The 66999-nt window shown below is 36.1% G+C and overlaps 2 protein-coding genes, 2 long non-coding RNA genes and 1 pseudogene across 4 annotated transcripts; 4 read left to right on the forward strand and 1 right to left on the reverse strand.

Annotated features, from left to right (window-relative positions):
* The first annotated feature begins 11779 nt into the window (after window positions 1-11779).
* On the forward strand, window positions 11780-14302 carry LOC112712905 (uncharacterized). Its single transcript, XR_003157963.3, has 4 exons — window positions 11780-11941; window positions 12041-12094; window positions 12183-12320; window positions 14011-14302. It is a non-coding gene; the product is annotated as an uncharacterized lncRNA (long non-coding RNA).
* A 3470-nt stretch (window positions 14303-17772) lies between these two features.
* On the forward strand, window positions 17773-18848 carry LOC140175054 (uncharacterized). Its single transcript, XM_072201958.1, has 2 exons — window positions 17773-18235; window positions 18823-18848. Exons 1-2 carry the CDS (start codon window positions 17773-17775, stop codon window positions 18846-18848), a joined length of 489 nt encoding a protein of 162 aa, XP_072058059.1.
* A 14-nt stretch (window positions 18849-18862) lies between these two features.
* Window positions 18863-21305, forward strand: LOC112712906 (uncharacterized). The gene is made up of 3 exons (XR_003157964.3): window positions 18863-18916; window positions 19005-19142; window positions 20567-21305. It is a non-coding gene; the product is annotated as an uncharacterized lncRNA (long non-coding RNA).
* Window positions 21306-21392: 87 nt separating this feature from the next.
* On the forward strand, window positions 21393-22909 carry LOC140174941 (uncharacterized). Its single transcript, XM_072201866.1, has 2 exons — window positions 21393-21514; window positions 21607-22909. The coding sequence occupies exons 1-2, from the start codon at window positions 21476-21478 to the stop codon at window positions 22573-22575; spliced, it is 1008 nt and encodes a 335-aa protein (XP_072057967.1). The 5' UTR covers window positions 21393-21475; the 3' UTR covers window positions 22576-22909.
* A 27770-nt stretch (window positions 22910-50679) lies between these two features.
* On the reverse strand, window positions 50680-51513 carry LOC112708879 (tubulin alpha-5 chain-like; annotated as a pseudogene).
* Window positions 51514-66999: the final 15486 nt, after the last annotated feature.

The following is a 66999-nucleotide window of genomic DNA, read 5'->3' on the forward strand; positions in this document are numbered from 1 at the left end:
TCCACAGGAATCTTCTCTGTAGCGAAATCAATTTCTCAGCAACAGCTTTCGGCATCTTGAACAAGCTCAAATAGTATACTGGCAGGCTGTTCAACACAGATTTGATAAGTACCAACTTCCCGGCTTTGTTCAGCACCTTGGCCTTCCACAAGCTGAGTTTCTCCTCCACCTTGTCTATGATAGGCTTCCATGTCTTCACCAACCTCGGATTAGCTCCTAGAGAAATTCCCAGGTATTTAACTGGAAGAGCATCCCCTTTACAACCCAGTAGGTTACACATACGCTCGACCCATTGCTCGTCACAATTAATTGGAATCAGGCTGGATTTATCAAAATTGATACTCAGGCCTGACATCAACTCGAAGAATCGCAGAAGCCTCTTGTAATTCTTTACAGTCTCTTCCTCTGGTGGGCAGAAAATGATAGTGTCATCAGCAAACTGAAGATGTGACAATGGTACACTATCTCTACCAACCTGCAGCGGTGATATACGACCATTCCTCACTGCCTCCCCAATCATTCTATGCAGCACATCTACCACCAGCACAAACAAAAACGGAGACAGTGGGTCACCTTGCCTCAAACCTCTTTCCATGTTGAAAGGCTTAGATGGCGAGCCGTTTATCAGCACCGACATAGACGCAGTGGCTACACACTCCATCACCCATGCTCTCCATTTATGCCCAAATCCCATTTTCTGCAGCACAATGTTCACAAAGCTCCACTTAACCCTGTCATATGTCTTTTGGAAGTCAAGCTTGATTAGTGCAGCCTCTTTTTTCCTCAGTTTAAGCCAACTAACTGTTTCACACGCAATAAGCGCTCCGTCATGAATTTTCCTTCCCTGTACAAACGCACTCTGGGTCTCTCCTACTAATGCTGGCATCACTGATCTCATCCTCCTAACTAGCACCTTCGAAATAACCTTATACACACACCCCACCATACTGATCGGTCGCAAGTCTTTAATCTCCTTCGCCCCTATGAATTTAGGTGCTAACGCCACCCAAGTGATATTAGCATCCGCCGGTAGCCTGGTCGTCTGGAAAAACCCCATCACTGCAGCCGTGAATTCAGAACCAATCTCATCCCAGCATCTCTTAATGAAGTTCATGTTGTATCCGTCACACCCTGGGGCCTTGGAGGATTCACAGTCCCACACAGCCTCTCTGATCTCTTCGCCCGACGGCATCACTTCTAAGGCCATAGCATCTTCCTCACCTATTTGTGCCACCAGACCATCTCTGAAACCCACAGTAGGAGAGTCTTCCTGATTGTATAAATCCTTATAAAACTCTCTGATAGCAACCTTTATTCTAGCCTGATTCCGAACCAGCCTGCCATTAATAACCAGAGTATCAATCCTATTGTTCCGCCTTCTTGCTGAAGCTATATTGTGGAAATATCTTGTATTCCTGTCCATATCATTCACATGCCTAGATCGCGACATCTGCTTCTAGTGTACTTCTTTCCTCACATACCATCGCTCACAACACTTAACCAACGCCTTTCTTCTAGCCTCCAATGTTCCATCATATACTCCATTGCTGACCATATCATCAATCCTCTTGATCTCTTCCTCAAACTTTGTAATCTTCTTGTCCATGTCACCAAAATTTGCCTTATGCCATCTTCTCAGTGGTTCTGTCAGCCCCTTCAATTTATCTGTGAACTGCAGCTCTCCCAGTGCTCTCCACTCCTCCTTTACCATCCTGAGAAATCCCTCATGCGTAAACCATGAATCAAGACTCCGGAACGGCCTGGGACCTCCTCTCAGCTTCCTACCCTCCACTATTAGTGGGCAGTGATCTGACAAACCCCTTGGTCCCCCTCGCAAATGTGCCTCTGGGAACTCTTCTAGCCACTCTAAGCTGACCAGAACTCTATCTATGCGACTGCAAGAATGCCCGCGAAACCATGTAAACTTCCGATCGGTGAGCGGTAAATCCACTAAGATATTTTGGTCTTTCTGTCGAAGTTTTCGTTAATAGAAGGAGTATAATCTCAACCCGCCCCTAATCATCACCAATATCTACTACCATTCTCTACATTCTCTCTTTCTGCTTTTTATCATTTTTGGCCACCATCATCACCAACATTTTGTTTTCGCTGCACTATTCCACTGCCATTATTCTTCTTCTTTTTGACCGAACTAAAACCATGAAGCCATATTTCTCCTCCTATATCTCTGTTCACCATTAGCAATTTCATGCCACTACGGCTACTCTCTCTCCCTTTTTCTTCTTTTTATCCTCACAATCCCTCTCTCACTAGCTTGTCCTTGTCTCTATTTGGTTTTGGGTTAACACTCAAATTCATCCCTGAAAGATCACGCGATCTTCATTTTCGTTCCCGAATGATTTTTTTAATCAAATTAGTCCCTGAAAGATAAACTGTAAGTAAAATTAGTCCTTCCGTCAGTTGGATGATGACGTGTCAGTTAAGTGCCACGTGACATGATGACGTGACACGTGGCATCACGTGTCACTTGACATGTAAAAAAGTTTTTTATTAGTCAAAATAGTCCTTGAAAGTCTAAACGTAAGTCTTTTTCATCCCTCAAATTTTAAAAATTAGTCAAACTAGTCCTTATATAATTTTTTTATTTTTTCTTCAGAATATTAAATTTGAAATATTTTTTTATACTACTAATTTTAATAGAAATGTAATTGACAAACAAAACATTAGTAATTGTATCTTTTCTTCTTAAAAATTTTTTCAATAAAATTATCTCTCTCCTTTAATTCTTCTCAAAATCTCTCTTATTCTTTTCAATTCTAAAATATTTTTCTTACATTATTGCATTTTGCTGGAATATATAGATATACTCAAAATTGAAATGTATGTATTTATTAACCTAAACAAAATTATATGCTCAAAATCAAAATTTATGTATGTTAACCTAAACAAAGTTATACCACTATTTTTTTCTACTTCATCTTTTTTTTTTCCATTACGGTAACATATAGGATGTAATGGTAGTGATACTTAGAGTCAAAATTCAAGAAGATCCACAAATTTTACTTCAATTCCTATATAAACCGGTAGTGATAAACCAGTTTTTCAATTATTCAGTTTTACTATATACATTAAATAATAATAAAAATCATAATTTTAAAAAATTTAAAAAATTTAAAATTTAAAATAATTACTATATTATTTAGTAAAATTTAAAATATTAAATTTTTAAATATATAATCAACAATAATTTGATAAAATCATTTAAATAAAAAAATTCACATAAAAACTTACAATTTAAAAATGTAAAATTTTAAAATACAAATGACAAAATAACTTTATAAAATTTAATTATTTTTATTATTTTATGTAAAGAGAATTTTGTTTATTAAGGTTTAAAAAATAATATTAAAATTAGTAGTATAAAAAAAATTATAAATTCAATATTATAAAAAAATTATATAAGGACTAGATTAACTAATTTTTAAAATTTGAGGGATGAAAATGACTTACGTCTAGACTTTCAAGGACTATTTTGACTAATAAAAAACTTTTTTACATGTCAATTGACACGTGTCACTGACCTGCCACGTGGCGTGTCACGTCATCATGCCACGTGGCACTTAACGTGACACATCATCATCCAACTGACGGAAGGACTAATTTGACTTACAGTTTATCTTTCAGGGACTAATTTGATTAAAAAATTCATTCGGGGACGAAAATGAAGATCGCGTGATCTTTTAGAGACAAATTTGAGCATTAACCCATTTGGTTTCACACTGAATTCCAAATCTGCATTCCAAGTAGAAAACTTTACATCGAACAAATTACAACACCAACGCACCCATAATCACCAAATCACTCTTTCACATAAAAATCGATTCTTTAAATAAATATCTATACTCAATCATCAAAATCTAAAAAAGGACAGCTCGTAAGATCATATCCCAAACCAAATTCAAGTATTTAAATAGATAAAACTAATCAATTGAAAAGAGGTGACAATGGATTGATACAGTGATAACAGAAAATGGTAGTAGATGTTAGTGATGATGGTGGCAAAAAATAATATTGAGGAGAGTTGGCCTAGTGGTATTCTGGTTCGCATAGAAGAGGAGAGGATAGGGATGGCAAAACTCCCCAAGACGCGGGATTCTTGCGGAGACTGCTCCGAATGAGGATCCGACTGTGAGAAATTTTCTCCGCGGGGATAGGAATGGGGAATAAAATTCTCCTGAGACAGGTGCGGGACCCGAGTGGGGATCCCTGCCCCATCCCCACTAATTCCCGAAATTCATAAATTTACTGAATTGTTCTTAATAGTTTATTTCTCATATATGTTATTTAGTCTTTTCACATACATATGTATATATATAAAAACTCAAAACTCCTAATTCACATTTGCATAACCCTTCTTCAATTCAGAGATCCCTAATGCTGTCCATACTCCATCCAACCTCTCTACAGCCACCCTTTCACCACTCTCCCTTTTCACCGCATCGTCACACCTCACCGTGCCATCACCCTTACCGCGTCGTGCTCTCTATTTGCGGTGTTCCTTTCCGTAACTCTGCCGTCGTGTCCATTCTCCTCTCTGTTGCCGCGTCTCCCACCTCGTCCACTGCTCTATCTTCTGGCTTGCTGTTGCGTCCCTCCACTGCGTCATTTCAAAAGAAGCCACCATCTTGTCCTTTAGACTTTTTGTATTAAAATCTTTCTATTTTTGTATAAGATGGATACTTGCAACTCTATTCATATGTAAATTAATAATTAGTTAGAACTATCAGATAGATGGGGAATGGAGTCTCCACGGAGAATGGGACCCTATGGAGAATGGGAATGGGAACAATATTTTCTCACGGCGGAGAACGGAGACGGAAACAGGGAGCAAATCTGGGAACGGGGATAGGAAGTAGGGAGGCATCTCCCACCTCCGCCCTGTCCCGTTGACATCCCTAGAAGAGGAAAAAAAAAGAAGAAGTAATTTATCCATTAAATTATTGACTTAACAGTCCACGTAGGTAAGATCCATTAACTCTGGATAAAGACATTAATAGAAAAAGCAAAATATCTCACGGAATTAATTATTAGTGGTCGCGATAAGACTATACTTTTATTTTGTTAAGAGACGGAAAGAAATTTCATAAATTTATTAGGGGTCGGGTTTGAGGTTTCACTCAAAATTATAAATATATAAAAAGGGAAATTAAAACAATATGGTTACTTGGTTTTATGAGCAGAAGAATGATATGAACAGAAATTTAGACTCTGATATTGTATAAAATCTAAAATTATTTATAGCGCGTAGAGAAGCAATCTCCTTTTTTTTTTTTGTTAGTTAGTTTTCCAAATTCTAATAAAAAGTATTGACCCAGATCAAAATCAAAATTGACCCTTAAATTTCTGCTTTATATATAATAATTTGCATAGCAAAATTTCTGAACTACAAATAAAGTTTAGTACTTTATGTACACTTACTCCCTGCATACTAAATCACTAATTCCCCTACACCTTTCAACTTCACTACAATTAAACTCAACTGTCTTGAAACATTTCCAACAAAAATATTCAAAAAAATCTTGCAAATCATTAAAAGGATACGAAATCACATGAATTAACCAATAATTTTTCACATTTTTTTTATTTGTCACTCCCAACATTTGGTATATTCATAATACAATGTATCTGAAAATTAATTCTTTGTATCCAGATACATGAATCATGATATACCAAAATGTTACCGTGACAGATAAAAACAAATGGAAGAAGCTAAGACGATGGAGATCTTGAAAAGAAATGTCAAATCCTATTTGTTCTGTGTAGGATTTGGGACACTTGATGGTGCTTTCCTCAAACCTTGATCCACAGCTTTCTTGGTCTGTTTATTCTTGCTTCCACCACTAATAATTAGTTTACCTTTGACTTTGTTGGAAACAGAATCAAGTGATGAAGATAGCAATAACTTCCTTGACAGAGTTGGAGAGGTTTGTGATTGTTCATGTCCGGAACAATAAGAAATAGAGGAGAACAAAAGAAGGTGAACAATAATAATGAAGATCAAAATAGAAGCTAGAACTCTCCACTTGATGATGATCTTCATGAGAAATTTGAGAATGTTTTTCAATAACAAATTGGTAAAGATGCTAGGTACTAATAATTTTGAAGATGGATCAGGTTTATATATATAGATATATGAAAAGGCATGAGTGTACCTTCTCCACGTGGTTCACCATGCTTTTTTCTATATAATACATGAATGCAATGTCCTATGGGGAATAAAAAGACAAATTAGCTGCTTATGCAACAAGGTTTTTGAGTTCTGATATTAATAACCACTCTGGATGCAGGGATTACTTAATTGGAAGATGTTAGTTTCTAGTTTTCAGTTAATAATACTATTGGAAAATACTACCAGGATTTTAGGCTGCGTTTGTTTACAGAGATAGGACACTAAGATACGGACATAAGATATAAAATCGTGTTTGGCAGAAGAGACATGGATAGAAACAATGTGTCTAGAGACACTGAATTAGTGTATTTTGTGTTCATCCTAATAGGAAGGAAGGACACGGAGACACTAACAAGAGACACAACTTATTTTTTATTTTTTCTTTCATTATTCTTGTTAATTTTTTATAATTATATTTTTATTGTTATATTTCTCATCTCAAATTTTTTGAATGAAAAAAAAATAAGAATAAATTGAATTTTCATAATTTATTCTAGTTTATCATCAAACAGAATATAAAAACACAAAATTTTGTGTCTCTGTCTATTAATGTCTTATCCTATTCTTAGTATTTTGTCATGTCTTATTCTTTAAAACAAACGCAGGATGTGATAATTGCCATTATTTTTTTTATAGACAATGGAGCATAAAGCTCACGAAAAAGGAAACTAAACAGAAATTATGTTAGAAAATGCGATTCCAATAAAATCTACATAAAAACTTAAAAAAAATTACACGAGGAAATAGAAAAAAAATAACATTTCGGCTGAAATTCATGTTCTTGTTATTATTAGGTTTTGAATAAAAATACAACTATCGTGATTTTTGACAACGATTCTAATTATGTTTATTATATTGAGAGTGTAATTTTTTGCATATATGCAACTGACAATCAATTCTTTTAATTTTTTTCTTAGTTAATGTCGTAAAATATAATCTCTTAAAAATATTAATAATGACTACAAATTACAAATCTTGCTGGTTTCTAATACTTTTCTTCTTTAAATGAAATCGAAAAAAAATCATATGAAAGAAGATATTACGTAAATTGAATAAACTATACTTAATAAGTTTGATAGTAAGTCAATATCCCTTAATTTGTTATATGTTATCAACAGTTGATGCGTGATATATTATTAAGTATAATTTTATTTGAATTATTAAGAAAAATTTGATTTAATTCTATAAATTAAGAAGTATTTGATATTGTCAATTTCAAAAAAATTTAATTTATTGATAATGTTAGGAAGGTAAAATAAATAGTTTAAATTTATTTTATTTAATATTTATAAATTATAATAATAATTAATAAATATTAAATAAGATAAATTTAAGTTATTTTAACTATTTTTTATTTTCTTTCAAAAATTATTGTTAATTTATTTGAAGGGAAGGATTTAGGGACGGTACTTATTCCTTGAATTCAAAGCTCTTTTACCAAGTTGGATCAGGGATCATGTGGAGCATAATTGACTAATGCTGATTACATGATGACTATAATGAAATCTTCAAGTCATTAAACTATGGAGGATTCATGTGATAACACATGTGTATTTGAACTAATCGCCTTCTAAATCCACATGTTCACATCTTTGCCAATATACCCATCAAGAGGTGTAAACACCTTTTCCTTGGGGGATACAAGTTTAACCAACTTAATTAGTTTAGTCAATTCACCCTTTTATTTATAGACCTGTTTTTTTATAGACAAAAGAACAAATTTTTCAAATAAAAGAATCAATTTTTTATATATTTTAAAAAACAAAAGTGTTTCATGTAAAATTAAAATTAAAATTAATCACCAAATTAATTATTATGTAAGTGTTTCATCTATTTAAATAAGTATTGGAGATTCGAATCTTATTTTGTGCATGCAACAATTTATTGGCCAACAACAAATTCTTAATGAAGTTCAGATCTATTATTGTAGAATAATGAAACTTACAAAAGATGAATAATCAAACTTATTTATAATAATATAATAAATTTTTTATAAGACATAAAATATGTATTTCTATATATAGTAACTAATTAATAGTTGATTTTTTTTGTGTACATATAACATAATAGTTATAAATAATGTTATACATCTAACTATTTAAGTCTTTTTATAAACTAAATCTAACCAAATTAAATAATAAGACTTAGAATAATGCTATTTATAACTGATTTTTGTTGATGTTAAATCAACTTAGTTAAACTTAGTTAACAAAAATACTTTTTTTTTACCGAAAATAAAGAGACTCGAATCCGCAATCTCTTAGATAAATATAAGAAAATTATGCAATTTGAGTTATAACTTATTAGCAGTTAACAAAAATATTTAAATTTATAGTATTATTCAATTGTTATACAAATTCTATATAAAGTTACTAGAATTCCAAATAAAAAGTGGGAAAGAGTTAGTTTTCAACTTATTTTAGCCCGGGAAAAAAAAATCTAGTGTACAACTACCTTTAAAAAATAAGAAACAAACACAGTTAGTTGGTATTTATCAATTATATTTTGTATATATTAAAATTTGTCACTAATATAAAATATATATTAAAAATAAGTTAAATAATATATGTATTTATATATAAATATATAATTATTAATTTTAATAACTAATTTTAATTTAGAGATACCATTTTTGGTACTTATATTTAGCTTTCTTGATCATGGCTAATCATTTCCGTTTTGTCATCTTTCACCACTTTCAAACTGCTTCTATATTTTGAGTATATAATCATGTGGAAACCTCTTGCAAATTAACTTTATAAGATGTTGCTCAATAAACTAAACTAGAGCTATATATTGTTGCAATTTTTAAACCCAACTATGCTTAGCTGGCTTGTCAGACCCATATGAAAATACTGTTGCTCCATGGACAATTTATAGCTGCAATTTTTAAACCCTCAATTTTTGTTTCTCTTCTGTAATCAAGATTCTTCTTGTTTTGCCAAGATTGGAAGAGTAGTATATAAACTAGAAATACATCTCCATGGAAGATTTTTATTCTAGCTCGCTCACATGACAAACCCCACCAGTTCTAAACCATATTGAGGATCAATAATAATTTATACGGACTGTAGCATAAATAAACACCAAACTTAGAAGCTAGTTTTGACTTCCTAGTTCCTTGTTCCTACTACACAAAAGTTGAATGTATATCACATTCATGTCTTATTGGTTAAAGAGATAAATACCAAATCAGTATTCGAAAGATTTTGACGCTAATAAAATGGTACTTAATTTTTGTTATTGACAAAATAATATCTAAAACATTTTAAAACTTGACAAAATCACACATCTATAAAAAGATGACGTCACAGTGAACGAAAAACGCTGATGTAGCTGTCGTAGGAAAACTTCGATGATGTCAGAGAACTTCGACAACGTTTTCGACTCTTCTTCTTCTTTGCTATGGCGGAAGGAAATGTAGCGGCAAGGTGCTGCAGCGGCGAGGTGCTGCCATGGCGGAGGGCACGGAAAAGACGCAACAATATGTTGAAGAAGAAGAAGCGGCAAACACAAGAACGTGACGAGGTACTTTCATAATGGAAGAGAATGCGAAAGGGACGCAACTGCATGTTGAAAAAGAAGCGGCAAACACGAAAAACGTGGCAAGGTGTAGCGGTATGCCATGGCAGTCTTTTTCTTCAGTTGCCATGGCGAAAGGACACACAGCGGTGTATTAAAGAAGTAGAAGCAACGAACACGAAGAAGAACGGAAATGTCGCCAGAGTTCTCTATCATTATTAGAGCTCTCTTCTAACGGCCCCATCAGCATTTTTTGTTCACTGTAACATCATTCTTTGATGGTTAGTTGGATAATTTTGTCAAATTTAAAAATTTTTTTAGGAATTATTTTGTTAATAATAAAAATCAGATACTATTTTATCAGCGCTAAAATCGTTTGAGTACCAATTTAATATTTACCTCTTTGAATAAATTACAATGAACACTCTTGAAATTTGGTAATATTATGTTTGGTATTTCTTGATTTTTATAAATATACTAGTTTCTTCTAACTTTAAGTGATAACAATTAATATATTTGTATTCAACACACTGATCTGCTATATATTTTGTTACGGATTTAATTTGAATATATTAATAATTTATTATATATCGCTGATTTTACAACTAAAATGTGTCATATGTCATTTTTTCATTGCAATTAAAATCAAATTTTTTTCCCAAAATTAAAGAATTTTCCTCTCTTCCTTTCTAATTTTACAACCAAAATGTATTGCATGTCACTCTCTCATTGTAATTGAAATTAAGTCTTTTCCTCCAAAATTAAAGAATTCTTCCATTCTCCTTACTAATTTTACAACCAAAATATGCCACATGTCACTTCCTCATTACAATTGAAATCAAATCTTTCCCTCTAAAATTAAAGAGTTCTCCCATCCTCCCTCTTTCTTAGCTTTCTCTATTTCTTTCATTCATTCAACCACTCTATCTATTTTATATATCATTATCAATATCAATGATGTGCCACATGTCACTTCCTCATTATAATTGAAATCAAATCTTTCCCTCTAAAATTAAAGAGTTCTCCCCTCCTCTCTCTTCCTTAGCTTTCTCTATTTCTTTCATTCCTTCAACCACTCTATCTATTTTATATATCATTATCAATATCAATGACTAATTACTAATTTGACAATCAAAATGTGCAATATGACATTCTTTAATTGTATTAAAATTAAAATTAAAATATTAAAATTGAAATTGAAATATACTTATATTATAGGGCAAAAAACCCTAATAAGCCAAGGCAAGTTTCGAATTACGTAAATAAGCCAAAAGCAAAATCGTTTCAGCAATGAGCCAAGGCCTATTTTAATGTAATTCGAACCAGCTTGGTTCGAACTACATTCCTTAATAAATCGAACCAGTGTAGTCCGAATTAGGATGAGAAAATGTTGAACGTAATTCGAACCAATGTGGTTCGAACTCAAATTGCACATAATTCGAACAAGGGTAGTTCGAATTACACCTACGATAGCTAACCATGTAATTCGAACCAACCTGGTTCGAATTACCCTTCTCGTGGCTTCATTAGTAATTCGAACCTACCTGGTTCGAATTACTCAAGATTCGGCTATATAAGGAGTTCGAATCAGCCTTATTCAAACCATTCCTCCTTTTCCCTACCCCACCAAATCCCAGAGAAAATGACCCAGATTCTCTCCGACGAAGACCTGAACGGAATACTCTGCTGATGACGGACGATCCGGCACGGTTATATGGCTCGGACGGAGTTGCTCATATAGCCGGGGTCATCAACGACGAGGTTAGTACAGAAATAACTTCGTGCTAGCGGTATATGTGACTTAGTGGTTTTGCATTTTGTAAACCCCGCTAAAATCGGTAAATTATTAGTTAATAAATTGAATTTTAATTAGGAAAGCTAAAAATACAAAACTAATATTAAAATAGGATAGAGCTCGTCGAAACGAAAATTTTGATACCAATTTCGAAAATTTGGTCCAAAAACGGACCGGAAGGGCCAAACCGGTTGAACCGGGGCCCAAACCGGACCCGTGGGTCCAACCGGACCCAAACACTTAAATGAGGCCGCAGCTCTTTTCTTCCTCACAAGCTGCTGCGACGCCATTACAGCAAGGGAGGGAGAGGAAATTCACAAACCCTCACCATTCCTTCCAACTACCATAACTTCCTCATCCAGGCTCCGATCGTCGCACCGTTTGCGGCCACGTGTCGGGCTCGTCGAGCTCTTCAATTATATCCAAACAAAATAGTAAGTGAATCACGTTTTCCTAACTCCATTTCTGCTGGTATATGAATTTTGGGTTTAAGGTTTGAGAAACTCAATTCCTTTATGATTTTTATGTTTTAGGGGTCCACTAGACTTGATTTCTTGTGGGTATTGCCCAAGGATCAGTGGGTAAAGGTAAGAGATCTCAAACCCTAATAAAATTTCTGAATTTAGGCATTTGGGTATTGAGTTGTTATGTTTGGATGTGTTAATTGTGGTTTAGGTAGTGTGTATGTGAATGTTGATGCTTGTTGGAGGCTTGTTGGTGATCAAGCTTAGTTTGGGGCTATTTGATTGAGTTTGGAGGGGCTGTAATTTTGAGTTGTGAGGCTGCCTTGGGTGAACTAAGTGATCGGCCAAGGTATGGTTTAAGTTTCGCACGTTTAATATTTACGGTGTTGTGAAAACTTAGGTTAGAAGAACCATAGGATAAGCTGAATTGTTAATGGCATTTAATGAGTAGCTTGGTATTGTTGTTAGTATAATTTTTGGTGAACATATATTGGGAATAGGAGGCCTTGAGGTTATTAATTTTATGCCCTTGGACTTGCTTATGATGGATTGTGTTGGTGTTGGTATAGATTGATGATTATGGTTGATGTTTGTTCTTGAAAAGTTGTTATGTGAATTGATGGTTTAATGCATGTATGAGAGTTGATGATGGCATTAATGGATTGGTAATATGTTGATGGAATATTGTGTGTGAAAGGTTGATATTGCATAAGTGGAATGGTAATTGTGAAGTGTTGTTCATATATATTCACATATGATTTATGCTAAACGCAATCTAAGATTATGGCTTATTGGATTGGTTAAAAATAGCTTGAAATGGCTGTTGATGAGGTAGAAATGGAGGTGTTAGCAAATGTATGTGTTATAGGTAAGGAATTGTGAATGTGGTGAAAATGAGGTTTTGAAAGTGCTTTTGTAAAAATGATTTTGGGTGAACTTTGAAGGTCCATAATTTATTCCACAAATTCTTGTTTGAGTTGTGATTTGTTGCAAATAATAGATGGGTTTAAAACCTTTTGATTGATATCAACTTTGTGGAAAATGGAAATTTGTGGAGAAAGTTATGGACGTTGCAAGTTTAGTGTTTAAATCTGAGTTCAAGGTGACCAAACCGGTTTTGACTATTTTTAAACCAATTTTCCATTTCTAAACCTCTATTTTCTTCCCTTTAAGGCTTAAAGTATGATTCTAGGTCCAGTAGATAAAAGAAGCTAGGAAAACAAAATAACTTGAAGGTGAAGAAAGTTGTAAATAGTGGCTTTTATGAAGAAAATAAGGATGTTAATGAAGTTTAATGTTAAAGTTTGATACTTGATGATGTATTGATGATAATTGCCATGGCTTATGAATAATGATATCTGAGATACGAGTTTTCCTGAGTAAGAACCGTGGCTCGCCACCACGTGTTCCAGGTTGAATCTCGATACTCTGTTGACCCTACGTCGTAAGGGTGACCGGGCACGTATAAATTTCCGGGTATAGATAGCCCCCATTGAGTGATTATATGATGATTGAATGTGAACTCTATGCATAGACTCTTGGGGATGCGCGATGGGGGACAGTCTAAGGTTTTCGGACTTGTCGGGTTGGCTGAATAACCGACAGATGGGCCCCATCAGCCGTAGGACAGGCATGCATCATATGCATTTGTTTGTATTGATTGCTATGCATTTCCTGGGTATGCCTAATTGATATATATTACCTTCTATTTGTTATACTTGCTATTTGTACTATTTGATCATTACTTGTGCGTGAGGTTGTTTGGTTGCTTGTTTCTGTTGCATTCTGAATGATGAAAGGATGGAGGAAACGGAGGAAATGGTTTGTTGTTAGGTTAAGTTTGAACTTGAGTAAGTTAGGCAGATTTAGAATACCTACCCCTGTTTATGGCTTCTGTTTAGTACTTAAGTTGGATAATCGAATAACAGAGTTCCAGGATTGCCTATGGCATTCTCAGGACCGTATTTCTTATACGTGTGGCACTTTTACCATGCTGAGAACCTCCGGTTCTCATTCCATATTGTATTGTTGTTTTTCAGATGCAGGTCGAGAGGCTCCTCGCTAGGCGTCTGGATTCTGGAAAGCGAAGTAGTCCTTGGGTGTATTTTGGTTTCTATTTGTATATATGTATATATGTGTAGCTTACTCTCCAAGTAACTTATGTATGCTACTCTTCTTAGAGGTTGAGGGAGAGATAGGAGTTTACTTTGGTATTTTGGTATATTTTGGGGACACTTATGTATGTTTATATGTATATATGTATCCTCCGGCCAGCCTTAGCTTCGCAGGCTGAGTCAGAGGCTAGTTATGCTGTTCCTTGGCTTTTCTTTATCCCTTCGTTTATTGTTTTATCATGTTCCTATTAGGTTTCTTAGCACGCAAGTAATCCTATTCCTTGAGCGTTGCGCTTTTTATTTTGCAATTTTTGTTTACCCGCTTTGTTTCAAAGCTCCTAGTATATTATTTCTTTCAGTATTATATGTATATCCTTACTATTAGAGGTCTGTAATACCACACGACCTCTGTTCTATGACTTAAGCGTAAAACACTGTGTAGTAGGGTGTTACATTATGGTATCAGAGCAGTTCGTTCCTATAGAGCCTGAGGACGGACTGATTGTGCTTTTGTGCATTCTCTGTGTATGTGTTTATGTGCTATTAGGATATCTAATTGATATATGTGGCATAAACGTTCATGAGCATGCATTTGGGACTTAAAGCACTGAACTTGAGATATTGAGACTGATCAACTTGATATCACTTGTTTGGTGTGTATAGGGACCAGATGTCTACTCGCGGACGCGGACGCGGGCGAGGTAGAGGCCGAATAGGCAATGCCATGCCTGAGGCATCAGGAAACACTCCTAATCTTATAGACTTCATGGCTGCATTAGGCAATATGGCAGGGTGCAGCAACCAGGAAGGGTATACACTACTTCTTCTATAGGCGCTGAGGGGTCAGAGGCATTGATCCGAGGTAAATGTGAGATGGCGGGTAAAACTTTGAATGCTTTGTTTGATTCTGGAGCTTCACATACTTTTAGTGCATTTGAGAAGGCTGATGAGTTAGGACTGAAAATAGTAGTACTGGGGTATGATTTAAAGGTATACAATGCTACCCATGAGGCTATGGTGACTAGGTTAGGGTGCCCCAAGTTCTTTTTCGAGTACAAGGGCGTGATTTCGTGCATAAGTTAATTTGTTTGCCGATGACTGGTCTTGATCTCATTCTGGGATTGGACTGGTTATCCAAGAACCGCGTTCTATTAAATTGCTCGGCAAAAACAGTGTATTTTATGCCTGAAGACACTGAAGGGCCGGTTATAGTGAATAACTACTACTTGAATTCCATGATAGTGAACTATTCTGGGGCTGAATGTCAGGGGATATTGTTGCTAGCTGCGGGTGTTTCGGGTGATGATCAAGACTTAGAACAAATCCCAGTTGTGTGTGAGTTTCCGGAGGCGTTTCCTGATGATATTGATGAATTTCCACCGAAACGGGAAGTTGAGTTTGCTATTGATTTAGTACCTGGGGCCGGACCAATCTCGAGTGCTCCTTACAGGATGTCGCCTTTGGAAATGGCCGAATTGAAGTCTCAACTGAAGGATCTGTTGGGTAAAAATTTTATCCGACCAAGTGTATCGCCGTGGGGTGCGCCAGTATTACTGGTGAAAAAGAAAGATGGAAGCATGCGCTTATGTGTTGACTATAGGCAGCTAAATAAAGTTACAGTGAAGAATAAATATCCGTTGCCAAGGATTGACGACTTGATGGACCAATTATAGGGAGCCGGTGTGTTCTCTAAAATTGATCTACGATCCGGATACCACTAGATAAGGGTCAGAGATGAGGACATTCCCAAAACTGCCTTCAGAACGCGCTATGGTCACTATGAATATACCGTTATGTCCTTTGGACTAACTAACACTCCGGTGATATTCATGGATTACATGAACAGAATTTTCCATCCATATCTGGATAAGTTTGTTGTTGTGTTTATTGACGACATTCTTATCTATTCTAAGACCGAGGATGAGCATGCAGAACACTTGCGAACAGTGCTACAAATTCTGAAGGATAGGAAGTTGTATGCCAAGCTATCCAAGTGTGAGTTCTGGAAGTCTGAGGTGAAATTTCTTGGTCATGTGGTGAGTAAGCAAGGAATAGCAGTGGATCCTGCTAAGGTTGAGGCGGTGATGAATTGGGAGCGGCCAACTTCAGTGACGGAAATCAGGAGTTTCTTAGGCTTGGCGGGTTATTATCGGAGGTTCATTAAAGGGTTTTCACAGCTCGCTTTACCCTTGACTAAGCTAACCAGGAAGGATGTTCCTTTTGTGTGGACTCCCGAGTGCGAGGAGAGTTTCCTTGCCTTAAAGTAGAGATTGACTACCGCCCCTGTATTAGTGTTGCCTGAGCCAAGAGAACCATTCGAGGTGTACTGTGATGCGTCCTTTGAAAGGTTTAGGATGCGTGTTGATGCAACATCATAAGGTTGTAGCTTATGCCTCACGTCAATTAAGACCTCATGAAAGAAACTATCCAACTCATGATCTGGAACTTGCGGCCATTGTCTTTGCCTTGAAGATTTGGAGGCGTTATCTCTATGGAGTGAAATTTCAAGTCTTCTCTGACCATAAGAGTCTAAAGTACCTATTTGAGCAAAAAGAATTGAATATGCGTCAGAGGAGGTGGATGGAACTTCTGAAGGATTATGACTTCGAGCTAAACTATCATCGGGAAAAGGCGAATGTAGTGGTAGATGCCTTGAGTAGGAAATCCCTATGTGCTGCTTGGATGATGCTAAGAGAGGAAGAGTTGTTGAGAGCCTTCCAAGGATTGAAACTGGGAATCAGAGAGGAGTTTGGGACTTTATGCCTAAGCCAGTTACAGATCTCAAGTGACTTCAAGGCTGAACTGAGAAAGGCTCATCAAAATGACCAAGAATTGTATAAGATTTTGCCGGCGATTGAGAAAGGCAAGCAATGGAGAGTGTCAGAAGATAGAGATGGGTTGTGGAGGTTCAAGGGCCGGATAATTGTGCCAGATGTCGGGGATTTGCGACAGAACATATTGGAGGAAGCACATAAGAGCGGATTCTCTATCCATCCTGGAAGCACTAAGATGTACCAAGACTTAAAGACGATGTTCTGGTGGTCAGGAATGAAAAATGATGTGGCATTATATGTTTCTAAATGCCTAACTTGTCAGAAAGTTAAGATTGAACACCAAAAGCTAGCAGAAACCCTTCAACCTTTGGAGATTCCACAGTGGAAATGGGAGAGCATTGCTATGGATTTTGTATTGGGCTTACCAAGAACTCAGATCGGTTGTGATGCTATTTGGGTGGTTATAGACCGACTGACCAAGTCAACTCATTTTCTGCCTATTCGGATAAGTTGTTCTATGGAGGAGTTAGTGCGCTTATATATAAAGGAGATTGTGAGGTTACATGGCGTACCTTCCACCATTGTATCGGATAGAGATCCTCGCTTTACATCACGGTTCTGGGGTGCATTTCAGTGAGCTTTTGGCACTCAATTGAGCCTAAGCACTGCCTATCATCCCCAAACGGATGGCCAATCAGAAAGAACAATCCAAACCTTGGAAGACATGTTAAGAGCTTGTGTTTTGGATCAACCGATGAGCTGGGATCGATATATGCCTCTGGTAGAATTTGCTTATAACAATAGCTATCATGCGAGTATTGGAATGGCTCCATATGAGGCTTTGTATGGAAGAAAATTCTAGTCTCCATTATGTTGGTACGAAGTAGGAGAAAAGAGCTTGATAGGACCGGAAATGGTAAGTGAAACCACTGAGCAAATAAAGAGAATTCGGAGTCGAATGCTTGAAGCTCAAAACCGTCAGAAGAGCTATGCTGACCGAAGACGAAAGCCCTTAGAATTCGAGGAAGGAGAACACATCTTCTTGAAGGTTACTCCGACCACTGGAATAGGGAGGTCCATCAAAACCAAGAAGATAAATCCCCGCTACATTGGGCCATTTGAAATCCTAAAGAGAATTGGACCAGTGGCATATAAGATCGCGTTACCACCACATCTTTCGAACCGGCATGACGTGTTCCACGTATCGCAGCTTCGTAAATACACTTTTGATCCTAGTCATGTCCTAGAGCCGGAATCAATCCAAGTGAGAGAAGACATGACGCTTCCAGTAACTCCGGTTAGGATTGATGATACCAGCACCAAACGTCTCCGCGGAAAGGAAGTTTCTTTGGTGAAAGTAGCTTGGAGTCGGGCTGGTATTGAAGAACATACCTGGGAGCTTGAATCAGAGATGCGAAAGGACTACCCACACCTCTTTTCAGGTAACTCCCTCTGAATTTTGAGGACAAAATTCCTAATTAGGTGGGTAGGATGTAAACCCCGCTAAAATCGGTAAATTATTAGTTAATAAATTGAATTTTAATTAGGAAAGCTAAAAATACAAAACTAATATCAAAATAGGATAGAGCTCGTCGAAACGAAAATTTTTGATACCAATTTCAAAAATTTGGTCCAAAAACGGACCGGAAGGACCAAACCGGTTGAATCGGGGCTCAAACCGGACCCGTGGGTCCAACCGGACCCAAACACTTAAATGAGGCAGCAGCTCTTTTTTTCCTCACAAGCTGCTGCGACGCCATTACAGCAAGGGAGGGAGAGGAAATTCACAAACCCTCACCATTCCTTCCAACTACCATAACTTCCTCATCCGGGCTCCGATCGCCGCACCGTTTGCGGCCACGCGTCGGGCTCGTCAAGCTCTTTAATTATATCCAAACAAAACAGTAAGTGAATCGCTTTTTCCTAACTCCATTTCTGCTGGTATATGAATTTCGGGTTTAAGGTTTGAGAAACTCAATTCCTTTATGATTTTAATGTTTTAGGGGTCCACTAGACTTGATTTCTTGTGGGTATTGCCCAAGGATCAGTGGGTAAAGGTAAGAGATCTCAAACCCTAATAAAATTTCTGAATTTAGGCATTTGGGTATTGAGTTGTTATGTTTGGATGTGTTAATTGTGGTTTAGGTAGTGTGTATGTGAATGTTGATGCTTGTTGGAGGCTTGTTGGTGATCAAGCTTAGTTTGGGGCTATTTGATTGAGTTTGGAGGGGCTGTAATTTTGAGTTGTGAGGCTGCCTTGGGTGAACTAAGTGATCGGCCAAGGTATGGTTTAAGTTTCGCACGTTTAATATTTACGGTGTTGTGAAAACTTAGGTTAGAAGAACCATAGGATAAGTTGACTTGTTAATGGCATTTAATGAGTAGCTTGGTATTGTTGTTAGTATAATTTTTGGTGAACATATATTGGGAATAGGAGGCCTTGAGGTTATTAATTTTATGCCCTTGGACTTGCTTATGATGGATTGTGTTGGTGTTGGTATAGATTGATGATTATGGTTGATGTTTGTTCTTGAAAAGTTGTTATGTGAATTAATGGTTTAATGCATGTATGAGAGTTGATGATGGCATTAATGGATTGGTAATATGTTGATGGAATATTGTGTGTGAACTGTTGATATTGCATAAGTGGAATGGTAATTGTGAAGGGTTGTTCATATATATTCACATATGATTTATGCTAAACGCAATCTAAGATTATGGCTTATTGGATTGGTTAAAAATAGCTTGAAATGGCTGTTGATGAGGTAGAAATGGAGGTGTTAGAAAATGTATGTGTTATAGGTAAGGAATTGTGAATGTGGTGAAAATGAGGTTTTGAAAGTGCTTTTGTAAAAATGATTTTGGGTGAACTTTGAAGGTCCATAATTTATTCCACAAATTCTTGTTTGAGTTGTGATTTGTTGCAAATAATAGATGGTTTTAAAACCTTTTGATTGATATCAACTTTGTGGGAAATGGAATTTTGTGGAGAAAGTTATGGACGTTGCAAGTTTAGTGTTTAAATCTGAGTTCAAGGTGACCAAACCGGTTTTGACTATTTTTAAACCAATTTTCCACTTCTAAACCAATTTTCCAATTTTACGTTAGTTGTTTAATGCTACTTGTTTTACATTAGTGGTAGGTGTTGGTTGTTTTGTGTTGGTTGTTTTATGTTGGTGGTTTAGTTGGTGGTTTATGTTAGTTGTTTTATGTTGGTGGTTTATGTTAGTGGTTTATGTTAGTGGTTTATGTTGGTTTTTTATGTTGGTGGTTTACGTTAGTTATTTTATGTTAGTGGTTTGTGTTAGTTGTTTTATGTTAGTGGTATGGTTTAGTTGTTTTATGTTAGCTGTTTTATGTTAGTGGTTTATGTTGGTTTTTTTATGTTGGTTGTTTATGTTAGTTGTTTTATGTTAATGGTTTGTGTTAGTTGTTTTATGTTAGTGGTTTGTGTTAGTTGTTTTATGTTAGCTGTTTTATGTTCATGGTTTTAGTTAAGCTGTTTTATGTTAGTGGTTCTAGTTAAGCTGTTTTATGTTAGTGGTTTAGCTGTGTGGTCTATGGTAGTTGTTTTGCATGTGGTTCTCGTTCATGGATTTTTATGCGGTTTTATTTAGTATGACATTTTGTTGATGATTTATTGTTTTGGTTATGTTTTTCATTGGTTATGAAGCTGGTTCTAACAATGCGGTGCATGTCTTGTGCAGCCCCAGCGATGCATCAGGAGCATGCGGCGGCAGCAGGGCATGCGACTCGATGACAGATACATTCCGTACTTGCAGATGGCCGGACTATACCATCTTGCAAGGCTGAACAATAGATGGTTCCGGTTAGACGAGGCTCTTGTCAGTGCATTCGTCGAGCGATGGCGTCCGGAGACGCACACGTTTCATATGTCGTTCAGAGAGTGCACGGTCACACTTCAGGACGTGGCATACCAGTTGGGTTTGCCAGTGGATGGGCGTTACGTGAGCGGCTACCTATCAGAATTCCAGATATACATACAGGGTGGCCGTCCAGCCTGGGTGTGGTTCCAGGAGTTGCTTGGAGTGGTTCCTCCTCCCAGCCAGGTTTAGAAGTACGCAGTGAACTGCAGCTGGTTTCAGGAGACTTTTGGTGAGTGCCCCGAGGGAGCCGATGACGAGACTGTGCGGCGATATGCCCGTGCGTACATCATGATGTTGTTGGGTATGCAGCTGTTTACGGACAAGTCCGGCAACCGCATTCACATCAGATGGCTTCCTTACGTAGCTAGGCTGGAGGAGATGGGTACCTACAGCTGGAGTTCTGCAGCACTGGCATGGTTGTACCGGTGCATGTGCCGAGTGGCGAACAGACATGTGGTCAAGTTAGCGGGCCCACTTCAGCTACTTCAGTCTTGGATCTTCTGGCGATTTCCTCGGTTTAGGCCTGCAGGGTATGAGACGTTCAACTGGCCATTGGCGTCGAGGTACTCTACTCAGCCTTCTCTATTTCAATTTAATATAAATAACTCCATTTTCATTAATAATGTATTACAAACCCTAAACACACATTTAAGTAGCCATAAGACACATGTATGATGCAGGTGGTCAGGATACAACCCTTCCGGTAGCGAAAAGGGTCCTAGAGTGCAGATGTGGAGGCTGAGGATAGACCGGTTACAGGACAAGGAGGTGAGTACGCTACTTAATAAGTTTCTTTATTTAACCACACTTTATGAGTTGGGTCCATGAGTTGCCCTGACAATGGAGAGTTCTCCATGCAGTTTATCTGGATGCCGTACAAAAGTCCCGACGTACTTCAGGTTGTGCATCCAGAGGTTTTGGAGCCTCGGCATATGGCATTGTGGCAGTCTGTGACATCGCTGATCTACTTTGCCGTCATAGAGTGGCATCAGATAGATAGGGTTCTTCCACAGTTAGGAGGGGTGCAGCCCTGTTTGAATTCCGCCCTGAACATCGACTTTCTGATGTCCAAGGACGGCAGAGGCGACGATCGATGGTTCTCGTACCATTTGCAGAAGTGGCGTCTCTATTGGGACTCCCGTGCGGAGACCGTGCTGAGGTTCGATGTTGTTGCCGACCCTGGACCGTCGCATGAGTTTGTCGAGTGGTGGAGTCAGCATGGAAAGAGGTTGTTGTCTCCGGAGATGCACTTGGGGGATCCGAGAGCCGTTTCTATTCCAGTTGAGGCCTCACAGCGGGGTGCTGGGCGAGTTCCTGACATGGATCGTCCCAAGGACGTGCCGGACAGGCGGCGTGTTGAGAGGAGAGCTCGTGTGGGAACACGACGGAGCCAACGTGAGTGGAGGTGGCTTGATGCGGCTATGGACGATGATGACGATACCGGTCCCGCTAGAGGCGGACGACGAGGCCAGGGAGGGAGACGGAGAGGGCGTGGTGGGGTGGACCACCGTGGTCGTGACCCTGACAACGATGACGACGATCAGCATGGTCCCGTGGGCAGGGATGGTGCAGGGGCTGTTGCAGTTGATGGTGTTAGTACCCACGATGGCGGACATAGAGGTGAGTGGTATGGGTCAGGTATGGGTGACGGGGCTGACCCTGGTGACGCTGGACTTGGGTCGGGCCTCTTGGAGATTACTTCGTTGGTGTACCCGCCCATGACCAGCCTCAGTAGGAGGGTACCCCATGGGTTATTCCGGGATCATAGTGGTCAGACTTCCTTGCCTCAGATATGCTTGATGCGGACTTCGGAGGTGCACAGTTTCTAGAGGACATTACCGCCATCATGCAGGAGGACGTGCCGGCCCGGAGGCGTGGTCAGATCTCCGACACGCAGGCACCTTTAGATGTTGATCTGAACGAGCCTCCTATGGCATCTGTTGGTGACCATTTTGGTTTGGGAGGTACCCTACCATCCGCCTACGCTGCTGCATCAGAGTCTGTTGCTGGGCCGTCTGCGGCACCCGTCCATTTTACGCCACCTGCACAGCCTGGCCCGGATGAGGATGCGGATGAGATCGAGGATGAGGAGCCGTTTATCCACAGAGGTCAGAGGGCACGGGTACCCCGTCATTGCTTTACGGGCTTGCATCTGTTTAGATTATTCACGTTTTATGTATTTTGTTCCTTAGGGTTCATTCATGTATGACAGCCATGTGTACTTTTGTTATTATTTTAGAGCTGTTTTCCTTTGTTGTTTGTTCATCGAATTGTACTTTGAAAACGGGTGTTGGAGTTCCTGTCCTATGCAATTGTGATGAGCAACGTTCCCCCGTACTTGCCATACAGATGGGTACCGTCAATGCTGACTAGCGGCTTGCGATGACGGAATGCCTCGATGCACGGTGGAAACGTCCAGAAAAGTCTGTGAAAATAAGCTTGAGACTCGTCTACCTGTCCTCCAACTCGAACGGGGCTAGTCCTTAGGATTGCAACAGTACCAGGCATCGTCAAGTGGACTCCCAACACCCACCTGGGCAGCTCGTTGTATGACTCATCCCAGTCACGGTAGCTGAGGGCAACAGCCTTCTGCTTCGCCATCCAGACCCTCCTGTAAGTCGGCCTAAACCCAAAGTGTGCTGCCGTGGCATTCAGGAGCACCTTGATGCTGACGGATGCATCAGCCCTAACCATTGGCATAATGAACGCCGATATCACATGATAATCCAAACTCCTATGGTCACTCGAGATGGAGGTGGCAAGACAAGTGTGAGGTCCATTGTATCGTTTGACCTCCCAAATGCCCTTGCGCTGCCGGAGACTCAGTCGAATCAACCATGTGCACCTATTACCAAACTCAGAACACTTGCCCACATACCGGCGATAATCAGACTCCACTACCTTGTACTGTACCCCTCGCCGGATGCTTTAAGTCTTCACACTTAACAGGGCCTCATCTTTATCCTAAAATTGCTGACCAACCTAGAACTCTGTCAGACCAGCAGTCCCTTCCGCATCTCTAGCTTCGAATCCAACAGAGTGCCCAGAAACCCCCTCCTGCCTCATGGCATCCAAGTCCAAAGAGGAAAAATGCGGTGGATACTGCTGTGTGCCAGAGCTAGAACCACCTACCGCCAATGCAAGCTCACTCACTCCAATATCATCGCCGCTATCATCGTCAATCATATCCGGCTCGACGTCATCCTTCACTGCATCACCCAACAATCCGTCTCCAACGCCAAGCGGTGCAATGCCTAGTAAAGCATTCGGTAGATTTTCCCTTGAACCTACCTCGTCGCCTACACTGCCATTGAGATCAACAGCAAAAGACGGGGAGGCGACAGGTTAGACCACTGGCTGGTACACAGGGACGGAGGAAGAACCAACGGCAGGCCGGGAACTAGAACCGGTTGGCATGGCTAAAGTCGTATTCCGGTTCGAACCCCCTGAGCTGGATACCACATCAACCAGCTTTGCCAACAACTCTGGTGTCCTCGCCTTCGGAAACTGCCGCCGACAAAGAAACATTACTTGCAAGTCCTCATCACTACTAATCGTGAAACAATCATACTTCACGGTATCCTGGAGCACCGTGATTGGAATGCAATAGAAAAACTTCATAACCCGCTTTGCACCTTCCAGACCGAGCTTCATCAATACAGATCTAACAAGGTCATCAAAGCTCGTCGTAGGAGTAACGACAATACAGAGAGGATCCTTATTTGTGAACTTCACTCCGGAACGAGTTTTCCTCTTAATGGATCCTCTGTGGTGAACCAAAACAACAAAACTCTCCTCACTAGCAATCTTACTCCCTCTAATGAGACCAACTCACGTTTACAACCATATATATAGAGCTCTGTCACCCACTAATTCGAACCAGCCTCCTTCGAATTATGGTTTGTTTAATTCGAACCACCCTGGTTTGAATTACGTGCATTCATAGTTCGAACCAACCTGGTTCGATTTATTAAGAACACTCAACTAGTAATTCGAACTGCCCTAGTTCGAATTATTACCAAATGCAGTTCGAACCACTTTGGTTCGAATTATATTAATATATGATCTGGCGCATTACTGAAATCATTTTCGGTTTGGCTGATATACGTAAATTCTAGAGGGCATTGGCTTATAATGGTTTTTTGCCCTATATTATATATCATGTATTACTATCTAATTTAATAATCAATGTGTCACATGACACTTTCTTATTAAAATTGAAAGAAAATATTTCTTTTCAAAATTAATAAACTCCCTTCCTAAATTCTCTCATCTACCTCTCTCTCCATTTTTCTATTTCTCTCTACTATTTTTACTCTATATATAATTTATATTTTATATTAGTAATTTGACAAATCAAAATATGCCATCCGATATTTTTTATAATTAAAATAAATTTGTTTCTTCCAAAATTAACAAACTCTCACTCTGACTCTAACTCTCATTCTTCATCTTTATCTTTCTCTCATTTTCTATTTTTTCTATCTTTCTCTTCTACAAAAAATAAAATTAATAAAATAATATAATTTAAATAAAAATATTATTATTATATACATAGTTTTTTAGGTTTTAATTTAATTTTAAATTTTTACCGCTTATCTTTCTAATCTATATTTTTATTTCTCTTCTTTCAAATATTTATTACATATAATTTGGAGAGAATATTAATGTTATAATTAAAAGTTAGAATCAAGATTCAATTATTTTACAAAAAATTAATTTTGAGTTAATTTTATAACTATCAGTATAATTTTTTTATGCTAATATCTAATTATATTTTTATATACATAGAGAGAAAATAAAATATTATTTTTAAATAACAAGTATAAAAATTAATTATTTCTATTTGTGCAACAGACTTAACAATTAACACCTAATTAAATGCAAAAATATACACGTTAAATTGTTTTAAATTTTAGATAACGAATGTTAAAATTAATTATTAATAAAAAATTAAACTTTTTCATATAAAAATAATAACTAAAGATCTTATTATTTGATTTTTTTATCTACAAATACATTGGTCTTTTTAGTCAGAGACTTTTGTCAACTTACGACTTTTTTTGTAAAAGTAGTTTGATTTTATAAATCTTTTGTGTCATGCATAATCTATACTGTAAGAATAAAATAGACCATAATTTTAAAAAAATTTATATTTCCGTAATGTTATTACGGATAAAAATACTAGTACAAAATAATTTTGAGTCTATTTATATTTTCATTTAATTAATTAAAATAATTTGGTTCATCACTATTTTTTTCCTAAGGAATAAGCGCCTTTTAAAGAGAAGTGCTACACATACAAGTCATTTTGGTTTACAAGTCATACAAGTTAGGCCAAATTCAACAAAAAGGATGCTCACCCATATAAGTGTATCAACATGCGCGCTACTCAATCATTTTTATAGCGCGCTTTGCGTTCCTCCTCCTCCTCCTCCTCTTTCTTTTTCTTCTCCTTCTTCTTTGCATTTCTCCTCCTTTTTCTTCACGTGTTTCATCTTCATCGTCGTTTTTTTACTACTGTTGTTGTTGCTGCATTTTTTTCTCCTTCTTTTTCTATTAATTTTGCAATATTATGTATTTTTTATTTTTTGTTTGATGTTTTCCTCCCAAGAAGAATTGTGAAAATTTGAAATAAGAAGATGAAGAAGAAGAAGCAGCAAAAGATGAGAAGAAGGAAGAGGAAGAGTTTTGAATTATGCAGAACTTATCAGAATAAAAATACACCCAAATATCTTCGTGTTACACCCAAATATCTTCGTATTACACCTAAATTTGCTGCAAATATAGAAAAATATTTTCTCTAATGCCGCATTTTTTATTCTTTTTTTCCTTATTTTTTTCTTTCTTTTAGTTAAATGAATGTAAGTTCATCCTCTTTTAAGTAATTTTGTAACATTATGTGTTTATTCTTCTTCTTTGTTTGATTTTTTTGTTTTTATTCTTGTTAAGAGAGTAAAACAAGAAGAAACTTGAGAAGGTAAAACAAAAAGAAAAAGATGAATAAGATAAAAAAAGAAGAAGAAAATGGTGATGATGATGAAAAACAAGAAGCAGCAAAAGATGAGGAGGAGGAAGAGGAAGAGTTTTGAATTATGCAGAACTTATCAGAATAAAAATATACCAAAAATTCTAAAAATACACCCAAATATCTTCGTGTTACACCCAAATTTGCTGCAAATACAGAAAAATATTTCCTCTAATGCTGTATTTTTTTCTTTTTCTTTTTTTCCTTATTTCTTTCTTTCTTTTAATTAAATGAATGTAAGTTCATCTTCATCCAAGTAATTTTGCAGCATTATGTGTTTCTTCTTCTTCTTTGTTTTGATTTTTTTATTTTTATTCTTGTTAAGAGAGTAAAACAAGAAACTTGAGAAGGGAAAACAATAAGAAAAAGATGAATAAAAAAAAGAAGAAAAAATGGTGATGATGATGAAAAAAAAAAGAAGAAACAGCAGAAGATGAGGAGGAGGAAGATGAAGAGTTTTGAATTATGCAGAACTTATTAAAATGAAAATACACCCAAAATTTTTAAAATACACCCAAATATCTTTGTGTTATACCCAAATTTGCTACAAATAAAAAAATGTTTCCTCTGATGCTACATTTTTTTCTTTTTTTATTTCTTTTTTTTAGTTAAATGAATATAAGTTCATCATCTTCCAAATAATTTTGTAGTATTATGTGTTTCTTCTTCCTTTTTATTTAATTTTTTTATTTTTATTCTTATTAAGAGAGTAAAATAAAAAGAAATTTGAGAAGGTAAACAAAAAAAAAAGATGAATAAGAAAAAAAGTAGCAGAAGATGAGAAAAAGAAAAGGAAGATGAAGAGTTTTGAATTATGCAGAACTTTTCAGAATAAAAATACACTCAAATATCTTTGTGTTACACCTAAATTTGCTGCAAATACAGAAAAATATTTTCTCTAATGCTACATTCTTTTCTTTTGAATTGAACCACATCTCAAACACTTGATTGGATTCAAAACAATAATCAATTTTGTTCTAGTTCAATTGACAATCTGAACCTAAATTATTTATTATATTCAACAACGAGATAACTGATAATGGAGGAGAAAGAAAAAGAAAGAAGAAAATGAATATAAATGATTTATAAAGACTTATATAAAAAAACACTTGTACGTAGAAAATAATTTCCTTTTAAATATCTTAAAATGTCGGATTAGCCCTCAATCACTATAAATATTAGACATAAATATTTGACAAATTAGTTATTGAAACTTGTTTTTTTTTTTTGTGACTAGTTGTTGAAACTTATTAACAAAAGGTGACATGAACATAAAATTGTTCAATATTTTAGGGACAAAAAGATCCTTGCAAGCAAAACAAAATGGTTTGTTATTGACTTCAAATAGTATTAGTTAGAATCTTGATTTAATTTTTAAAATTTTTTTATATTATAATTTTAAATAAATCAATCAATTTTATAAAATTTATATTAGATCAATAATTTATATTTTAAATTTTATTTTGATTTTATATTTTATGTATTTAATTTATTTTTTTAATATATAAAATGTTGATTTTCTCTATTTCAAATTTTTTCTCTCCTCCATCTCTTTTTTCTTTGCCTTTTCAAATTCAATGTTTACAATTTTATTTTTTGTTTTCATTTTTAATGTTTTTGTTTTTAAAATTTTTACGAATAAAAAAAATTAAAGATAAAAATAAAATATAAAAAATATATATATTTTTAAAAGTTGTAAAAAGAAAAATATTAAAATAAAAACAAAAACACAAACTAAACCTATTTTAAATTGTGGTGGTGCAGTGGCAGCGCAATGATGGTGATGGAGACCATTGCGCTCTCTCTCTTTCTCTCTCTCTGTATATCACAAATGTTTAAAGGGTCCATCTACTGTAAAGATGTAAATCTGTACAGATTTACAGAAAAGTGTATCACTAAAAAGTGTTACTTAAAGAGAAAGTGTTACCCTTAATCGTTAACTTGGCTCTGATATCAATTTTTTATCGTCGACTTTTTCAAAATTTCTATTAACTCTTCATATTTTATTTTGAATAAGTTTATAATTTGTATAGATTCAATTGGTGGTGCTTTATTTAAATAATTTGTAAATTCATAATTTAAAGTATTGACCATTTCTACTATTTCTCTTGCATTTATTTCTAGTCTTTGTTGTATATTTATAATTTTCATTTATAATTTTTCAATCTTGTTTTAGTTTATAATAGTCTTTTTTGCATGGATTATTGTATATAAAATCTTTTATCTGTTTATCTTTTTCTTTAATATAATTTCTTAAATCCTCAATAACTTCTTTTATTTCTACACTTTCTCTTGTTTCTAAATATCTGTTTAATTTTTCAATTTCATTCTCCATTTTTTCTTTTAACAGCTTTAATTCTTTTAAGTCATAATATGGTTTTCCAGGCATTTATAAATTTTTTAAGTTTAATTCCAATTTGTTTATATTTATTCTTATTTCTATCCTTTTTATTATAAGATCATTAATTTCAATCTGAAGATTATTTAATTCTCTTTTACACTCCTTTATTTTACTTTTTAATTTTCTCGTCCTTTTTCTTTTTATTTTATTTTCTGGTTTTTGAATCTTTTTTTGCTTCATTATTTATTTTAAAATTTCTGCAAACTCTATCATCGATTCATCACTATTTTCTAGAGATTCTATTAATTTTTCTAGTTCTTCAACTTCTCTTTTCAACTTGTCATAGATTATTTTTAGGGCTTCAAATGCTCTTTGATTTATTTCAGAATAATTCAAATGATTTTCTCTTTCAAAGAGCTCTTGTTTCTTGTCTTGATAAATTACATATATTTTTTCTTTATTTATTGTCATAATTTAATGTTTAGGGTTTCATTTAATTTTTCGACCTTTTTTGTTAGTTCTTTTATTTCAGAATTTTCTTCTTTAATTTTTAACTTAGATAAACTTAAAGGGCTATTAATTTTAGATTCTCTTATTTGAAAATTCGATGAAACTAATTTTCCTGATGGTTCTTTTAATAATAGAATTGGGTTTTCAATAGCTTTATATTTTGGTATTTCTGTTTTTACAATTTTCTAAAATAATTTATCAACATAAATTCTTTCTCTGTTTTTAAATATTATACTATGATGGCAATTTGTTAAAGCATAATTTATTGCATATGTAATTGAAAATGGTTCGTCATCTTGTTCCATTAGATTCTTTCTGTGAAATTTATAAGCCAAACTTATAGATCTTCCAAGATTTTCAGTTGATAAAGGTATAGCGTATCCAAGATGGGCATTGAATTTAACATTTACGTTTGCCAAGTTTCCATGAACAATTCCAATTATTTAATCTATTGGGTCATCAGTAATTCTTTTGTCACAAATTGCTAAGCTTATTGGTGAATTAATTCCTTTCATATATGTAGATTTGATTAAGACTTGTATAGTACTAATATGAATCCATCCAATTTTAGATCTTTTTTGTTGATCCTTAATTTTCTCAATCTGATTACTCAATTCTTCATCATTTATCAAAGCTATTTCAAGTTCTCCATTGGCGGATTTTATCTTTATAGGGGCTTCAAGTTGAATTTTTCCATAATATATTATATTTTTTCTATTAAAAACTTCTTTAAAAAGATTTTGTTTATTAAAATTTTCATTTGATTTGAGATTTAATTTTGTTTTTAGAACAGCCTGCTTTTCATTATCTAATAAGGCAGATAATCTATAATAATCAGATTCTTCCGTTAATTCTAAGCTTTCTAAATAATTCATAACTAAGAGATTAGGATAAAGGCGTACCTTTCTGGAGAAAAACTTCCTTTATTTAGTATATTTTACATAAGATGTTTTTATCTCCAGAGGGGAGATTATAGATATTAACTCCAGAGGGGAGTTTAAAACTATTTTTTCCTAAGGGAATTCTTTTTTCAGACTACAGAATCGCCTCGGCAGCTTCCTCCTTGCTCTCCTAGCATATGAGTACTCTTAGCCTTCTGCTTTCTATTTTCTAATGATTTCTACAATTGCCTAAGCATCCTATTTATAATAGTTGGGTTTGATGGACAATTCCCATCCTTACCCTTCTTATGACGTCATTGCTTACGTCATTGTTTGTTTTCTTGCACCAGCTACATTGTTGGTGCTCTATGACCTAAGTGCTTACGTCACTATGCAATAATGTTAAGAGATGCTTCAGATGCACTGTCCTCCTCTTTTATCATGTGACCCTCAGATGCATTGTCTTCTTCCTTCATCATGTGAGTTGATTCCGTTTCATTATTGCTTTCTTCAGATATCTCTGAGGTACATAGCTGGCACTTGTGGTTTTGTCTGTCTTTTATCAAATAGCAGAGATTCCTCTTTATCCCTTCAGGAAGTTTTTCTAAAAGTCTAGATAAGTTGTAGAATGCTGATTCAAATTCCACCAAGAGTCTCATCTCTCTTTCTTCAATTTCATTTCTTTTACTGGACACAAGCAGAGTATTTCTACTTTTATAATTAATCCTTGTGTGAGATTCCTTCGTTATTTTTTGAGTTCTTTCAAAGACCCTTGCTAATGTGCTGGCTAGCCTTCCTTCATGACTGTAAATTGTTAAATCTTGAATCTGATCAATTGGTTGAAAATTTCCTGGGAAGACGGACATGAATATTACTTGGTGTGCTGGAACCAAACATTCTTCTTCTTCATTAAAAATAGGTTGACTGTTTGTAAATTTTAGGGATATATCCCTTGGATTTACATTGTCAATCATATTTTTAAATCTCTTTACTGCATCAACGAATCCTGCAGGAAACTTTTAGATAATTAAAAATTAAAATTGTATCAATTAATCCATACTGGAAAAACTGATAGGTGTCAGACGGGGAAGCATCTGGAAATATAACCAGCTTTGTTAGCTGTTCTTTGGCAATAGGATAATATCCCAAAATTGCCCTTTTTTCTTCAGTCCAATTCAGGACTATGTTAAGGGTTTCTCTGAGATTTGTTCTACAGACCCTTTTCTTTTCCTTGATTTCAGCCCTTGTAGGAATGTTTCTTATTATCCCTGTTCTCTGTGTTTGAATTGGAGCTTTATCTGCTCTTTTTAGGGTTTGCTCTGGATGGAGAGCTTCATATTCCCTGAAGGATTCCTTTGCCTCTTCCAGTGTTAGAAACCCTCCTTTATGAATTATCCTTGATTGATGTGTGAATGGTGCTGCTTTTTCCCAGGCATCATATACTCCTTTCATGGGGCCATTATAAATTACATAATATTTTTTATCTTGGGTAGATTTTTTAATAATTTCAGCAATTGTTTTATTTTCTGAAATTTTTTCTTCACCTGATTTGTCCACCATGCTTAGCTGGCTGAACTCTGATGGTTTTGCTTGTTGTGTTGATTTCATTGTCTCAATGGCCTTCTTGAGAGATTGGATCTGTGTCCTTATTTGCTGGCAATGTCTGCATTTTTCGAGTTCTTGCTCATATTTTTGAATTTCTTGATCTAATGCGTTGTAGACGAACTCCATTCTCTTGTTAATGTATCTGCAATAACATTTTTGTCACCTTTAATATATTCAATTTTTATTGGGATATTGTAACAAAAATAATTGCCATCTTACCAATCGCCCATGATTATAATCAACTTTTAAATTATATCGTATGAAACCTGTTAGGTAACTTGAATCTGTCCTTAATGTAAATTCTCTGGGTAGTAAATCAATTTTCCATTTCTTAAGAGATTTAATTGCTGCTAGAGTTTCCTTTTCATGAGTGGTATATCTCTGTTCTGTTGGAGTAAAAGTCCCTGAAATATACCTGCAAAGTAATTTCTTTAGGGAATATTTAGAATCTAGTGATTCTTTTTCTTGTTCCAAACTTTTTATAGCTTTCTTAGCTTTTAGACAACCTAACCAGGTTATGTCTGAAGCATCTGTTTCTACTATTAAATAGTCATTTTCTTCTAGAATATAAAGTTCTTGAAGTTTTTCGCATAATTCTTTAATTCTTTGAATTTGCATACTATCTTTTTCATCCCATTTCCATTCTTTTTTAGTACTTATTTTTGGAAATAAGCTTTTAGTGTATTCTGTTATATTCTTTAAAAATCCTTGATCAGAAATATAATTTATACATCCTAAAAATCTTTGTAATTGTTTCCTATCTTCTATTTTATTAGGAAATAAATTTACCTTTTCTAGAACATTTGGTTGAAGTTTTAGCTTTCCTTGGGTGGATAGAATTAATCCAAGAAACTCTATTTCTTGTTTTGCTATTCTTGCTTTCTTTTTGCTAAGAACTAATCCTTTTTCTTTACATCTTTCTAAAACTATTAATAATTTTTGAAGATGATCTTCTTTATCCTGTTTTGTAAAAACTAGTATATCATCAATGTACACTAAAACAAATTCATTTAACTCTTTTATATTTTCTTCCATAAATCTTTGATAAATACCTGGGGCTTGTTTTAATCCGAATGGTAATACATTCCATTCATAGAGCAACACACTTGTTGATTCTTTTGTTGGGCAAGTAAAAGCAGTTAATTTCTTTGTTTCTTCGTCTAAACGAAGTTGCCAATATCCTGATTTTGCATCAAGAGATGAAAACTAAGTTGCTCCTTTGATTTTTTCTAAAATAGAATCTTTCTTGGAAGTTTATGAGCATCACCAATAGTTGCTTCATTCATCTTCTTATAGTTAATAACCATTCTTCGTTTTCCCCTTTTAATTTCATTATTGTTTTCGACATAAAAGGCTGGAGCCGCATGAGGACTTTTACTTAATCTTATAATTCCTTTTTCTAAAAGATCTCTACATTCTAATGAGAACTCTTCTCTATCTCTTGCGGAATAAAGAATTTTATTTGGAACATTTATCTCTTTTGTAGGATCTTTTAATTTAATGCTTACTAATTCGTTATTTGTATTTTTAATATCTAAAGGATTTTCAGCACAAATTTCATCCAAAAGTTCTTCTATCTTTATTTCAAGATTATTTTTTGGAATTTTTATCTGAAAGTATAAATTTAAATAACATGTCTCTAATATAGAAAATATTTTAAAGTTTAGAATCTTATCTATAGTAGTAGTTGGTATTTTTATACGGTTTGATTTTTTATTTATTGAAGAATCGTGTGGAGCTTTTAAAACTATATATGTTAATTCTTGAATGAATGGATGATATAGCCTTAAAAAGTTATTTCCTATGATAAAATCCATTCCAGAATCTAACATATATATAGATGGAACAATGAACCTATAATTTTGAATAAAAATTTCAGCCATCTCTGCTTTTTGGTCAATTTTATGTATTGATTTGTCAGGTATTCTAACTCTTAATGGTTTCTTTAATTTTTTCCAATCAAGTTTTATATTTGAACTAGCAAAGCATTGTGTTGCTCCAGAATCTATGAAAGCATTTATAAACTTTTCTGTTATTTTTATAGTAATAAATGTAGCATTATTACTCAATCTCTGAGTCTGTTTCTGAGACATATTCAAAAATATAGTCTAAGTTATCATCAGATTCCTCTAATGGTTCCATGAAACAAGACTTAGCAATTTCTATTTGTTTAGTAAGATCCTTTTTATCCTTCTTTTTTGGACATTCATTTGCATGGTGTCCTTCTTCTTGGCAATACCAACACTTACAATTTTCTTTTTTATTTGGGCAATAGTTATTTTTTTGTCTTTTATTTTTATTGTTATTTTCCTTCCTAAAATACCTCTTTTTTCTCCAGTTTGGATAGTATTTTCTTTTTCTAAATTGATATTTTCTTTTTCTTTGAAAGTTTTTATTAAGACCATATTTTTGAGGTATCTCTTAATTATCCTGACAGCAGATTCTAATTATATTTGCAAATCTTTTTTGAGTCGCTTCTTGCATACAACGTTCTTTTATTTCCTCTCTTATTGCAGAGGTTGCTCCACCAAAATTATTTTCAATTTTCCCTCTATTTATTTCTCTTATAAATCTTCCCATTATAAATTCATTAGCAGGATATGGAAGTTTTGTTATATACATACTAAGATAATGATTTTTATCTTTTTCTTTTAATTTGTAATAATGTATTCTATATTCACATATATAAGATTCCACATTACATAAATCATATATCTGAATATTAGCTAAATGGTTTTTTGCTTCTTGATATTCTTTATTATAGACTTCTTGTCTATGATCTATAATATTTTTTCCAAAAAATTCTTTATATAGAATCATCATTATATATAATATCTTATCATAAGCTGTTGTTTTTACTGCTAATTCTTCTATTATTTGGCTTTCTATTGATGTCATATAATCTCTTATAGTTCCTTTAGTATGAAACCCTATGTAATTCCAAATGTCTCTTCCAGATAATTCACTAAGTTTTGGATTGGTAAAGGCTTCTAAAAAGAAGGAATTTAACCAGTTTTCGAAAATTTCTTTTTCATTCTTTTTACAGTCTAGATCGAGCATTCTATCTCCTTCCATTTCCTGGATTTTAGGAACATATTTTGATGGTATTTTTGTATATTTTGAATCTTTATTTATAAACCCTTTTTTAAAAGCATAATTATTAAAACTTGTTTCCCATTTAAATTGAGATTGATTAACCTTAGATGTTCCAGCTTCATTTTTTATTTGTATTGGAATTGCTGGTTCTTCGTCACTAGAATAATCTAGGATGTGTTCTTCATTTTCTATATTTTCAGAATTTACTAATTCTTCTTCTATTTGAAATCCCTGATCCATAATATTATTTTCTTGAGCCATTTTTAATTGTTTAAAAAGCATTGTAACTTCTTCTAATTTTTCTTCAATATTCATAATTTTAGTGGTGGTTTTACTTTTAAATCTGTTATGTTGATTATATTTTGAAATTTTTCTTCTTTGGGATTCTCTTTTTCCTTATTTCTTTGAAATTTTATGGATACTAATATTTCTTCAAGCATGTCTACTATAGAATTTAATTGATAAAGATGTGGTGAATCATCTCCATGGTAACATTTTTTAGAAATTCCGTGTGAAAAATAAGTTTTTTCGGGTTTTTGAAGTCCTTCAATAAAACTTATAGTAAAATAAAGATTTTGAGAAAAATCATTTTGTATTGATTTTAAGAATTCGGTATCATTACAGTTAACACTAGTTAAAATCATTAATTTTTGATCTATTAATTTTGATAACTTAATTATTTCTTCTCTTAAATCTTCTAATTTACTTTTTTCCATTAAGTGACGCTTTTCTTTGTGAAGAGTTACGGTTTTAAGTAAAAAGTGTGGCTTTAGAATGTGTGGTTTGAATTTTGCCATGTAAGCATATCTTTAAAATTTGCTCTGTACCCTATATTTCTCTATGTTTAAAATGTTAATAAATTTATCAACCAAAAAATAAAATTAATATTACGGTAATCCATATAAAAAAATGATATACAAATTAATATTACATAAATGTCTTAGAACTAAATACTTTACATAATGCATGTCTAAATTTAGAGTAGAAACTATTAAATTTAATTTAGAGTCACTCCATGTAAACCGAATGAAATAAAATCGATTTACTCTAGTACATAGTAAATCGAATGAAATAGTAAATTGAAATTTGTTCATTTGATTTATTTTAGACAACTTCAAAAAATATGAATTACATTTTCTCTCTTAGTAAATCAAAATTTGTTCATTCGATTTATATGAAGTGATTTAAAATTGAGTTTAATAGCTTTAATTTACATAAAATAGACACTAAATTCGGACATACATATAAAATATTTAGTTGTAGGACATCCATATAATATTAGTTTGTATTTTATTTCTTTACGTAAATTATCCTTAACATTATATTTATTAAAAATGAGTTTTTCTTATTAAAATTATCCAAACTCTATAAAATTATTAAGATTTTTTAAATTATCCTCTAATCTAATCTAACACCAACTCTAATCACACCTCATCCTTAATTTTCAATCCATCACCACCCGTCCTACCTCTAAAAGAGACTATTTGAGAAGGGTGAGTCCCAAAAGTCTCTAGTCTCTACCACAATTTGCAATGTCATGCTTTCTTCCTAATTTCACATGATATATCATAGCTCCCTCCACCACAAGAAAAACATTGAGTACCGTTGAATTTTTCGTTAAAAAAATGAGCAAAATTTGGAAGGAAACAGATGATATAAACCTCGCGGTAAATATTTATTGTCAGAATTTTTTCGTCCGACGTTAATTAGTGTCAGATTCTGCGATGGATTACTTATTCATAAAACCATTTAGTTATTGGCGAATTTTTTCGACGATAATGTTGGTGCCACAATATGTTGTTTTCTGCACTATTATCGTTAGATTATTCCTTCGGTAAATCCAATGGTAATGTTAATTTTTTAAAAAAAATTGTGAAACAGATGGTCAATTTTAATTTTTATTTAAATTTATTTTTCACACAATTATATAATAATTTATAAATAATATAAACCTATTATTTAAAATAAATAATAAAATATTCAAATAAATTAAAAGTCAAATACATTAAATAAATACAATGAAACAATAAAACGAAACACTCTGAACTAAAGATCTAGGTAGTCCTTGTTGTCGTCAACTTAGTGGCCCTAATAAGACGATGTAGAGTGCGGAGATGTCTGTGTGCCACCAACAGCAGGATTGATGCCAGCGGCTCGTATCTAAGTCTAGTATACTTCCATCTGGTCCCTTAGACCCTAGATCTTAAAACCCTAAAACCATAGACCCTACACTCTAAAACCCTTAAACCTAAACATTAAACTCTTGAATCCAAAACCCCAAACCCTAAACATGAACCTTAAACTCTAAATCCTAAAACCTAACCCCTAACCCTTAAACCTTAAAACCATAACCCTTAACCCCTAGGCCACAGGCCTTAGGCCCTTAGCCCCAAGCCCCAAATTCCAAACCCCAAACCCCTAAACTCCAAACCCCTTAAACCATAAACGCCCAAACTCCAAACCCCTAACCATAACTCCGAACTCTGAACTCCGAATCCCAAACCCTAACCCTAAACCCCTAAACTCCTAAACCCTAAACTTATACGCCATAAATCCTAAGTCCAAACTCCAAATCCCAAATCCAAACTCCAAACCCTAAATCCCAAACCCCAAACCCCGGACCTCGGACCCCTAAGCCCTGACTCCCGACCCCTAACACCTAACCCCCTAACCACCTACCCCATAAACCTAAATTCCAAGTCCCAAAACCTCATAAGTAAATAATCATAATATATAGAGATTTTTATAGAAATTTTGGTAGAGTTTCATTTATAATTGGAATGCGCCACAAATCCTGTCCATTAACAATTAACTTAAACAATACCAAATGTCAACAATCAATGAACAACAGACACTTTCAGCAATTCATTAATGAGAAATCATGAAATACTTTCAGCCATTCAAACCTACAACCCTAAATTTATTAAACTAGAATCAATAATCAGACACTTTTAGCAATGAAATAATTAGGAAACATGAAACACTTTCAGTCATTCAAACATACATCCCTAAATTCACTAAATTAGAATCGATAATCGGACACTTTTAGCTATTCAATAATCAAGAAACATGAAACACTTCCAGCCATTCAAACCTACAGCCTTAAATCTAATAAAGTAGAATCAATAATCAGACACTTTCAATAATTCAATAATCAGAAAATATGAAACACTTTCAGCCATTCAAACCTATAGCCTTAAATCCACTAAACTAGAATCAATAATCAGACACTTTTAGCAATTCAATAATAAAAAATATAGAAGACTTAAAGCGATATTTACCTCATGTAGCCATCAACTAAATCATCAACCGTATGATGGGAGGTGGTGGAGCGACATCAGCTGCCTCACTTTCGTGAGAGGACTCGGGGGTCATGTCTTTCATCACTACAGGAAGTGTCGCCGTGGCAGCGGGCTACTAAGTGGTTGGAGGTGGCGTTGTCACCATAGATGGAGGGACGTATTTGGGGTTAGAAACTATGATGAACGACAGATCCACTAAACCCACAACCTGTGATGTCATTGGGGTAGTCGGAGTAGAGGGAGAGAATTCAAAATTCCTGGGAGTACTGGAAGAGACCCTCCCTCTATCATGACCACAACTACGAGCACGACCAGCAGCCTGATCCGCAACACTTCTACTCAATGTCATGTCTACAAAGAGCAAAACAAGCCGAAACACAATGAATCAACATAATTCTGACAATTTCAAACAACTCCAACAATAATATTCAGCAATTCAGTTCAATAATCGAAACACTTTTTAAAGTTAGAATTTAACTCAATTAGTGCATCTAAGATGATTTCAAAACATATGCGAGTTAAAAATAAGAAAACTATCAACAAGAAGCTCAATAATGTACATAACACATATACTCAAAATAATATTTCTGCCTAAAATGTCACATTTTCAAAATAAGAGAAATTTCATTGGATAATTAGAATAATGTCAATTTTTTCTTTACATTATGAATTCATATAAAACCAATTCAACAATCAACAAAATCTCAGCATATTCATAATTAGCAAAATCACTGCATATTCATATTCATAAACAAATTCATAAACCAATTCAATATTTTAACCACTCCTATATTCTAATCAGCATCATAAACCAATCAACAATAAAATTAACCGTAATAACATCAATGAATTAGCTACTTAAAATTAATATAGTATATAAAATATTAGAATAACTTGAAAAATTAAAATGTTTACCTGTTGTTGCATAGGCAGAAGAGAGGCAGAAAGAGGCGCGACGACATGCGAGCAAGAAGCAAAGTGGAGCAGAGACAAGAGGAGGGAGAGAGGCAAAGCTGGGTAGCGGCCGTGGTGGGTTCGTGGTGCAGCGTAGTGGTTTCGAGAAAGAAGAAGGTGAACCGTGAAGCATCAAGGAGAGAAGAGGAAGAAGACAAAGAAGGGAGGGGTGTCGACAATGGGTGGGTTGACGGCAACAGAGAGGGGGGTGTGATGGTGGTGGTGTTGGTGGTGGCAGATGGTGGTGTTGGGGAGAGAGGAGAAAATGGTAGTTGAGTGAGAGAGAGAGAGAGAATGAATATGAGGGAGAAGAGGGTTCGCAATTTGAATTTACACCATGTTACCATCAGATTTCTCCGACGGTAAACCATTGCAGGTCACCAAAACATAGTGTTTCACTAATTGGGTTTACTGTCAAATTTTTTCGACGGTAAAGGACGCGCCAACTTATTTTTTTCCCTCCAAATGTTATCGGTGGATCTACCATCAAAAACCAAAATCTATTGGTAATTTCTTAACCTTACGAATTTGATGTTGTAACCGCCGATAAATTCGTGCTACTCTATGACGCTAAATTCGATGGTAAATTCAACGGTACTCAACATTTTTCTTGTAGTGTTTGTCCTTGAAAAATTTAGTCATAGAAAAATGTCTATTAAGAATTTTGCAATAAACAAAGCAGAGAGTTAAAGCAACACAAACAATTTTAATTCTGAATAGATAAGACAGAGAAATATGAATGAAGAATTCCAGTTGCAAAGCAAACTTACAATCATCAAAACTAAAGTTCCTAGCAGAAAAAATGACATCACAACAGATGTAATCTTATCATATGGTCTTTTTCAAGTGTGTGCATTTGAGAATACTTTGACAATATCTTTGCTGTTCGAAAAGCTTCTCATGTAGTCTAATTGGTGCTTCTCACATTACAGCATATAGAAAGAGATAGAATTGGTGATGGTAGTAGTGGTAGAGGATTGAGAATTTAGGGTAGAGTAGGGTCAAAATCGGGGTTAGGGTAGGTTAGATTAGAGGATCATTTAAAAAAATTTAATAATTTTTTAGAAATTGGATAATTTTATTAAGAGAAGTCTATTTTTTATGAGTATAAATTTAGTTTCATTTTTTGCGGATAGATTTGTTAGTGTTTTATATATTCATGGGTAGAAATAGCAATTTATCCAAAGTACCAAACTAATCATGAAAGATTATAATGCTGACAAATCTGACCATAGAAGAATTAAAACTAACTTGTAGCAATGGAAGATGGATTTCAATAGACAAAATTATCTAAAATCCTAAAAAACTATTAAAAGTTCCTAAATTATTTATCTAACCTCACCTAACCACTCCTAAATGCTAACCTTATCACATCTCAATCTCCAATTCTCTTTATCAACACGCCAATCTCCCAATTCCTTTTTGGAATTCTCTCTTCCTTCATCTACTCTATTCGCAACCCACTTTTTATCAATAGCATTCGAAAAATCCCATTTCAAAATGTACCTAACTTGAAAAGAAGACAAGATGGTGATTAAAAGTAGTAAGTATGACGTTACCTGATCGTAATGTAACACACCAATATTGAAGCGATGTTATTCACTACCATTGATTTAAAGTTCACCTTATTACCACTTTTTATTTTCTTTTCAATTTTAAGCTTTTCTTTTCATACTACATTAATGTATCATCATCATCATCATCATCATCATCGTCATGGCAACAAGCACAACTAGCATCCCATCTCACATAAAAGCTTGGGTCTAATGAATATGGGAACATTGAAGAGACACTCAAGTTTGACCTAAACATAGTTATACCACAAATTAAGGATGATTAAGTTTTGATCAAGGTTGTGTCTCAGTCTTTAACCTTGTAGATTATAAGAGGCCCCTTGTACTTGTCGAAGTTGTTGTGAAATTGGGGTGGTAATGAAGAGTTTTGGATATTGAAATGTAATAGGATTAGAGTTAGGAGTTATTAATTTAGAAAAAGTTTATTAGAAAATTTATTACTTTCTATGCTCTTATTATGAAAGCTACAAGTAAAAGCTCTGCTAGGATTTCAATCCAAGAAAAATATCTGGTGCAATGTAATACTAAAAAGGTCAAAACTCGAGAAGAAGTCAATCTCAATCAATTGAGAGAATCCATGGAAGTGGTGGAAGAAGTATCAACTAGCTCTCCTAATACAAAGAAATCCTCTTATAAGGATTCTCTACTCACCCCTACAGGACCTTCAATGGAAGAGCATATGGGAAGGCTGAGGGGGACGGTGATGAAAAGGCACCGAACCTGGAGGATCGGTGGTACAAAGATATTGATGATCCAATCAAAGACAATGTTACTTTTGATTCTTGCACAGTTATTCCTGTATCAAAAGACGAATTTGATTAATGGTGTAAGTCATGACATGCTATGCTCATAGTAAAAGTGCTGGGCAAGAGAGTGAATCTCAGCTTTATGGAACAAAGACTCAATAGAGATTGGGGAATGAAATGTAAGTTAAATATTATTGACTTGGATCGTGACTATTTCTTGGTTTATTTTTCATCTAGGAGGACTATTCACATGCTCTTCTTGGAGGTCCTGGATGATCACTGGACACTATCTTATCGTTCAAAGATGGAGACATTTTTTCTTCATAAAAAATGTTGTAAAAAAGATAGCGGCATGGATTTGCATCCTCAATCTTCCTATTGAGCTCTATAATCATCATTTCTTATGAAAGGCCGGTTTTTCCATCAGAACCATGTTAAAGATTAACAAAGCTACATCTATTCATTCTAAGGGAAGGTTCGCTAAAATTTGTGCAGAAATTGACTTGTCAAAAAAATTGGTTCCACAGATTTCAGTTCTTGGAAGCACTCTCAACATTGAATATGAAGGTCTACACCTAATATTCTTTACTTGTGAAAAAAATATGGTCATGGAGTCAATCAATGTAGTGAGATGATCACCAAGCAAGGTGAATATATTGATAGTGACAACGCTGGTGGCCCAAACAGAAATGAAACTCTCAATAACTCAGATATTAATTGCAATCAGAAAAAAATCACAATAATCACGCATCCACGACTATTTAGGAAACTAATCATAAAGCTAATTAAGAACCAGCTGATTTTAGGCCTTGGATGATGGTTAGAAGGCAAATTAGAAAGAAATCCTAGTCAACTATCAAAGGTGCATATGTTAGGAAATAATCTTGTCCTTATACCAAAGGTGCTAATAATAAGGAACAATATCATGAGGGTGGGTCTAGATTTAATATTCTTTATGAAGATGGCACGGAGAATTTGGAGGAGAGCAATATGCATGAGGAACACATTAAGGAAGATCGCATGCATTGTGGGCCTAAAACCTAAATAGTCTAGCAAAGCCAAAAAAGCATAGAAAAGGCTAACCAAATCCAAAAGAAAATCTTAAGGCCTGGTACTGGGAAGAATAATCAAGTACAAAAAAAGAACCCCCCTAATTCTAGGCCAACCCAACAACAAGAAACACAAAGACCAAGAAAAGTCCACTTATTGTATCTATTAATAATGAGAGTACAGTAGAAGCTTCAACATCCTCTATCACTATGAAAGAGAGCTCGGAGAAATATCTCATGGAGCAGATGATGCCGGAGAATATAAGACAGATGAATCAAGACCAAATAGAGGCATTTGTATTGTTAAAAATGGTTAAGCAAGCCTTTAAAAATCCTATGGTGACCAATAATTTCTTCAATAAAAAAAATCCCTTCGCTGACGGCAAGGCAATGGAGATTGAAACTACTACTTAGGCAACGGGATTTGTGATTGACAAACCTCCAAAAACAAACATGGTGGATGCGATAACAGCAAGGCTTATAGTGGCTAGTGATGGTGGTACTAGGCCTGAATCGGAAGAAAAGGCAGTGGCCTTGAATCTTTAGTTCCTCTATCTCTGGTGACACCTTTTTTTATATGTCTTTTATGATTAATTTAATTTGTTAGAACTGTCGTGGGATGGGTGGTAACTCTTTTCCATCCCTTATAAGAGATTTAAAGAAGCAATATGAAGCTAGTTTTCTGATTCTTGTCAAAACTCACATCCGTAGGAATAGGGAAAAAGGATTCGTGAGAAATTAGCCTTTGATAACCATTTTGTAAAGGAAGCTAGAGGCTTCTCTGGTGGAATTTGGGTTCTCTGGGATTTGGTCTTTTAGAAAGTGGATATTCTTAAAACTCATATACAATTTATACATACGAGGGTGAAAGGCAAATACTCTATTCCCTGGAATCTCACAACTATTTATGCGAGTCCCCAAAAAATTCTCCAAAGAGAGTTATGGCAAAATATCAAAGATATTAGTACCAACTATGTAGATCCATGGTGCCTCTTGAGTGATTTTAATGATTTTCTATAGGATTATGAATGCAGAGACGAGTCTTTAAATTAGAACCATGGAGCCTACTCTGATTTTCGTGCTTGCATTACGGACAGTGATTTATTTGACCTGGGGTTTTTGGGATGGCCTTTCACATGGAAGAGAAGACACCTTGTTGAGATATTAGATAGGAGTTTATGTAATTTAGATTGAAAATTAGTTTTTCTAAAGCTAATATCAAACATGTTCCAATGTTTAAATCTGATCATACTCCTCTATGCCTTGATCTCTTTGCTGCCAAGCAACCTAACAGGAAAAGAAGATCGTTCAAATTTTTAGTGACTTGGATGACATATCCGGACTTTGAAAAATTGGTTTCAAGTAATTGGAGAGTGCAAGGGTCTTGGTCTAATTGCATTGCTGAGTTTCAGAGGATTCTTAAAGATTGGAATTACTCTATTTTTGGTAATATTCTTAGAAAAAAGGAAAGAATCTTGAGAAGGCTCCAAGGAATTATTAATAGGTTAAACCACAACAGCAACTATTTCCTAGAAAATCTCTAAGTTACTCTCTGGAAGGAATATGAAGAAATTCTTGCCCAAGAAGAGATTTTTTGGTACCAAAAATCCAGATGTAAGTAGATTGAATGCAGAGATCGAAATACAAAATATTTTCATGGAACAACCTTAGATAAAAGAAGAAGAAACAAAGTGACATATTTTCAAGATGATCATGAAAATTTGATATTTGACAGCTCTGCCCTTGAAAATATGGCTACCTCTTTCTACTCTTCTCTTTACTTTGATAATATATCTGAATCTCCTTATATTATTAATAAAACTTTCCCTTCTTTAAGTAATCTTGAGCTTGTTTCTATCGGCAGGAATGTCACTTCTCAAGAAATCAAAGATTCTATTTTTAGTATTGGTGGCCTAAAAGCTCCGAAAAAATATGTCATCCATGCTATTTTTTACCAAAATAATTAGAATTTTATGGGGCCAAATATTTACAGACTAGTTGAGAATATTTTTAATAAGTCCAATGAGGTGGCTAAAATTAATGAGACACCCATCACGCTCATACCGAAGTGGAACCAGTGTCTAACCTTAAGCAGATGAAGCCTATTAGTTTGTGCAACGTGTCCTACAAGATTGTCATAAAAATTTTGGCTAAAATACTACAGTGGATTATGGAGAAGCTTGTGAATCTTACTTAATGTAGTTTCATGCCTGGAAGGCATAGTTCAGACAACATCATTATTGCACAAAAGGTTATTCATTCCGTGAAAAATAAGAAGGGACCTAAAGGATGGATAGCTATTAAAATCGATTTGGAAAAAGCATATGATAGGCTCAAATGAAGTTTCATCAAGGACACTGTTGGATATTGGACTTCCTGATCATTTTATTGACTTGGTGTGTAAGTGCATCTCAACAGCAAGAATGAGGGTGCTTTGGAATGGAGAAGCCTTAGATGAATTCACCCCCCCCCCCCCCACTAGAGGATTCGACAAAGCGAGCAGTTATCCCCCTATATTTTGTTCTCTGTATGGAAAGATTATCTCAACTCATATCTTTTGCAATAGGTCATGGTTTTTGGAAACCTATCTGGCTTAATTGATAGGGACCTAATATCTCTCATTTGTGCTTCACAGACGACTTATTTCTTTTTGCAGAGGCCAATCTGGATCAAGCAGAGATTATTCATAGAGTGTTGGAAGCATTCTGCAATAGCTCCGGAAAAGATTAATAATGAGAAAACAAGGATCTTATTCTCCAAAAACGTGGGTAACACTGTTCGTGGCCAGATAAGCGAGACTTTATAATTCTCTAGAACGGAGGACTTAGGAAAATATCTTAGAGTTCCTTTGCTTTATAGGAGAACCACGAAGGAGTCCTTAAATGAGATTATTAACAAGATGAACTCCAGATTAAATAATTGGAAGGCCACCACCCTCTCCTTGGCTAGAAGAGCCACCTTAGTGAAATTTGTTATTTCTTCTATTCTTAGTTACATTATGCAAACTGCTGTTTTACCTAGTACTACTAGTAATTTGATTGATCGTAAATGCATGAACTTTTTTTTAAGAAGAAACAGAGCATTCTAAGAAGATGCATTTAGTCAATTGGAGGGAGGGTAGCAAGCCTAAAAGCTCAGGAGGTCTAGGAATTTGGCACGCTAAAAATCTTAACCATGCTTTTATGATGAAAGTTGGATGGAGTTTGGTGGAAAAAAAATTCCCTCAAGGCAAGAGTTCTCGAGGAGAAGTATCATTGTGGGAATGATATTGTACCACTCATCACGAAAAAAAGTAATTGGAAGGGCGTCTGCTCATCTTAGAAGGAAGTCGAATGTAACTCCATTTGGAGGATTGGGATGGGCTCCCAAATAAATTTTTTGAGCAATTCTTGGGTGCCAAAAATGGGCAGTATAGATTCGTTTTCAACACAGATAATGTCTAATATTAATTATAACAAGTCTCTAAATAATTTTCTCACTGTTTCAGGTTCTTGGGACGTCCAAAAACTTGGAGAGTGGTTTCCGAACGATGTAGTCAACAAGATCATTGCATTGGTGTCTCCCTCTTCTTGAAAGGAAGCGGATCAGATAGCTTGGGAGTGCACTTCGGATGGATCTTTTAGTCTAAAGACAGCATATCAAGCTCTCACTAACAATCGTCATCAATCGAATGGACTCTATAACCTTGTCTGGAGGTGGAAAGAGCTAGAGCGCATACAGTACTTCATCTGACTTGTTGCACATAGTGGTATATTAACTAATGAGATTAGGAAGAGAAGACATCTTACCATAAATGACAACTGCCCCCGCTACAATATAATCAATGAAGGAATTAAACACGTCCTCAGAAATTGTGCTTAATGGTATAGTAATCTCTCCTTCTTTCTAATTTGGTACCAAATTTCTTTACTCTAAACCATCGTCACTGGATCATCAACAATTTGGCTAAAAAAAATGACTGACTTTGCTTATTTGGAGTTGCTATCTTTTCTCTCTAGTTTTATCGAAATAATCTCATTTTTTAGAAAAAATTTCTTCTACCATCTATTGCCTCGGACAACATCAAAGTCTAAACTTCTGAAATCCAAAAAGTTACTAGAAGCTGCCTCGCCACAAAGAGGAGGATCTCATCCTATGAACACCTTATTCGTTGGTCTCCTCCCACAGAACAGAGACTAAAACTGAATATTGATGGCTCTTTTTTTTCCAAACAAATAATGCAACATTCGGTGGTATTTCTAGAGATAGTTTAGGCAGATTCGTTATGGACTTTTTGTGCAACCTAAGAAGCTATTCAATCATGCATGGCAAACTATGTAGTATTGTCAATGGACTATGGATTGCTTGTGCAAAGGAAATACAACACGCGATCATTGAATCTAATTCTTGTATGGCGATTAATTTTGTGAAGAATGGATGCCCATCCTATCATTCTTACCATAACCTTTTGTCTGATATTAATATTCTCAGTAGCAGAATTCAGGTAGTTGAGTTTACCCACACTCTTCGCAAAATTAATACAGTTTATTTTGCCCAAAAAAGATCAAGACCTCCCTGTTGGTCTTTACCTTCTTGATACAACACCACCAGATACTCTTTATGCTTTAGCTATGGATGTCTTAAATTTTTTTAGAATTAAGGGCGTTTGAGTGCCTCATTTGTGTTGTTTCTCTTTTTTTTCTTGAGGTTTTGATCTCATCTCTAATAAAGAAAAAAGGAGTATAATTTAAAAAATTTTAATAATTTTTTAAGATTTTGATAATTTTGTCTACTAAAATTTATTTTTTATAATTATAAGTTAATTTTAATTATTTTATGTTTAAATTTATCAATATTATAATCTTTTATGGTCAATTTTAATATTTTATTCTATATGTAACAGATCTTAAGGAAGAGAAAAAAAAGAATTATGAAAAAATAAAAAAATAAAAAAAGAAAAACATGAATAAAAAAGCTGAACAAAAAAAAAGATAAAAACATAGAATATGAAAAAGGGATAAACTACCGTATCAAAATTTTTAAACTACCTTTTCTAACCTAATTTACTTCACTCCCCATTCCTATTCCTTCACCACCACCTTGATCCCCAACTTTTTACCACCATCATCTAAGTCTTTTTTCTTTCAATTTTTATCCTCAACTTTTTACTGCACCGCCTTTTTTTTTTATCACCATCACATACATTATTCTTGCTATTGATTTTTTTTACCCAAGTTCTATTTTATTCATTCAAATCACATTATCCTTGTTGCATATAAGTAAATAGGTTTAATTACTCTGTTGGTCTCTATAGGTTCGCAAAATTTTTAATTAGATCCCTATATTTTTTTTTCATTTTAATTGAGTTCTTGTACTAAATTTTTTTTAAAGTGAGTCCCTATATTTTTTTCCCTTTTATTCGGGTTCCTGCACCAATTTTATTTTAATTGGGTTCCTATAAAATTAAGCCAGTTATTGCTAAGAGGACCTAATTGAAAAAAAAAAATTGGGTGTAAGAACCCATTTAAAAGAAAAAAAAATATAGAGATCTAATTAAAAATTTTGCAAAATTATAAGACCAATAGAGTAATTAAACCAAATAAATATGAACTCTCTAGTCAATAAGAATAATAGGGATCCATCTCTCGTTCCCGTTTAGTAAAATACTAAAATGTTCTCTATTCTCGTCATATCTTCATTACGGGTCCTTATTTATTTCTCTCTATTGGAAGATGGATACTCGCAGGTATCTATGGATATTAAATTTTAAATTTTAAAAAAAATTAACACAACTATAATAAAATTCAATACAATTCAACCAAATATATCAAATCAAGCACAATTCAAACACAAATTTAACATAATAACATACACACATAAAACTTTCAATATATAAATTAAAATAAAATAAATTAAAATTACTTACATAACTTATATATAAGGACATTTAAATAAATTTTCTTTTTGCGGATCTCTGTGGAGAGAGGGTACTTCAATCTCCGGATTCCGTCTCCAATTATTCACATAGGCAAAGAATTTTGTGGGTCTCTATTAACTTTTCTGTCACAGATAATCTCTATGGATATCCGCGGGTGCGGATTTTTCTGCCAACCCTATTAGTAGCGAAGAGATGGAGATTAAAAATAAGATAGATTAGGTTAAAAAGGATATTTTAGAGAATTTTAATAATCTTTTAGAGTTTGGGTAATTTTGTCAATCGAAATTTATTTTTTATGGGTATAAAGTCAATTTTTTTAGTAGATTTATTAGCATTTTAAATATTTATAGGTAAAAATAATAATTTACAAAAACAAAAATTAGAAAAAATATATTCGGTTAAAAAATAATATATTTAATTATCTAAAAGTGAGTTTAAAAATGTCATAAAAAGGACAGAAAACAAAGAGTATGCATAATATATATAAGATAAATTTTAATGCTAATAAAATTATTATATCATTCAATAAGTATTAAATTATGTGTCATACATGTATATATTGTTTTTTTAAGAAAATCTTTGAATTATCAATAATAAAATCCCTCTCAAGTTTTTACAGGGAGTTTTATTTTGGACCTTTATTTAGATTTTTAACTTGTGAGTTCGACAATAAAATCTTAGTTTATTAAAATATAAAATTGATAAATTAACTTAATATTAATATGAGTTCGTTGATTTTTTTTATTTTAGTTTTTCCCTTAGGATCATTTAGGTATTACAAAAAATTAAAAAAAATTGTTCTCATATATAATGTCTAAACATAACATATATGTAGTCATAACCCATCTATTTTTTATAATGTCATTTTATATATAGTTTTTTCATTGTATGTTTTATGTATTTATAAAAAATAATATTATTAAAATATGAATGAAAGTATCCATTCTCTTATAATGCATATATAATTTTTTAAATATAAGATTATATATATATATATATATATATATATATATATATATTCTTTTAAAATGATTGGTGCTCCTTCTTTTCGAAAAGTAATTTTTTATGAGAAAAAAAAAAGATGTAATGCACACATAAGTTCATTTTAAAGTGTATTTATGTGATATAAGCCATTTCACAACTTAGTAGATCCAATTTTGTGTTGAAAAAGTTAAAACTTGTATCATATTGCAAATTGATAGATTAGATTTTGTTTTGAAAGACTAAAAAATTTATAATATTAAAATTAGACCTTCTAATTCCTGTTTTCAGAATTAAATATTTTTAAAGTTGATATCAGATTCTTTGATTTCACTTTTTAAAAATTAAAAAACTTAAAATATTAAAATCGAATCTACTAATTTTTGTTTTTAAAAATAAAAAATTAAAATTAAAATTATACCCTTTAATTTTGTTTTTTGCTAAATAATTTTCATATTTTAGAAAAACAAAAAGACAATATATTTAACAATATCACGTTAAAACTCTATATTAAAATTTTGTTTCCCCTTCTTTCTAATATGTCTTTGCGTTCACTGTTCGCATGGTGTTGGTGCTAATAAATAAAATCCTCTACAAATGACTAAAAATAATAAAATATCAATTTAAGTTTTAAAATGATCCCTAAAATTACATTTAAATTTTATAGTGGTCTTTTAAATTAATAGTTACCTATATTCATTTTTGAAGTTGCACTCCGAGATTCAAAGACGTCCTTCAAACAATTTTCGTCAATAAAACGCTATCAAAAAACTGATGTAAACAGGTTTCTGACACGCTAGCAAGTTTAAACGACATAGTATTTGGTTTGGCACTTAAATTATACTAGACGACATCATTTTATTTGCGTAAGTACATTAACCCTTTTCTAATTCAACTTTTTTTTTCTCCCAAAACACAAATAGAGACCTTTTCTTCTCATTGTTACTCTCTAATGGCATTGCTCTGAGATATTAAAGGCCCTCCTGCAAATATTATAGATGGCTTCATTGTCTAAGAGCACATCGACATCAGTGTGCTCGAGGAGAGAATGACTGAAAAGAACATTGTTGTATGGCTCTACAACAGTCGTCCAAAACTGAAATAAAAAATTAGAAAGGAAAAAACAACACTGTTAATTTTAAGCAAAGCAAATTCCAAAGTAGGGATTAGAAAATAGAACACGTGAGGTAAATTCTTGAATAATAGATCTTCAAGTTATACCTGACGAGAAGGGTAGATGATGAAGCCGAGCTTAGACTTCTTGTCGTAATCGATAGAGAGGCACTCAAGGAGGAGGAAATCGAGGTCGGAGCCAGTACTGCCACCGATGGTGTTAAAAACGAGAAAGCCTTGGAGGTTGGTGCAGTTGTTGGCGAGCATGTAAATGTGATCAAGGCAGTGGTCGACGATCTCCTTACTGACGATATAGTGTCCCTTGGCAAAGTTGTTTGCGACGTCCTCCTTGCCGGAGATAAGCTGCTCTGGGTGGAAGAGCTAGTGATAGGTGTCGGCTCTGACTTTGCCGATGATGGTTGGCTCCAGATCGACGAAGACGGCATGGAAAATGTGCTTGCCAGATCTTGTCTAGCTGAAAGAAGCATTGAATGCATCGTGCGCCACTTCAAAGGAAGTGTCACTAGCAATTACAGAAATCAAATCAAAGAATTGATGAATCAAAAAATGGAATTAGAATTGAAATTGAAATTGAAACCTAGTTAGTTAGTTACCTAGACATCATACCATCAGGCTGGATGCCATTCATAGAAGAAGGTTTCGTCGTCATCATCATTTTTTTTCTTAGTGAAGAACAACTAAGAAGAGAAGGTCTAAAGCAAATTTTGGGATTAAAATTTTTAAATTGGTCCAAGGATTAAATTGCTATAGAAAAGTTTCGTCCTCCACATCAGCTAGTTGTTATCTTGCCGATGTGTTAGAAACGAGTTCATATCAGCTTTCCAATGATGCTTGTTGACGGAAATTGCTTGAAAGATGACTTTGAATCTCGAAGTACAATTTTAAAAATGAATATTGAATATGAGTAATTATTAACTTGAAGGACTACTACGAAGTTCAAATGTAATTTTAGGGACTACTTTAAAGCTTACCTCTAAAATATCTATATATAAAAGAAAAAATTTGCATAAAAATATATGTAAATAATTAAAAAGTTTAAAAGATTAATTTAATTAAATAAAAAAATAATTAAAGAATAAAATAAAAAATATGCAATAAAATTTGGGACACTACTCAAATCCTTAATTAGAACTAATAAGTCAAATTAACTTGTAAATCAATTTGAACTCAATTCATTAGCCATTTTACAAAGTTTGTGAGCTGAATTTTGAACATAAATGTATTACAAAGTTTTTGGCCTATGACCTCTCAAAGCAAGTGTTGCACAAGCATGCCTGCAAGGCAAGTCTGTGAGCTGCTAAAATGTACAGGTGCACTTCTGATTTTTCAAGTCCACAGTTACTTTAGTAAAATTCTTCTCAACCTCATATATTTTTTCATTGTCATCACCTACCTATGTGGAAGTCCATTGTTGCTTTCTTCTTTTTCTCTCTCAATCCTACTAAGCTGTCTTGGTGCTACCGAACCAACATAGCCACTAAGTGTAACACCCTACCATACAGAGTCTTATGCTTAAGTCATAATTCAGAGATGGCAAGGTATTACGACCTCTAAAAATAAAAATTTAGTACGTATAGTAGTATGAATAATTGATTATAACTAGGAGCCTTTGTAGAAAAAGGGGTAAACAAAAACCGCAACCTTAAAGCGCAACACTCCGATCGATAACGTGACGAACAAGGATAACCAACGCGAGATTATATATATATAAAGGAGTGTCAAAAACAGGAATATCAAGACTCAAGATCCGGCTGCGAAGATAACCGATCCGAGCATAACAATATATACATATGATATAATAAGGAAAACCCCAAAGGAAACCCAAAGGGACACAAATACTTAAAACCTATTCTCCAAAATTCTCCCATAAGAGGAGTCATCACAGTTTGTATTATTTAATGGAGATAAAAGTATCTAAGCAAAACATATAAACCAAAACATAGCCCCGGGAACAAAGGATCTTCGCAAATCAAGAAGTCTCCAGCATGCCTCAGCGGGAAACCTCACGTCCTGCATCTGAAAACCACAAAATCCGCATGGGTGAGAACCAAAGGTCCCCAGCATGGTAACAGCTTCCACATATATAATACATAATAATGGAGGAAAGCCGAAGGCAATCCTAGAACTCCCTCCAAATAATATCAAAGCTTATAAACAAGCTAAACCATAAAGGGCATCTGACTAAAGATACTTCAGTCTAATTAATACTTCCCTTTTCAATTCCTTCAGACCTCCCAACCACCAGTAGGAGTATAAAGTAGCAAACACAGTTATATCAAACAAAGAATATGCAAATAGGAACAGTTAAGGCATTTAGACAATTAGCAAGTAATATGCAGTCAAATAGGCAATCTCAAACAATTCATATAGTATGCATATGATGAATGCCTGTCCCTAGTGGCTGATGATATCATCTGTCGGTTATAGAGCCAACCCGACAAGTCCTGGTAGCTAACCATTGGACTGTCCCTCTGTCATGCATCCCCAACTCGAGTTATACTCGTCATAAACTTGATCATAATCATGATCTATATCCATCACCCTCACTGGTGAATATTTACGGGGGCGAGCTCATCCGGGTCTTTCACAGTGCCCGGCCACACTTATGACATAGGGTCAGAAGAGCTTCGAGTCTCAACCTGGAGCACGTGGTGGCTAGTCACTGCTACTACCCAGGGAAACTCTTATCTCCGATAGTGGAAGTGCAAATCACAATTATCAATAATTCAGCATAAACATGCATGAATTCTCATCCATGGATCAACATCCATATCAGCCATCCGGCTCACGGTTCAATCCAGAACCGGCCAATAGTCATATCATACACAGCCATTCCGGCTCACGGTTAAATCCATAACCAGCCAATATTCATAGCATACACAGCTATTCCGGCTCACGGTTCAATCCAGAACCAGCCAATTCATAAACAATTACGGCCCTTCGGCCAATGGCATAACAAGCACTTCCACCACCATCCTCCACATCTCACATAATCATCAATGATCCTCATTGATTATTCATTTTCCTTGCTTCACTCGCAAGTTACCACATCCACTAGCTCCTTCTCTCATAGCTAGGCATATCATAATGATTTAAGATATAAGTGGTGAGATCGGAGGCTTAGAAGTATGAAATTTGGCTTTTAAAACTCAAAAATCAACTTTGGGATGAAAACAGGGCCATGCGTACGCGCACTCCACGCGCACGCGTGGATGGCCTCAAAAACTCATCGACGCGTAAGCGTCATGCACGCTAACGCGTGGATTCAAAATTTGCCAATCGACGCGCAAGCGTCAACCACGCGTACGCGTGGGTGTTCTCGTGCCCCAGGCACAACACTGGCACAGTTCTGGCATAACTCTCTGGAAAATGGCTGGGCATTGGGTGCAGCACCATCGGCGCGCCCGCGCACATCACGCTCACGCGTGGATGGCATTTTCGGGAAGAACGGCGCGCACGCGCCAAGTGCGCCCACGCGCAAGGGGTCATTCTGCTAAAAATTTTCTAAGTTAAAAGCTGCAGAATTCACCAATTTAAACCCCAATCTTCCAACGGACATAACTTTCTCATTTTAAATCGTTTTTCACCCGTTCTTCGAACGGTACGGACATCCCGGATCCAATTTCATTTATAAATAGATTTGGCACAAAACAGAGATCCGTAGTCCAAGTTATATCCCACCAAAGTATGCCCAAAAACCATGTTTTTCATAAAAACCACAAAGTGCCATTTTCAAACAAGCCATTTCCAACTCTTTTCATAATCAATCAAAACATGCCATTTTCATCCCTTTTCTTTGAAATCAATCAAAATACATCAATTTCAACATCAAGCCTCCTCAACTCACACATTGAGACTTTACCACATATTACAAAACCACTATCTCATCATTCTAACCCGCTTCACCCAAGTGGCTCAAACTCAAGTATATTGACATATCATATATTCTTACTCATGCCAATTCTCAACAACACTAATTCCAATAAATCATCATTGTACACAATCAATATCATACTCACTATAAACATGGTTCAACCCACAATTCAACCATAACCAATCATCAAGCATATATCACAACATGCATATTTCTCATATATCATACCACCAAGGCATCATTAATCATCATCACATATATGACCACATCATATATATCAACAATTCAACAACACCAACCATTCAATGCCTATCTTAGGGCCTCTAGCCTAAGTATTTCCTACCACATTACATATTAGATACGGGAAACCGAAACCATACCTTAGCCGATTTTCCCAAGCTCCACCGGAGCACTTCCAAACCACTTATCCACAAGCTCTCAAGGCCTCAACACCTCCAAGAACAGATTTTTCACCACCAAACCCTTTCCAAGCTTTTCAAAATCACCAATCAAGCTCCAATATCCACACATACACAACCTAAGCCACAACCTTCATACCCATATACAACATCTCAAAACCCAAGCATCATAAAACAACAAAATACACTAGGGTTGAGAACCTTACCACACCCAAGGTCCAAGGAGACAAGATTAACCTTCTCCTTCAAGAGAGTTGGGTCCTATAACATCAAAGAACCCAAAATCTCAACATTTCACCCATGAAACTCGAAAATAAGGGCTGAGATTTCGAACAGCAACACGTGACTTACCTCAAGATTGGTTGTATGGGTTTTGTAGAGCTCTCCGCGGTGAACGCGTGGCCGCAAACGGGGCGGCAATCGGAGCTCTAGATCAAAAGTTATGGTGGTTTGAAGATCAACCAAGGGAGAGAACTTGAGATAGTGTTCTTCCTCCCTTTCTCTCTAATTTCAGCTTGTGTGTGTAACAAATGAGGAGAGAGAGTGCTGAAAACTAGGGTTTTGGTTAAGTTATGTTGGGCCAAGGGCCCACTTTGGGTCCAATTGGCCCGGTTTGGCCCGTTCGGTCCAATCTTGGTCCGAATTCTATAAAATTGGTACCAAAATTCTCGTCTCAATCTCCTCTATCATATTTAGCCATAAAAATCACATTTTAGGCTTTCTAGAATAAATTCTCATTTATGGGTTAATCAGCCGTTAATTAACCGGGTTTTACATTCTACCCACCTAATTGGGAATTTTGCCCACAAAATTCAAATGCAATTACCTGAGAATAAATGCGGATAGTCCGTTCGCATCTCCGACTCAAGTTCCCAAGTGTGTTCCTCAACACCGCCTCGACTCCATGCCACTTTGACTAATGAAACCTCTTTTCCACGCAACCGTTTGATACTAGTATCATCAATTCTGACCGGAGCCACTGGAAGCGTCAAATCTTCCCTTAACTGAACCGACTCAGGTTCCAACACATGGCTAGCATCAGGAGTGTACTTCCGAAGCTGCGACACGTGAAACACATCGTGCAGATTCGAAAGATGAGGTGGTAGAGCCATCCGATACGCCACCGGCCCAATCCTCTCCAGGATCTGAAATGGACCAATGTATCGAGGATTCAACTTTTTTACCTTAATCGCCCTACCTACTCCCGTGGTCGGAGTAACCTTAAGGAAAACATGTTCTCCTTCCTCAAATTCTAAGGGCTTTCGCCTCTGATCGGCGTAACTCTTTTGACGACTCTGCACCGTAAGCATCCTATCACGGATTTTCTTGACTTGTTCAGTAGTCTTAGCTATCATTTCCGGCCCTAACAAGCTTTTCTCTCCAGTTTCATACCAACATAGCGGAGATTGACATTTCCTCCCATACAAGGCCTCATACGGAGCCATTCCAATGCTCGCATGAAAACTATTATTGTATGCAAACTCCACCAATGGCATATACCGATCCCAACTCGCCGGTTGGTCCAAAACACAAGCCCTCAACATATCCTCTAGTGTTTGGATTGTCCTCTCAGATTGACCATCTGTTTGAGGATGGTAAGCCGTGCTCAAGCTTAATCGGGTTCCAAAAGCTTTCTGAAATGCACCCCAAAACCTTGAAGTGAAACGAGGATCTCTATCAGAGATTATAGTAGTAGGTACACCATGAAGTCTCACAATCTCCTTTATGTATAACCGTGCTAGCTCCTCAAGGGTGTAAGTCATCCGAATGGGCAAAAGGTGAGCTGACTTCGTCAGTCGGTCCACAATCACCCAAATAGCATCAAAACCAGCCCTAGTCCTTGGCAATCCCGACACAAAGTCCATCGCAATACTTTCCCACTTCCATTGTGGAATCTCTAAAGGTTGCAACATCCCGGAAGGTCTTTGATGTTCAATCTTTACCTTTTGACAAGTTAAGCACTTTGAAACATATTCCGCCACATCATTCTTCATACCCGGCCACCAAAACATTGCCTTTAAATCATGGTACATCTTAGTACTTCCCGGGTGAATGGAGAATCCGCTTTTGTGTGCCTCCTTTAAAATATCTTGTCTCAAAGTGCCAACATCCGGCACAATGATCCTACCCTTGAATCTCCATAACCCATCTTTTTCTTCCGACACTCTCCACCGTTTTCCTTGCTCAATAGCCGGTAACACCTCCCATAACGCTTCATCATTTTGATGAGCCTTTAGGAGTTCGGACTTAAAATCACTTGAGATCTCTAATCGGCTCAAACACAAAGTTCCGGATACTTCTCGAGCACCAATCTTCAGACTCTCAAATCCCTTGAGCAACTTCTCCTCTTGAAGCATCATCCAAGCCGCATATAGCGACTTCCGACTTAACGCATCCGCCACTACGTTCGCCTTTCCCGGATGGTAATTCAACTCAAAGTCGTAGTCCTTTAACAATTCCATCCACCTTCTCTGCCTCATATTGAGCTCTTTCTGATCAAAGAGATACTTCAAGCTCTTATGATCAGAGAAAACTTGGAACTTAACCCCATAGAGATAATGCCTCCACACCTTCAAGGCAAACACAACCGCAGCGAGTTCTAAATCATGCGTAGGGTAACTAACTTCATGAGGTCTCAACTGTCGTGAGGCATACGCCACCACATTATGATGCTGCATCAGCACGCATCCTAGTCCCTTCAATGAGGCATCACAATACACCTCAAATGGCTCATTCGGCTTGGGTAACACTAACACAGGTGCAGTGGTCAACTTTTCCTTCAATGTCTGAAAGCTCTCCTCGCACTCAGGAGTCCAAACAAACGGAGTGTCTTTGCGGGTTAACTTTGTCATTGGCAAAGCTATCTGTGAAAAGCCCTTGATAAACCTTCGGTAATAGCCAGCTAAACCCAGAAAACTCCTTATCTCCGTTACGGTGGCTGGTTGCTTCCAATCCATCACAGCCTCTACCTTAGTTGGATCTACAGCTATTCCCTTCTTACTCACCACATGACCCAAAAACTTCACCTCACTCTTCCAAAACTCACACTTAGACAGTTTTGCATAGAGTTTCTTCTCCTGTAGAATCTGCAACACGGTCCTCAAGTGTTCCGCATGCTCTTCTTCAGTCTTGGAATAAATCAGTACGTCATCAATGAAGACAACAACGAATTTATCCAAAAACGGATGGAAAACTCTATTCATGTAATCCATAAACACTGCAGGAGCGTTCGTCAACCCGAAAGACATTACAGTGTACTCGTAATGACCATAACGAGTCCTGAAAGCGGTCTTAGGGATATCCTCACCCCTCACCCTTATCTGGTGATAACCGGATCGCAAATCGATCTTGGAGAAAACTCCAGCTCCTTGTAACTGATCCATGAGATCATCAATTCTCGGCAATGGGTACTTATTCTTTATTGTAACCTTGTTCAGCTGCCTGTAATCCACACAGAGCCGCATACTCCCATCCTTCTTCTTTACCAGTAATACTGGAGCACCCCACGGAGATACACTTGGTCGTATAAAATTCTTTCCCAACAAATCCTCTAACTGAGACTTTAGCTCGTTCATCTCTAACGGTGACATCCTATAAGGAACACTTGAGATTGGTCCCGCCCCGGGCACCAATTCAATAGCAAACTCAACCTCTCGGTTAGGTGGAAACTCATCAATATCATCAGGAAATACTTCCGGAAACTCACACACAACCGAAATCTGCTCCAACCTTTGATCATCACCCGAAACACCCGCGGCTAACAACAGGATACCCTGACATTCGGTTCCGGAACAGTTCACCCTCATCAAATTCAAGTAATAATTATTCACCACGACCGGCCCTTCAGTATTTTCCGGCATAAAGTACACCGACTTTGTAGAATAATCTAGCAGAACATGGTTCTTAGATAACCAGTCCAATCCCAAGATAAGATCAAGACCAGTCATCGGCAAGCAGATTAAATTATGAACAAAATCACGCTGCTTGAACCTAAAGGAAACTTCCGGGCATCCTAGCCTAGTTACCATGGCTTCGTGGGTAGCATTGTACACTCTTAGATCATAACCTAAAGTTACAATCTTCAATCCTAACTCATGGGCTTTCTCAAATGCAATGAATGAATGCGATGCTCCCGAATCAAATAAAGCATTTAAAGTTTGTCCAGCCATTTCACAGTTACCTCGAATAAGTGTCTCAGATCCCTCAGCTCCTACAGCTGAAGTGGTGAACACCCGACCAGTCTGTTGTGCCTTTCCAGCACCTTGTTTCTGCTTCTCAGGACAATTTACAGCTTTATGCCCTGCCCTTCCACAAGTGTAGCACAAACCCCATCCGGCCTTGCATGGTGCTCCCGGATGGTGACTCCCACATCTAGTACAAGCTTGATCATTCTGAGGCTGCTTCCCAAAATTCTTCCCTTGGAAATTGTTGTTGTTGTTGGGCCTCCTGAAAGAGCTTCCCCTCTTGAAAGACGGACCTCTAGGTGCAAAACTCTTCCCTCGGTTCTGTGGGAATGATCCCTTTTGACTCCCTTTCTCAGCGATTGCCCTCTTCACACACTCTTCAGCAACCCTACACTTGTTTACCAACTCGGAGAAAGTTCTAATCTCCATTGGTCCCACTGAACTAAAAATATCGCTCCGGAGTCCTCCTTCATACTTAACACACTTCCATTCCTCATATTCCACCGGAGTCCCTTGGCACATACGAGAGAACCTGAATAGCTCCTCAAACTTGTCAGTATACTCTGATATGGACATAGTACCCTGTTTCAGCTGTAACAATTCAAGTTCCTTAGCCGTCCTAGCAGAAGTCGGAAAGTACTTCTTATAGAACTCTTCTTGAAAAACATTCCAGGTGATATAGTCATCACCCTGCTGCAGAAGACGTCGGATACCTTGCCACCAATGGGACGCTTCACCGACAAGCATATAGGTAGCAAACTCGACACGCTGTCCTTCAGGCACCACTTGCGCTTGCAGCGCTCGCTCTATAGCCTGAAACCATGTATCAGCCTCAGTCGGGCTAGTAGTCCCTTGAACTTAGGCGGATTAACCTTCAAAAAGTTTGCCAGCGTCATCGGGCCATGAACTCCACCTCCATCATTACCATGGTTGTTCATCTGTTGACCAAGAGCCTCAGCAGTGGCTTGCATAGCAGCAGCCATGTTCTCCAACGCAGTCATAAAGTTCACCGGGTCATTAGGGTTATTCTCCGGTGCACGAGCGTTCGTACGACCTCTCACACTACCTCTACCGCGTCCACGAGGCGCCATCTGGTCCCTATACATACCAAACAATCGATATTAAGTTGATCAGTCTCAATATCGGAAGTCTAGTACTTCAAAGTCCCAAATGCATGCTCATGAACGTTTATGCCAGTTATATCAAGTAGATATACTAATAGCACATAACACACACACACAGAGAATGCACAGAAGCATAATCAGTCCATCCCTCAGGCTCTACAGGAACGAACTGCTCTGATACCATGATGTAACACCCTACCATACAGAGTCTTATGCTTAAGTCATAATTCAGAGATGGCAAGGTATTACGACCTCTAAAAATAAAAATTTAGTACGTATAGTAGTATGAATAATTGATTATAACTAGGAGCCTTTGTAGAAAAAGGGGTAAACAAAAACCGCAACCTTAAAGCGCAACACTCCGATCGATAACGTGACGAACAAGGATAACCAACGCGAGATTATATATATATAAAGGAGTGTCAAAAACAGGAATATCAAGACTCAAGATCCGGCTGCGAAGATAACCGATCCGAGCATAACAATATATACATATGATATAATAAGGAAAACCCCAAAGGAAACCCAAAGGGACACAAATACTTAAAACCTATTCTCCAAAATTCTCCCATAAGAGGAGTCATCACAGTTTGTATTATTTAATGGAGATAAAAGTATCTAAGCAAAACATATAAACCAAAACATAGCCCCGGGAACAAAGGATCTTCGCAAATCAAGAAGTTTCCAGCATGCCTCAGCGGGAAACCTCACGTCCTGCATCTGAAAACCACAAAATCCGCATGGGTGAGAACCAAAGGTCCCCAGCATGGTAACAACTTCCACATATATAATACATAATAATGGAGGAAAGCCGAAGGCAATCCTAGAACTCCCTCCAAATAATATCAAAGCTTATAAACAAGCTAAACCATAAAGGGCATCTGACTAAAGATACTTCAGTCTAATTAATACTTCCCTTTTCAATTCCTTCAGACCTCCCAACCACCAGTAGGAGTATAAAGTAGCAAACACAGTTATATCAAACAAAGAATATGCAAATAGGAACAGTTAAGGCATTTAGACAATTAGCAAGTAATATGCAGTCAAATAGGCAATCTCAAACAATTCATATAGTATGCATATGATGAATGCCTGTCCCTAGTGGCTGATGATATCATCTGTCGGTTATAGAGCCAACCCGACAAGTCCTGGTAGCTAACCATTGGACTGTCCCTCTGTCATGCATCCCCAACTCGAGTTATACTCGTCATAAACTTGATCATAATCATGATCTATATCCATCACCCTCACTGGTGAATATTTACGGGGGCGAGCTCATCCGGGTCTTTCACAGTGCCCGGCCACACTTATGACATAGGGTCAGAAGAGCTTCGAGTCTCAACCTGGAGCACGTGGTGGCTAGTCACTGCTACTACCCAGGGAAACTCTTATCTCCGATAGTGGAAGTGCAAATCACAATTATCAATAATTCAGCATAAACATGCATGAATTCTCATCCATGGATCAACATCCATATCAGCCATCCGGCTCACGGTTCAATCCAGAACCGGCCAATAGTCATATCATACACAGCCATTCCGGCTCACGGTTAAATCCATAACCAGCCAATATTCATAGCATACACAGCTATTCCGGCTCACGGTTCAATCCAGAACCAGCCAATTCATAAACAATTACGGCCCTTCGGCCAATGGCATAACAAGCACTTCCACCACCATCCTCCACATCTCACATAATCATCAATGATCCTCATTGATTATTCATTTTCCTTGCTTCACTCGCAAGTTACCACATCCACTAGCTCCTTCTCTCATAGCTAGGCATATCATAATGATTTAAGATATAAGTGGTGAGATCGGAGGCTTAGAAGTATGAAATTTGGCTTTTAAAACTCAAAAATCAACTTTGGGATGAAAACAGGGCCACGCGTACGCGCACTCCACGCGCACGCGTGGATGGCCTCAAAAACTCATCGACGCGTAAGCGTCATGCACGCTAACGCGTGGATTCAAAATTTGCCAATCGACGCGCAAGCGTCAACCACGCGTACGCGTGGGTGTTCTCGTGCCCCAGGCACAACACTGGCACAGTTCTGGCATAACTCTCTGGAAAATGGCTGGGCATTGGGTGCAGCACCATCGGCGCACCCGCGCACATCACGCTCACGCGTGGATGGCATTTTCGGGAAGAACGGCGCGCACGCGCCAAGTGCGCCCACGCGCAAGGGGTCATTCTGCTAAAAATTTTCTAAGTTAAAAGCTGCAGAATTCACCAATTTAAACCCCAATCTTCCAACGGACATAACTTTCTCATTTTAAATCGTTTTTCACCCGTTCTTCGAACGGTACGGACATCCCGGATCCAATTTCATTTATAAATAGATTTGGCACAAAACAGAGATCCGTAGTCCAAGTTATATCCCACCAAAGTATGCCCAAAAACCATGTTTTTCATAAAAACCACAAAGTGCCATTTTCAAACAAGCCATTTCCAACTCTTTTCATAATCAATCAAAACATGCCATTTTCATCCCTTTTCTTTGAAATCAATCAAAATACATCAATTTCAACATTAAGCCTCCTCAACTCACACATTGAGACTTTACCACATATTACAAAACCACTATCTCATCATTCTAACCCACTTCACCCAAATGGCTCAAACTCAAGTATATTGACATATCATATATTCTTACTCATGCCAATTCTCAACAACACTAATTCCAATAAATCATCATTGTACACAATCAATATCATACTCACTATAAACATGGTTCAACCCACAATTCAACCATAACCAATCATCAAGCATATATCACAACATGCATATTTCTCATACATTATACCACCAAGGCATCATTAATCATCATCACATATATGACCACATCATATATATCAACAATTCAACAACACCAACCATTCAATGCCTATCTTAGGGCCTCTAGCCTAAGTATTTCCTACCACATTACATATTAGATACGGGAAACCGAAACCATACCTTAGCCGATTTTCCCAAGCTCCACCGGAGCACTTCCAAACCACTTATCCACAAGCTCTCAAGGCCTCAACACCTCCAAGAACAGATTTTTCACCACCAAACCCTTTCCAAGCTTTTCAAAATCACCAATCAAGCTCCAATATCCACACATACACAACCTAAGCCACAACCTTCATACCCATATACAACATCTCAAAACCCAAGCATCATAAAACAACAAAATACACTAGGGTTGAGAACCTTACCACACCCAAGGTCCAAGGAGACAAGATTAACCTTCTCCTTCAAGAGAGTTGGGTCCTATAACATCAAAGAACCCAAAATCTCAACATTTCACCCATGAAACTCGAAAATAAGGGCTGAGATTTCGAACAGCAACACGTGACTTACCTCAAGATTGGTTGTATGGGTTTTGTAGAGCTCTCCGCGGTGAACGCGTGGCCGCAAACGGGGCGGCAATCGGAGCTCTAGATCAAAAGTTATGGTGGTTTGAAGATCAACCAAGGGAGAGAACTTGAGAGAGTGTTCTTCCTCCCTTTCTCTCTAATTTCAGCTTGTGTGTGTAACAAATGAGGAGAGAGAGTGCTGAAAACTAGGGTTTTGGTTAAGTTATGTTGGGCCAAGGGCCCACTTTAGGCTTTCTAGAATAAATTCTCATTTATGGGTTAATCAGCCGTTAATTAACCGGGTTTTACACTAAGAGACTTTTTGTTCCTTGTCATAACCTTCATGATATGTACTCTGATCTCCTCCAACATTGTGATGATTGACTTGTCTCTGTACTTCAAAATCTTTTCGTTGAATGTCTCACAGTTGTTGTTAGTCACATTGTCCACCTTCGACCACTCACTGAAATGTGCCTTTATCCAAATCTTTGGGTCAAGTCTATCTAAGTATTCCCAGGCAGCATTGTTGATTCCCTTTAACCTCATCATTGCAGCCTCAAACTCGTAAATAGTGATGACTCTACAACATTCCAAAAATGTTCCTTTCAACTGCTTATCCTTCCACCTTTTAGTGAAGTTACCCCAAATGTACATTGCACAATAGCAATGATGCACTCTGGGCATAACCTGCTCCATGGCTGGTATGAGACCAGTCACACAAACAACAACAGTTAACAAGTTCAATTTGCCAAATGAACCAAGAAACAATGTATAATAAAGGAATTAAGTGAGTCATTAGCTTTTGTTGGTCACTCATGAAGTTCCAACCATGCACTCTATAGTTTTCCAAATCATGATGTAGGAGTTCTAGAAATCATCTCCAGTTATCTCTTGTCTCTGAGTCAACAACTGCATACGCAATGGAAAAGATCTGATTGTTAGCATCTTGCCCCACTGCTGTAAGCAACTGGCCACCGTAATACTCTTTTAGAAATGTGCCATACAGTCTAATAAATGATTTGCAACCTTATATAAATCCTTATTTGCAAGCATCAAAACATATATAAAGTCTCTTAAAAATCGGAAGGGAGTCAGGTATAGGGGCTGCGTCCATGTTAATAGTTGCTCTGGGTTACCTATCAACAGGGCAAGGATGTAATCCCTCAACTCAGCATACTGCTCTCTCTCCGAGCCCTCAATATTCTCCCTTGCCTTCTTCATTGCTGTTTGTATCTTCTTGTAGTTAATGGTGATATTAAACTCTCTTCTAAATCATGCCTCAGCTTCAACAGTTTTAAAGTCCTTTTGGTCCCTTAACTTCTCCTTCAGTTGTTCAATAACCCACTTTTTATCAACTAATTTGTTGGTGTGGCCTCTTGCATAAACATATTGATTAACAAACGTCTTTACTTGAAAGCTCTTTGGTTCATTAGACGTTGAACAATAGATAGTCCAAGGACAGTTGGCATCATAACAAATAGCCTTACACTTTATAAGCTCCACTCGGCTAAACATGATACTCCTTCCAATTTGTATATTAAACTTCCTAACTGCTCGTTTAAATTAGTCCATAGTTTCGAATTCTATCCCAAACTCTAAATGTACTGACCCGAAAGTAGCATGCGGGTTTCCTTGAGGCCAAACAGTACGTTCTGCCTCATAGTCACTATCACAGTCTGATAAATAAGGGCTGTGTAGCTCCTCAGACTCATATTGATGGTAATCTGGGTCAGATTCATCATCATCACTCTTTGAAGATTAACTTCTTGTACGAGGGACAAATATTTTTGGGGCTTCACCTTTTCCTCCTTGCACAAAGGTCTGTCCACTAGGAGTTGGCCTCTTGTAAGAAGCTCTTCTGTTCTTTTGCTTTCCTCTTGATTCCTGGGTAAGAATCTCATTTTGTTCAAGGTTGGATTGTGGTTGAGTGCCAGCCTCAGACTATGTTGGTGGTTCAGTTTGTGGGTTTAGACTTAGGCCACAGGTGGTGGATCAGTTTGTGTGTGTTGGGCTTGAGCCACAGGTGTTGGATTAACTTATTTGGGTTGGACTTGAGTTGTGGGTGGGATTGGTTTGGGCTGGGATTGGGCTCTAGTGGCTCTATCAGATTGTATGGTTTTTGGTTGTCTTTCCTTTGGTTGGTTCTTCTAGTTGAAGTTAAGAATGTCTAGAATGAATTCTGGCATACTGCATTTGTTAGTTTTCTTGGTCTCAGAATCCTGGCTGGTGTTAGAGTCTTTTGCGCTCTCTTCTTCGTCTTTTCACTAGGTGATTTGTTTACAGTATTTGTATTCACATTGGATGGTTCTGTTTCGGAGGTAGGCACCTCTTCTGCATCTACGTCAACCACCTCAACCTCAGTTGGAATGTCTATAGTATGCTCCCAATACACATGTACAACCCTATCATCATTTCTAATTACATCCTCATATATGTTCACCACATCCCTATCAAGCCTAAGTAGTTTAAGAGCAACACCACCCCCGAAATCAGGCTTTCTCCAGAAAAAATCCTTCCAATGAATATATCCCAAATTCTTGAATAACCCTTCCATGAAAAAAAGGTTCAGCGTATCCACATTAATTCTTAGTATTAAGGACACTTGACCACCGCTGTATACCATAACCCCTTTCGAATTTCTCTCTAACCTCCCCCTATGGTAATACATGAGTGTGATATGACTTGACATTTACGGAGAAAACAAAACTCTCATAATCACTACTAAATCCAGAAAACCCTCATTTTTTGGGACAATCACTAACTAGTAACTAAACCAAAATCTAATAGCATGTTCGATTATAATCGATATAGTCGGAAATAGAAAAGTTAGTACCTTTTGATCGTCGCTGACTCCAGTGCCTGATCGTCGTTTGACTCCAGTGCCTGATCGTTGCTGTGGTGGTACGGGTTGCCTTCTTCGGGTAAACTAGCAAAGTACTCCTCCAACGATCAAGCGAGCGAGGACTTCAGAGCAATGACATTGTCTCTGTGTTAAGGCTCTCTAACTCTCTCAACGTGCAAACTCTCTTACGTTGAACAACAAACAACCTTGACACTTCATAATTCAATTAAGGGAAAAAATACAAATTAATTTTGTTTAATAATTTAATCATTAACATAAATAGTTTTTTCTGATTTGGCACTAAGAGAACACCTCACTCAATTTAACATTGTGGAGTAAAGACACTCA

Source organism: Arachis hypogaea, chromosome 9 (genome assembly GCF_003086295.3).
Source record: "Arachis hypogaea cultivar Tifrunner chromosome 9, arahy.Tifrunner.gnm2.J5K5, whole genome shotgun sequence".
NCBI lineage: Eukaryota > Viridiplantae > Streptophyta > Magnoliopsida > Fabales > Fabaceae > Arachis > Arachis hypogaea.

Bases quoted from the DNA above. Each gene is read 5' to 3' on its own strand.
- LOC140175054 (XM_072201958.1), top strand. From the start codon at position 17,773: ATGGTAAGTGAAACCACTGAGCAAATAAAGAGAATTCGGAGTCGAATG. The intron at 18,236-18,822 runs GTATTGAAGAAC...TTCGGGTTTAAG, and splicing joins AGTAGCTTGGAGTCGGGCTG to GTTTGAGAAACTCAATTCCT.
- LOC140174941 (XM_072201866.1), top strand. From the start codon at position 21,476: ATGTGGAGGCTGAGGATAGACCGGTTACAGGACAAGGAG. The intron at 21,515-21,606 runs GTGAGTACGCTA...TTCTCCATGCAG, and splicing joins ACCGGTTACAGGACAAGGAG to TTTATCTGGATGCCGTACAA.